This window comes from Sceloporus occidentalis, unplaced genomic scaffold (assembly GCF_023333645.1).
Source record: "Sceloporus occidentalis isolate IW3139 unplaced genomic scaffold, rSceOcc1.0.p SCAF_5, whole genome shotgun sequence".
NCBI lineage: Eukaryota > Metazoa > Chordata > Lepidosauria > Squamata > Phrynosomatidae > Sceloporus > Sceloporus occidentalis.
Window position 1 is genome coordinate 188518584 of NW_028316985.1, and position 66333 is coordinate 188584916.

Consider the following 66333-nt stretch of genomic DNA (forward strand, 5'->3'; position numbering starts at 1 on the left):
GACGGAGAGAAATAAAAGATTCAGAAGAGTAGCAGGAAGGACTCTGGGGGGGGGGGGCAGGCTTTGAACCCAAACGGAGGACCCCCGCGGGAGGCGGATAAATGCGACGTCCACAGAGAAGCAGCAGCAGCGGTTGCAGTGATAGCAGTAACATTAATAGTAGTGGTAATAACGTTAATAATAGTAATACTATTAATACTAATAGCAGCAGCAGTAATAGTAAAAACAACCACTATGTTTGAATCTTTCTCCTTCTTCTGCTCCTAGACCTTGAGACCTTGAGCTCGGGGTCCGACTGTCCGGCGCCGCCCGAGGCCTTGCTCCTGTCCAGCGGTCCCTGCGCCAGGTTCGTGTCCCCTCCCCATTCGGACTCCTTATCCCCCCCCCCCCCGCTTTTCCTTTGCTCCCTTCTTCCCTGGGATCCGGCCCGTCTTCTTCCCCCGGAGCGGTGGATCGGGCCCTGTCCGGCGGCTTGGGCTCCTCTGGCTTCCTCTTGGTCTCGGCTTTTGGGAGGCTCCTCTCCGGCTGCGTCCCAGCTGGGCTCCCCGGCCCCCCTCCGCTCTGGAGGAGGCTAATGCAAGGCAGACGGGCATCAGCCCCGTAAAAGGCAGCCATAAAAGCGGGGGGCCCTCCGCGCCGCAAAGAGCTTTTCAAAGCCCCCGACGGCCGCCTGCTGGGATCTGGGGGAGGGGGTCTCTCTCGGAGGGGGTCCCTCGCCCCCAGCCCTCCTCCGCCGCCGCCGCCACCATTGAGTTTTATGGCCTAAGCCCCCCCCTCAACCCCCCTCGCCCCCAAACCTCCAACGAGGCCGAAATGGGGCCGTAAACCCCGCGGCGTCTGGGAGCGATTAAGGCGCGCAGGGCTTTGGGCAGGTTTTGGGTTTCATTGCCCGGGTCGGCCGTAAAAGCCTCCGACAAATCGCTCCATGATCCCCGGGATCGTAAACCAGACTCTCGACCCCCGACTCACTCTTCCTGCCTCCTCGGGAAAGGAAAGATCCCCCTCCCCTCCGCTCCATCTTCATCCGCATCCTCCGCTGCATCCACACTAAATAACCCGGTTTGGCTCCGCTTTAACTCTTTTCTGGCTCAAGGCTATGGAATTCTGGGAGTTGGAGAATGTGGTGGGGCCTTCCTTCCGTGTGCTCCGCTCCGCTCCGGTCCCACAACAACCTCCAACTCCCAGAATTCCATAGCCTTGAGCCAGACAAATTAAAGCGGTGCCAAACCGGGTTACTTCTCCTGTATGGATGCAGCCCTCGTCTGTTTCTTTCTCTCTTTCACCCAAAACCGGGACTCAGAGCGGATTCCAAAAAGCAAAGGAAAGTAGTAGTTTAGACGCACAATTTAAATGGAATCAAAGTGTTCGTAACATTGCGGCCAATGAAGGAAATAATTAACGCCGGTTTAAAAGCGTGCCTTTTAAAGTGTTGCAGCTGGAAGAGGAAAGAAGGGGACCTGAAGGCGAAGGCTTCCAAGGCCGGCATCCAGAGTAGTTTTGTGGGTTTGGGGGGCTATGAGGGTTAGGGTTAGGGTTCCTGACGTTTCCCTGAAGAGGCCAAAGCCACAATTGCTGGCGAAACGTCAGGAATAAACTCCTAGAAGAGGAGGAACATGGACACGTGGCTTCTATGAAACTCCTTCGCTTGGAGGGATAAAGGAGGAAGAGGTGGGCACAGACCCCCCCCCCCAAAAAAAAAAACGGCCCCTGGGAAAGGCCGAAGCTGGGGGTCAGAAACCGGCCAGGACCATGAAGCTAATTTTTTTAATTTTGGATGTAATTTTGCCTTTCGTTGCGATGAAAATGGGCAGCTTCAGGGCGGAGGAGGGAGACTCCCCCCATCGTCACATTCAGACGTGCGGGGAAGACGCGAGTCGTCTCAAGAAAGGAGCCTCCGTCAGTCAGGCCTCTCTCTTAGTCCTGGAAAATAGTGATACATTCCTTTTCTTTCCACCGAAGCGATGGAAACTAAAATATAGCACTACAAAACCAATACAGAAACAAACATTCCTTGTGTGTGTGTGTGTGTGTGTAATGGTTTTGCGAGGCAAGAGGGCCTCCAGAACAGAGAGGGGCCCTGAAGCCCACCGGGGTTTCTTTCCATTTCGTGCCCATTTCCTACGGCAAAAAGCCCTCGAAGGGTGTCCCAGCCAGGACCCCCGACCCTTTGCAAACGTCCCGGGGGGGGGGGTCTTCGTTGGGAGTCCCCTCCCCCCATCCCTCAGAATGGTGAATTTGAGGGAGGGTCCTCTCCTCCCCCCCCCCGAATGGCGATCAGGTTGGCGGCAGCTGTCCCTCCGAAGCCCCCTCCCCTTCCTCAGCGGCGGAGGCGGGGGCTGCGGGCCTTTAATCCCCGCCGGCGATGATCGATGGGCCGTTTACACGAGCGATTAGGGGCGGAGGGGGGCAGGGGACCCCGAGCAGCAAAAGCAGCAGCATCTGGCCACTTTGTGTCGCGACAAATCCCGCCCACCCCCTCAGCTGCTTTTGCTTCTGTATCCCAAAGGGGGGGGCAGGGAAAGAAGACCCCCCCGGCGGATTTGGGGAGGGGTCGCTCCTCACCGTCACGGGGACAGTTGGCCGGAGAGGGTCTTGAGCCAGGGGGCGTCCTGCGTGGGGCCCGTTTCTCCTTTCTGGCCGCGGGGCGTGGGTCCGGGGAACAAGGGCTAAGGTCTCAGGGTCAACCGAGGGGTCTCTGGAGAGTGAATCGACACGGAGGTGAATCCAACAGTCAGGGTCCGAACTGGCTTCACACAAGCATTAACTTGAATGTTTCCGTTGCAGGAGGGCCAGGAAAGCACAAACACCCGTGTCAGAGAGCATTCTCACGTGCAGGAGGCCGAGGGGATTTCAGGCCAGGCCTCCTAGCCCACTCCAGCTGGGCTGCAGCCCCTCTGCAGAATTAATGCGGTTTGATACCGCCGTGGCTCAAAGCAATGGCCTACTGGGATTTATATTTTGGGACCAGACGCGAAGCCTTCTCGGGGAGATGTCTGTCACAACAAGCGACAAGCCCCAGGTGCAAGATCCCAAATTAAATACAAATGTCGCCTCTTTGCTGATGAAGGGCCAGTGGGACTGGACTGCTTGCAAGGCCTATTTCATCCTCCTTGGCTGACCAATACAGGCTTCCCTGTTGCGGGTTTTACAAAGGCCAGGATTCCAGGGGATAGAGCCGTGGCAGTTAAAGCGGGGGTCAAAGCTTCCATGTGGCATCAGCCTAGTTTCAGCTACAGAATCGGGGTCTTCTTGGAAGTGTGGGTTCGGGGGGGGGCCCTGGCCAGCCTGGGCTTCCTGCAGACCCCTCCCTGGACTGAACCGGAGTCAGACCACTTGGCCTCCGAGGCGCCTCCGGAGCCCCTCCTCCCCGCTTTGCTTTCCAGGCCGGAGGCAGACAAACGGGGCCCTGGGGCCATTTCACACCCTCCTTCCAGCTTTCCCCATTTGCTCGGCCACAGATGGCCGCTGCAGGTGGTCAGTGTCCGATCCCAGGGGCTCCCCTCTTCGCCCGTGTGTGTGTGTGAGAGAGAGAGAGAGAGAGAGAAGTCGGGAGGCCTGGCTTTCGCTTTCGGCCATGGGTCAGCCCTTGCTCTCCTTGAGCCGGAACGCTGCCCGCTTCCCTTTGCCCTTCTCTGAGTCCGGTTTTCAGGGCCTCTCTCTGCCCAGATCTTCCTCCTAAAGCGGCTCTGCCCCTTGACGGGCCGCTCTTCCAACCGAACCAACCGGGCTCCCGCTTCCAGACCCTGCCGGCCTGCAAGAGGGAGGCTGGGGCCACGATGGTAGCCGCTCCCCCCTGATCCAAGGGGAGAGCGAGGGTACCTGCGATGCTGGCCTCGAAGCCCCCGCAAAAGACCCAGGCCCTCCGGGGGAAGGAAGGAAGGAAGGAAGGAAGGAAGGAAGGAAGGAAGGAAGGAAGGAAGGGCGAGGCGCGGCCCAGCAGGCCTAGGACGGGTCCCGGCCTCCTCGATTCATTCCATTCAGAAGAGAACCAAGACCACGGCGATAAGGGGAAAGGCAAGACTTTTAGGGCATGGTTCTCCAGGAACACCCAGAGACCCCCGAGGCAAAGATGGCATTCAGGGACCCCACTTTTGGGATCAATTGCATTAAGGCCTTTCTGGTATCTGCGCTGGCTGACCTTCGGGCTCCTGGAAACTTGGGCCGTTCCTCGCCAGCTTCCCAAGGGCTACTCTCCGGCCAGGAAGGCCTTGCAAGGGAGAAGACCCTCCGGTGGGTCTGCTGATCCAGGTTAGAGAATGGAAAGTAAGTGTAGGGCCAGATCCCCCGCCGATGGAAGAGACCCTGCTCTGCAAACGGAGACCATCGATGGTGGCTCTGGGCTTCCAGAAGAAGAGAGAGGACACTCGGCAGGAAGAAAAGCGACCGCGAAGAAACAGCGAGGGACGGGGCTGGAGCTCCGTATATTCGGCAAATGGACTAGATGTGGCCGTGCTGGCCATACAGCCAAGGAACTGACCAAGGGGACTGTGGCCTCACAAACGACGGAGACCTCTTGGATGCCGCAAGGGGAACCTTTTGGTATTGCCAATGGGGTTTTTGTTCAAATGTTTGCCTCCTGGACCTTGGAGTGCTTTGTTTCCCAATGCCACATGGCCGGGAAAGGGAAGGGCCGGCTTGCATAGAGATCCCAATTCAGAACAACACGACAACAGCCACAGAAAAAGCAGGGCCCTGACTAACATCCTCATATATAAATATATGTTAGTCCTGTGTGGTTTGTAACGCCTTTGTCCGAAGAAGAAGCCAGAGGAGCCTCGAAAGCTTGCGCCGTGTCTTTTCTGCATTTGGTTGGCCGGATTAAAAGGCATTGCTGTTTTGGGGTTCCGGTGTTATTGTACTTTGGCAAGTGAAATATTTGTCTAAATGTCTAAAGTCTGTCGAATGGAAGCAGTCTTGCAAACGGCCGAGGTCCCGATCCTAAGGCGATGGCCATCCAGAGCGGAGCACCGAGGCTTCCGGCCGCAGAAGGCCCTCTTTCCCACAAAGGGAGGGATTCGGGGCGATCCAGGGGCCAACCGAAGGAGGCCTGGCGGTGTCCGGAGCCTCCGGGGGCCTCGTCTCAAAGCATGGCCCTGTTTTCCGAGGCAGCGGAGGGAATCCCGCCCTGTTCTGCTCTCTGTGGGAAATACTTCATATTTGAAGGGGTTTTGAGGAACGAACCTCATGAAATGTTGCTGCTAAGTAGATCAAGGAAGCCTTCTTCGCCCGCGCCTTCCCCCATTTGCCCCGGTTTCCCTTCTCCAGGCAGCCTCCCGATAGCCTCCCCCTTTGCTCAGCCTGGCAGCTGGACAGCAGAGTGACCAAGGTGACCACGGAGCCAGGCGAGCCCAGCCGAGTCCGGCCAGAGAGCCCCAGTCCAGCTGTGCCTCCGATCCCACCAAAGGCCCATTCCTCCCTCCTGGGGGCCAGTGCCAGCCCTGCCTAGTTGCCCCTTTCCCTCGAACTCGCCTCTAGGGAGCCAGAGCCTGGGCAGACGCCTGTTTTATGTTTGGAAGATACCTTTCAATGCCACCGGTGAAGCTTTATTTAGTTAACGAAGGTGCTACTGCTTGCCTCCTTTATTTCGCCAGAGAGAGACGCAAGGCTTCGGCTCGACAGCTGCGCTGAATGCTCCGCCCGCCTGCCTTCCTTCCTTCCTTCCTTCCTTCCTTCCTTCCTTCCTTCACCTGCGGAAGGTGCGCACCTGAAGCCCCGCCCAGACCTTGAAGGGAGTCTTGTCCATCGGTTATTCCGAAAGGGACCTGTCCCCAGGCAGACTGGACACCAGCGACGATGGCCGGCCGTTAAGGTGCCCGGTGGGGGGGCTCTCTTTTGCCCCGCCAAGGAGGGCTTGTAGGGTAAGTTTGCATGCAGGAAATCCCTATCTAAGGAGGGGGAAAGAGAATGCCAAAATCTTCCTAAAGGGCTGTTCGCTGGAAAGAGGCCTCTCTGGAGGCAACGTGTCTCCAGACCCTGGCGGTGTTGGGGGGCGGGGGGGGGGTCCTCCCTGGTCTGTGCCTTGCACACTCGCACACTCACACAGTGACACGCTGCCGCCCTGCGCACTGTCTCGCCTAATGCCCTCTGACATCACCAGGAAATGGCGGCCCGGTGGGGTGGGGTGGGGTGGGGACAGCCCCACAGAGGACCCTCCCAGCCCTTCATGCATCTTCCTCCTCTTCCTGGGGCTCCATCTTCCATTCTCTCCCCCGCTGCCCTTATCTGGGCCCTTGTCAGGGAAACGGTAAGGAATCCACACTTGGGGAGGGGGCAGACCAAAGCCAGGGCAACTTCCCCCCCCCAAAAAAGGTGGGTCCCTCCGTGGGTCCCTTCATCTGCCCCAGTCTCAGCTGTCCCCATTTGAGCCCAGCTGGCTTCTCCCCCAAAGCAGTGGGGCAGCCTCTCCCCAGAGCTCCCTAGAGCTGGGCCCCATGGCGGGCAGGCCTTGCTTTTATGGTCTCTGGTTTTCATTGCTTCAGTTGTGCAATTTGTACGTTTAATGCGGGAGGCCTTGTCAGGGCTGGGAGCAGACTGAGGGCCAAGCCATGTGGGGAGAGGGTCCAGGTGGGCCGGATCACGGGGCACAAAGCGGCCCAGCTCTGCTACTTAATCCTTGGGCCTAGTACCAACATTACGCAGCCGGGCAGCGAAAGGCCCACCAAAGGCCCACCGACCCAGAGGCCACTTCCAGCTGGATGTGGACCGAGAGGTGGACCGCAGGCAAGGGACAGCCCCGGGTCCTTGGGTCTGGGGCTGCCCAGGAGACAGGGACACCCCAGAGGCCTGCTCCCTCCTCCCTCCTCCTCCTCCTGCTTTGACTGACAGCACAGATGTGGAGCCCCCCCCAATCCAGCTGTTGTGGGCATGCCCTCCCCATTGCTTGGCAGAGGCCCAACGCTCCGCCATCTGTGTGAGTGTGTGAATGAGTGTGTGACACACCAGGGGCCTCCTTCTCGGTGAGGGAAGCAGTGCCCACCGGCCCTGTCCTTCGCCTGCCTGCCTGTGCCAGCCCAGTATGGACCTTGGGCTTTCCCAATGGAGGGGCCCTGCTGACTGCAGAATGGCTGCAGCATCCACCAGCAGCGCTCATAAGGAAGGCAAGGCATGTTTTCTTGGTGATGAGAGCATCAAAGGAACCCAAGGGGGGTTATCGGACCCTCCTCCTCCTCCTAAAATACAATCATAGAGGGGTCCCCCAGAGACCATCCAGTCCAAACCTCTGCTCAGGATCTCCATCTAGACTCATCCCCAGCAGGTCCAGCTGTCCAGCCTCTTTTGGAGGATGTCCAGAGAAGAAGACCTCTCCTCCTCTCTGCGCAACTGGCTCCATTCCCAAACTGTTCCCAATATCCAGTCCTTCAAAGGTTCCATCAAAATCTACCATTACTTCTGGTCAGAGCCTCTGGGTCAGCAGAGAAGAGGCCTGTCCCTTCTCTCTGGGGCAGCCCTGGAGCCATTCAAAGGGGACAGTCATGTCACCCCTCAATCTGCTCCTCCTCCAACTTCTTCTCTTCCTCTTATCACGACTGTTGCCCTTCACTGAACTCACTCCTATCTCTTTCGTAAAACGAGGTGTCCAGAGCTGAACATAGTGCTCCAGATGAGGCTTGACCGGCACAGAATATAGTGGGACTAGCACTTCTCTCAGTTTCTTGGAAACTATACTTTTATTAATGCAGCCTAGAATGGTATTCAACATGTTTTACAGCCTCACACTTCTGGTTCATGTTCAACTTAGGATCAAAATCGTATTGGTTCTCTGGGATGCAGCTCATCTGGCCTTGCAGACTTAAACTTACTTAGTTTCGCAAAGTGTTTCCTGACCTTGTTGCTGTTCGCTGCCTTCCAGTCAGCCTTGACTCATGGCAACCCTGCGAATGAGACCCTCCAGACCCTGCCCTCCCTTGCTCTGCTCAGGCCTTGCAGGTCCAGGCCTATGGTCCCCTGACTGAGTCCCTCCCTCCGGTCTCCTTTCTTTCTCCAACATCATTCCTGACTAACTCTCTGTGAATCTTGATTTTCAGCCCAGATTCCTTGCCAAGGAGTCGTTCAGGAAAGGGCACCAAAGATGATAAAAGGACGGAGAATCAAGTCTAAGAGGAGATGTTGAAGAGAAGACTGAGGGGATCACCCTCTTTAAATCCCTCAAGGGCTGCCCCAGATAGAAGGGGCAGGACTGTTCTTGGCTGCCCTCATGGTTTTCAGTTACAGGAGGGCAGCTTTCGATTGAACACTAGAAGAAACGTCTCCTTGCCCAAGGGAGCAGTTCTTTGGACGTCTTCCAGAAGAGGCTGGGCAGCTCCTTGCCCCTGAGGACGATCTTGATGGAGAGGCTGGACTCCATGACCTTCCAAATCCATGATGATCTGGTCATGGAAGCAGGCAGTTTTCCTTTTGGGAGAAAACTGAACCAACACATACATACAGACATACATTGACTAGTTCTGCCTTTTGGAACCATAGAGTTGGAACTCACAATCTATGTGTCCCCATCGAGAGATGGGCGTCCAGCCTCTGCTTAAAGGCCTCCAGAGAACGAGACTCCACCACTTTTGGAGGACAGGCTTATTCCTCTGCCGAACAGCCCTTACTCTCAGGAAGTCCCTCCTGATGTTGAGCTGGAATGCCTTTCCCTGGAGCTTGCATCCATGGCTCCTTTGGGTCCTGTTCTCTGGAGCATCAGAAAACAAGCTCGCTCCATCCTCAACAGGACCCTCCTTCAAATGCTTAAACAGGGCTACCTATCACCTCCTCCTCCTCCTCCTCTCTTGCTGCTCTCTCTCTCTCTGCTCCTTGTGACAGTCATTCCTGCCTGAAGAGGTCACTTCCTCTCCCTTCCTGCCCTTCTCCCCTAAAAGTTAAGAGAGTGCTTTGCAGCCCTTTTGTCCCCTTTCGGACTCTGTCTCCGAAGCAGAAAGCGACAAGGCTTCAGTCTCTTCCATGCTCTAGACTAGACTCTTGTATCTAATGGAGCTCCTTTGTCTATTGACTTTCAACGTTCCTGTTTTAGATGGATTTCTGTGTAACAATAAAGTCTGCTTTTGGACCTTATCTGCGTATTATACCTGTTTTATTCCAGAACCGGAGCAGCCCTGGGTTTTGTTGCATGCGCTGCATTGCCGGCCCTGGCTGCCTTCCGAGTCCTTTCCTTTGTTGGGACGCTCCTTCAGAGGGGTTTCCCTTGCCCTCCTCTGGGGCTGAGAGAGTGGACCTTGGCCAGGGTCGCCTGGGGGCTTTCTATGGTCCAGCCGGGACTTGGACCCCAGTTTCCAGTCCAGCGCTCAAAGGTTGGCTCTCAAACCAGTGGATTCCTACCAGACGCCCCCCACCCACCCAGAGACCCCCCCAAAAACCCCTCTTGACCTGTCTGACTCTCCCGGTAGATAGTTCTGGAGGAAGAAATGAGGCCTTTGCCGACCCTTCGGCAGAGAGAGGCAGCCAGCGTCTTCGGCCCAAAGATTTGCACAGCGCTGTACATAGAAACAACGAAACAGGTAGAAGTAACATAAGATAAGTAGCATAACACATGCAAGCAATGCATAAATAGTGCATAACGATACAGGAAAGGGTTCAATAAAGTAAGGCAGGCAGCAAATGAACAGTGTTGGATAGCAAATCAGAGTCATGCCATGTCTGGGGAGATTGTGTGTGCCTCTGCGTGTGTCCTTTCTTTCCCCCCTTTCTACCCCACTTTCGGCCCAACTGGGTCCCAGGGGCCCAGAGACAGAGGCAGGAAAGGCGGCAGAAGCCCCTAATGAAATAACCACATATGAATGAAGCACGACAGAAGTCTCTGTCCCCGGGGAGGCCGGGGGTCTTGCCTGGCTTTGTGTGGGTTGTGTGACTGTGGCTGCATCCACACTGGCACTGTTTTAACTCTTTTCTAGCTCAAGGCTATGGAATTCTGGGGCCCACAACAAACTCCAACTCCCAGAATTCCATAGCCTTGAGCCAGGGCAGTGAAAGTGGGTCACGAGGGGAGAGGTCTCTCCAGGTCAATATGGGGCGGGGGGCGGCCTCCTCCTCCTCCTCCTCCTCCTCCTCCGACCCCAACCCACCGCCCCAATCCGAGCAAACCCGGCCTGAGGCTCCCCTCCGCAGCGGACCCCAGCCCCCCGGACTCTCTCGCAAGGGAGGGACGGGGGGAAGGAGGCTGGAGGGAGGGAGACTTCCCTTGTGTCCGGGAGCCTTTCGGGGAGGGAGGGAAGGGAATAAGTCTGGGGGCTTCGCTCGGCCCTGGGAACCCCCCCAAGTGTCCCCCTCCAAGAGTCTGAAGGTGTCTCCGACGCAGGAAGCGCTGGGGCAGGCAGGCAGGCAGACAGACAGACCAGCCCCTTTCATGGAGAGGGAAGCCCAGGTGTGTGTTCATGTTTTGGGGGGGCTGTGATCCTCTGCCCCTCGTGGCTTCAGGGGCTCCCCAGGTTAAGGGGTCTGCTTCTGGAGACCGGCTGGGAAAGTGACTCGAGATCCCATCTGCCCCTTTCCCTTCACATGGTTCAAGGGGAGGGGGGCTTCCATGTTTCTTCTCAGCCCCAAGTCCCCCCCCCTTTTCGTCTCCCGAGGGAGGGGCGGGGCCTCATCTATTATGCAGCGGATCCCTTTCAATCATGCAAATTTTCTGGGCGTGATTCAATTAGGGAACTGGCTGCTCTCGCCGCCTGGAAGCGGATCCCCCAGCGATTCCCCTTTGATCCGGCGAAGGGACCCCGCCCGAGACCCCCCCCAACCCCCCGGACGGCCCTCTTCTACTCCCCCCCCCTTTGTCCTGTGGCCCCAGACTGTGTTTAAGGTGGGGAGGGGGCCAGGTGTGTGTGTGTGTGCCTACAGAACGGGGCTAAGAGACCCCCCTCCCTTTTTCTTCTGACTGAGGGGCATAGTTCTCCTTCAGTTTGGGGAGGGGGCTTGTCTCTGTGTGCCCCCCCTCCCAGGCCACGAATCCTGCCTCCTGAGCCCAAGGCAGGCGTCCTCCCCGGATCGGGCCCATTTTGAGGCCAAGAGCAGAGGAAGGGACCGATCCACCGCCAAGCAGCGGATCCGACCCGGGCCAGGACTCTTCCTTCCTTCCTTCCTTCCTTCCTTCCTTCCTTCCTTCCATCCTTTTGCCAAGACTCGGTTTTGCAAAACCTGGGACAGTTTAGTCGCCCCCCCCTCCTTCGCAGCCAGTAATGGAGGAGACCGAGGGGTGATCCTGAAAGAAACCAGGCCCGGACTCATAAAAGGCCCCATAAACTCAACACCTTGAACCGCCTCCAGGAACAGCCTCCGGAGAGAGACAGCGAAGGGGGGAGGGGAGGGTCGAGGGGAGGGGAGGGTCCTCGGGGGCAGAAGGGGTCGAGTGGCCGGAGAGAGAGAGCCCCGTCAGGCGACCCCAAGGCCGGCCCTGGCGATCTTCCCGGCCCCCAGGAAGCAATCGGCCCGGGGACCCCCTCCATGCCCCCCCAGGCTGATCTCCCCCGACGGAGCCCCTGCCGCCCCCTTCTCCTCCCCCTGAGGACAAGTCTTCGAGGGGCTTGTTCCCGGCAGCCCCCTCCCCACTTTGGCTGTGAAGCCCAAGCAACTCCCTGAGGCTTGACCTCCGGAGGAACAGGAGCAGCAGCAAGGAAGGCAAGAATCATCCCCGGGAACCATAATTCAGTCTCCTAAGCATAACAAAGGGGCCTGTGGCTTCACAAAAGAGGATTGCAAAGGTGGGCTGCGTCCACACTGGGGAAATAATCCGGTTTGGCACCACTTTAACTTGTTGTCTGGCTCAAGGCTATGGAACTCTGGGAGTTGGGGTTTGTTGTGGGGCCTTCCTTCCTTAAGCTCCCTCCGCTCTGGATCCACCACAAACTCCAGCTCCCAGAATTCCATAGCCTTGAGCCAGAAAAGAGCCTAAAGCGGGTTATTTCTCCAGTGTTGCGAATGGATGTTGAATTTCCTGGACTTTGAGAATCTCCCATTTGCCAAATGGCCGGAAGGAGGAAATGCCCCTCCATGCCCCTCCATGCCCCTCCATGCCCCTCCATGTCCCTCCATGTCCCTCCATGCCCCTCCATGTCCCTCCATGCCCCTCCATGTCCCTCCATGCCCCTCCATGCCCCTCCATGCCCCTTCATGCCCCTCTATGCCCCTCCATGCCCCTCCATGCCCCTCCATGCCCCTCCATGTCCCTCCATGCCCCTCCATGTCCCTCCATGCCCCTCCATGCCCCTTCATGCCCCTCCATGTCCCTCCATGTCCCTCCATGCCCCTCCATGCCCCTCCATGCCCCTCCATGTCCCTCCATGCCCATCCATGCCCCTCCATGCCCCTCCATGCCCCTTCATGTCCCTCCATGCCCCTCCATGCCCCTCCATGTCCCTCCATGCCCCTCCATGCCCCTCCATGCCCCTTCATGCCCCTCCATGTCCCTCCATGTCCCTCCATGCCCCTCCATGCCCCTCCATGCCCCTCCATGTCCCTCCATGCCCCTCCATGTCCCTCCATGCCCCTCCATGTCCCTCCATGCCCCTCCATGTCCCTCCATGCCCCTCCATGTCCCTCCATGCCCCTCCATGCCCCTCCATGCCCCTTCATGCCCCTCTATGCCCCTCCATGCCCCTCCATGCCCCTCCATGTCCCTCCATGCCCCTCCATGCCCCTCCATGCCCCTCCATGTCCCTCCATGCCCCTCCATGCCCCTCCATGCCCCTTCATGCCCCTCCATGTCCCTCCATGTCCCTCCATGCCCCTCCATGTCCCTCCATGCCCCTCCATGCCCCTCCATGCCCCTCCATGCCCCTCCATGCCCCTTCATGCCCCTCCATGTCCCTCCATGTCCCTCCATGCCCATCCATGTCCCTCCATGTCCCTCCATGCCCCTCCATGCCCTCTGAACTGAGAACAGGAACAGCAAGATGCAGCCCCATGACTTAACATCTTCAGGATTTTCTCCTGTATGGCTTTACAGTTTTAAAAGTCCAGCGGTGGCCAAAATCTTTGCCCCAAAACAGCTGGAAGAAGACCTTGGAACCACGGCCTCCATCAGCCTCGACAGGAACCACTCCCTGAAAACGGACAGTTTAGGATTACTCCTTTGATATTAGCAGTTCTGTGGCCAGTGTCTGTCAGACTTTGGCCCCAGAGTTTCCCTGGAGAACCTGGGGATTCCCAAAGAGAAGACTCTCCTAGGCCTTTGTAGCTCCTCCATTGCAGTTCTGTGGCCAGTGTCTGTCAGACTTTGGCCCCAGAGTTTCCCTGGAGAACCTGGGGATTCCCAAAGAGAAGACTCTCCTAGGCCTTTGTAGCTCCTCCATTGCAGTTCTGTGGCTAGTGTCTGTCGGACGTTGGCCCCAGAGTTTCCCTGGAGAACCTAGTCCTAGAGAGCTGTTCTCTCAGCTAAGAACGTGGTCTTTTTGTTATTTGAGGCTTTTCCATATTCAGGGTGGGGGTCTTGTGCCCCTCACTCCAGTGAATCTTGTGGAGGAAGAAGTGTATATGGAAAGTCACCACCAGCAGCTGACTCCTTCCAGAGTCCTTCAGGAGTATTTAATGGGATTTAGAAGTGATAAATGTGTTGCACTATCAAGAAATGGGGGCTAAAACTGCTGAATGATGCTGAATGATGGGAATATCGCTAAGAGCCCCAAAGATAGCAAAAACTGCACATGTTGAGGAGCATTGCAAGGGGAAGAAGTCTCTGGCACGGAGCAGGCGGACTACGCAGCCTCCTTTAAGCCAAAATTTAGCAAGAGGAACAAACGCCATCCAGGTGAGAAGCTTCTGGGCTGGGCCTGTTGTCTAGTGAAGCGCCGGTTCTGTCGCTTGGACCCAAACAGAAGCAGAGGCCCTAGGCAGAAAATCCCTTGTTTTTACGTCCTTGAAGTGCTATTGATCGGCTGTATCTCCTCTGAAATATCAGACACTGGTTTATTACAAGTGAAGCAAATGGAGATTTTTTTAAAATCCATGAGTGAGTAGATCAAAGAAAGCAAATATTGACAGATGTATCAGGAAATCATGTATTGAACACTTTAGGAGCAAAAGATGTGTATAGAAAGAAGACCATGAAAAATCGCCTTGAAATGAAACAGAACAAACCAAGATGTGTTCAGATCATTAAAAGCAGAGAAGGAAAATCCATGGAGAACATTTGCAAATGGCTGCGGAAAAGAGAACACAAACCCAAGGAGTTTTGTTTTGGGCTCAAGAACAGGCATTTCAGGCAAACAGCATGAAGTCAAAGATAAACTGTGGGCCTCCTTCTTAAAAGACACAACCGGCTGCCATTATAACACTTTAACATTTCCATCTGCAAAGAATCCGAAAGCGCTGCTGAAAACGGTGGAGCAGAAATCCTCAGGAGTTTAAGATTCAAATTGACAAACAATTAGAGCACAATAAAGCCAGACATAACTGCAGTCGAGGAAAAGAAAGCCTGGATTATGGATGCTGTAATCCCAGAGGAGAGCAGAGCCCAAGACAAAGAGAAACAATTATGAATGGAGATTAATCTTCCCCTCCGGGACCCAGAGGTCAAAGGCAGGCGGCCAGAGGAGAAGGGCCCAGGAGCGGCTCCAGACAGAGGCAGGGAAGGCCTGGATGGAGAGGCAGGAGAGGACCCCAAGCACAACCACAACCACAACTGCTTCCAGTGCACCACATTATGACCTGGCGATAGCTGGCTGACCGCTAGGTCTGGGGACAGAAATTGAGTCACAAAGCTAAGAACTCCGGTTGGTATTCTGCTGGCAGATCAGGGACATAGCCAGGATTTTAGGAAGGGGGGGTCCATACAAAGTGCCACCATTATATTGGGGCTTGGGTGGGGCGGCGCAGCAGCACGCACCATTCATTTTTCTAACGGAAGGGGGGTCCAGACCCCAAGACCCCCCCTTGGCTACGTCCCTGGGCAGATTGTGAAGCCAAGATAATAACAGGTATATCCCACCTTTCCCCAAAGCTGAAAATCGAGGCATCTTACAAAAATTAAAACAAACTCCTATAAAAGACATAAACAAATAGAACCATTAGAAGTCGAAGGCTTTCATGGCCGGCATCCATGGCTCTTTGTGGGTTTTTCGGTCTATGGGGCCGCGTCCTGAATGGCAAGCCCTTTTCAGGGTATCCATTGACTTAGTGACCCATGGTCTGCTGGGAAAGCCCCTGGCTCTGGCTGGTGTTCATGGGCACATGCTGGGTCTTGATTTTGGTGTTTTCCAGTTTACTCTGAGAGTGTCTTCTTTGCTGTTGGAGTTGTCTTGGTGTTTGTGGGTTTCAGTGGCTCCCCTGTGCTTTCTGACCCGATGTTTCTTGTGTCCAACGTTTCCTGAGCACAGAAGCCCCATGCGAGAGACTGTGTCCCATTCCTGGACATGGGGCTGCTCTCAGAAAGGGAAGAGATAGGCTTTCATTCTGTTGCTCCTTTCTTTCCATAGTGGTGCAGCTGGATGCTCCTATGAGCCGGAGGCCATGCTGATGGCAGCAGGGGAGCTGGCTGGATCTCCCTTGAAAGAGAGAGGCCAGACTCAATGGGCCAAATGGCTCCTGGGCAGCTGCAGCCGCAGCCACAGTCCTGGGGTTGTCATTGGCAGAGGATCTCTCAGGGACAGAGCCACAGAAGCCACATCCAAAAGTGTGGAAACCCTGATAATGAGACACTAACAAACTGAAGCTGAGATTCCCGGTTCAGAAGGCCCTCCAGCAGCCCTTCCATCAAGGAAGGAGCAGCAGCTGCCCAGAGGAGTCTCCAGGCCTGAGAGGGCTCCAAGTGACTGGGGCTGGGCCTTGCAAGCCTCTCCTTTGCTGGGTGTCCATATGTCAAAGCCAGCCTAACAGCACACAGCAAGAACAAAAACATTATATCGCAAGTCCAAATTGGAGTATGCCCATTGAATCCACTAGATGTATGCCCTGGATCACCATTAAGCACTTGGTTCATTAGACTGGGTCACTTCCCTCCGTTGACCATGAGGCTGCCCCTGGGGTGACTCAGAAGCTCCGGCCACAGCGAATGCAACTGGACCGCAAGTGGACAGGAGAGCCAGGGGGGCTGTGGGACCCCGTCTTAAGAGACCTGCGCTGGCTGCTTGACCCCATCTGGCTCAGCCCACATGGAGCTGGCCATTGCCCTGCCTGGCCTTTGAGGTGACAAGAGACCAGGTATTCCTGGAAGAGTGCCCCTCCCTGGACAATCCTGGGGTGACCTCAGGGTCCCAGGGAAGGCTTTGCTGCAAGGATAGCAGCACCAGTTGTGCAATGACACCCCGTTCACCCCCCCTCCAACATCCTGTCTACTTACCCGAATATTGGCTGTATGAAGCCGGCTGATGCAAGCAAAGGCGCATTTTGCCAGTGTCTGCTTTTGGTTGTTTCCTGCCTTTTACTACTTTAGTGCAGGCAGTTGTCTTCTTCTTTCTACCGTACATCATACTAGAATGTTTAAATTACATTTTGCACAGCCCTCTGGGATTGTAAGAAGAAAGGAACTGTAAAACATTTAAAATGATTACAAACAAACAAATAGCTGAATAATAAAGTGCTTGAGGCTTTTTAGTATTGGGTGGGGGGAGGCAGCGGGTTTGTGGCAGGGAGTGTGTAAAACAGGCCGGGCTTTGCTCCCCTGCTCTGCCCCATCTTAGTAAAAGAAGGAGAAACAGGAGGGTCCTGATGGACGGACAGAGAGAGTGCCCTCCCCACTTCAAAGCGTTTGGGATTTGCTTCCAAGACGCCTCTTTAAGGGGCTTTCAGGAGGGATTGGGTCAGTTCATGGAGTGTCCACCGGCTGCAGCTAATATGCACAACCACTAAATGGAGCCTCTCTGTTTAGAAGCAGTCACTCCGACTCCTTGTTTCTGTTGCATTGCAGCAACAGCAGCAGGATCTCTTTCAGAGGGGCATCTAGCCAGCCGTGGGGCAGTTATGGGGCTAAACCCACTAGGCGGTTCTGTCTTCCTCTGCTCCAAACTAGGACTCAGCCACTGGTCAGCCAGGCCTTGGGAAAGTGGCGCTCTCTCTTTGTGTGTCTCTGTGCGTTCACTCAGTTGCCAAGAACCCCGCCGCCTGTGTTGCCGTGCTGCCAGGTGTGTTGTGGGGTTGTCACCCAGGTAAGGAGCTTCCTCAATCCCTGCAGCCAGCCCTGGCCTCTCTCACCTCCTTATCTGCCCCAAGTGCTTCCCAAAGAACCTGTCTCTCAGGTTCTTGAAGGCTTGGGCCTCTTTTCCAAAGAGGGTTCAGGATGAATTATTGCTGCAGTGAGTCTTTTTGGGAGGCAAGTGAAAGAAGAGAAGACTCCCGCAGTGTCTCCGGTTTCTTGGTGCCTGGGGCCCAGGAGGATCCAGGAGGACCTTCCTTCCCTCCGAAGGGGATGAAGAGGGCAGCTGCACTGGACTCTGTGGGGAGACAAGGCTCATGGGACTCAGCCGGATCTTCAGGTATTGGAGCACAAGTTCCCCTGACTCAAGGGAAGTGGTCATCGCACTCTATTTTGATCTGGCCAGAGCTCACCTGGAGAAGTCCTGTGTCCAGTTCTGGACACCACCGTTCATGAAGGATATCAGTAAGCTGGAAGGTGGCCAGAGGAGGACAACCAAGATGGTCAAACATTTGGAAAACAGCAAGCCCCTTGAAGGACAGCTTAGGATGCTGGCGAGGAGAAGTGGAGAAAGGGAATGACAACCATCCTTAAATACCCGAAGGGCTGCTGTGTAGCAAAGATGCAGTGAGCTTGTTTTCTGCTGCTCCAGTGATTTGGGCATGAACAAAAGGATGAAAGAAAATAGAATCCCTAAACATTAGGGGAAAACCTCTGAGGTGACTGAGGTGGGATGGCCACCAGCATCAATGGACCTTTAGCTATGGGTCTTTTCCGGATAAGGGACAGGGGACTGGACTAAGTGTCTCTTGGGGTCCCCTTCTGACATGGCAATTCTGTGACCCCATTTATTCTGAGTGTTGATGTACCCCTCCTGCCCTCCATCCCTACAGACCCCCTCCATGTTGAAGCGTCCAGGTCAGAGGCTCTGGGTTCCAGATTTGCTCTGAGGCACCAACCATCTCTCTGGGTTGAGGGGTGCTGGATGAGCCCAAGGGCCGGAGGGACACTTTCCCAGTTGGCTTCCACAGCGTGTCCCCTGCGTGGGTCAAAGGGCCAGGGCCAGGTGGGAGTGAAGGGGGCTCCAGAGACCAAAAGGTATCGGAGAGCCCCCCCCTTTTCCTTCCCTCCTTTTGCCCTTTCCAAGGTCAGGGGTCTTGTCCATCAGCGGGAGAGAGGTGTGGAGCGCAGGGGGCTGTTTGTCTGACCTTCCCCAACAGATTGGGAGCTGCTTTGAAATTGGAGCCTGCCGCCTGCTTCCCCTCGCCCCATTTGGCATTTGGGGCCATTTGGAGGTTGCTGGGGTCTGTGTGCCTCTGTGTGTGCGCTTGATCTGGGCTCCAGTGACAAACAAGCCACCTCCCTTGGCCACTCAGGCTGTCACTGGACACGGCTCAGGGGCCTTGTGGACCGACTCAAGGCAACCAAAGCTGGGGCAAGAATGAGCAAAATCCTGCACCAAGGAGATGGAGAGCTCTGCAGCAGAGAATTATGCAACAGCTATGCAACACTGCCTTGTTGTGCAACCAAAGGTGGCATGTGCATGAATATGCAACAACACACAGTGCACAACATTTCTGCAGCCATAAATGAGGTTCTGCTCTGGGCAAAAAAGTCTGTCCACTTGCATAAGGGAGCTTACACACAAGTAAGAGACTGGCAACCTTGCTTTGGCTGCCACAAGATTGTGAGACCAACCACAGCCAGGGATTCAGGGTCGGCTCAGCCTTGCATCCTTCTGAGGTTGCTAAAATGAGTACCCATCTTGTTGGGGCAATTAGCTTACAGTTGTAAACCGCTTAGAGACTGCCTAGTGCAGCATGAAACAGTATATAAATGAAGCTGCTCTTGCTCTTGCTATTGGTTTGGGTCTCATTCAGACACCTGAGCCACGAAAAGGAAAGGGCTGGCTGGCCCCCCGAACCCTGGACCCCGACCCCATTTGCCCAGCAGTGTGTGGCTCCAAGGCCCAGGGGCTGGTTGGCTTCCCAGTAAGAGGCCTGGATTCCTGACTGCAAAAGTGCTAGCGCACAAGAGGCAAATGCCTTGCTGCCGGTGGCCAGACTGAGATCCTGGAAGGCAGTTGTGCCCTGGGCCTGCGGGTGTCTGGCTGCCCTCCCACTGCCCCTGCTTTCTTCCTGGCCCCAGATGGACTCTTCTCATTCAGCTGGGCATAGCTACCTATAAGCACCTGATGCTGGATGAAGCCCAGAGGAGAAGTGATCTCGGTCCAGACAGAAGGGAATGGGTGGGGGGCATGGATGGATTCCTCTTGATGCCCTTTTGCAAAGGGAGGGGGAAGGCAGTTGTCCTGGATGCGTTCAATTTGTGGCTGCCCAAGTGGTGTTCCCCAAGTGTGACAGATTGGCTCAACTGGGCCTGTCCTATTGTTCCAGGAGGAGAACCATTTAATCAGCTGGATATTGACTTGCCATTCAGCCATCATCCCAGTGGCTCTGCTCCAGCCGGGACTGACCCACAGGACAGCAGACTCGCAGTTGCACATTCACACAGTGCAAGTGCCATGTAGAATCTCAGCCCATGTGTGAATGTGCATGAAATGTAGGCCTCTCAAAGAGGTTCATTGCCAGAGCAGAGAGCAGGGCAAATAGTTTCAGATGGCCCAGAATCCTGTCTGCGAATGCTTTGGGGAGCCAGAGGCATCGGGGGAAGCCTCTTTGGGACCATGAAACACTCCATCACAGAAGTCCACAAAACAGAGAGACTGGGCAGGCAAGTATTGGCACCCAGCAAGCAAATGAGAAAAGATGCGCTCCAAGGGAGTTGCACAGAGACCCGTGAGCATGTGTGTGCCCCCAGTGTGCCCAGGGCCTTGTGGGGGTGGGCTATGATGGACTGAAACTTGGAGGCTGTGCCCCCTCTTGAGACTGGGAGGCCTCTCATGGCCCAGAGGGGTCTTCAGAGATAGGACTCTCACCGCGAGGAGCAGAATGTGAAAGCTAGACAGTCAAGAAAGCTGGCAGCAGGCAATCTACTCACTTGGAAGGTGGACAGGAGTCCTCTGGACACCACAGGCTTCTGAAATGACCAGCAAGTGGGTCTGGGAGCAAACTTCCAATAGGAAAAGAGAGAGACCACATTATAGTGTATGGGTTCCCACAATGAAGCCCTGGCTGTAGCCCTGCCTTTGCAAGACCTGATCAGGGCTGTGGGTGACCAGGGAGGTCTTGGGGGTCTTTCCATGACAGAGTTACCACGAGTCAAAGCTGACTTGATGGCAAAAGAGCAAGAGTCAGCCTGGCCAGGCGCCCATGTTCCCAGTGAGCAGAGGCCCACAGCGGACTCCACAGGGGTGCCTTTTGTCCCCAGGCGGCTGCAAGGTGCGCTCCCTCCCCTTCTCGTGTGTGCGGACGCGTGTGTCTGTGTGTGTCCCCCTTCCTTCCTTCCCTTCCCTTCCCTGCCCTGTCCTCTTGCTGCTCTCACCAACATGCGGCTTCAATTAAGGCTGCTCCAGGGAACCTCCAGCTCACCCCTTCGCCAGGGCAATGAAATGAGGAAATGGTTTGTCTGAGTTGCTGACAGCCATGCGCAGCGCATGGAAGATGGATGACCCCAGCGATTAAAGCTTTGCAGGCAGCCAGGGCTCACCTGAGGGGGGCAGGGGCAGTGGGGCTGAGGGCGAGGGGGGTCCTGGGCATCTCATCGCCCTTCCCCAAGGATGACAAATTGGGGGCAGTTCAGGGGGGTACTGGCAGAGGCCAGGCAGAAGGCTCCGCTGGGCGAATGTCGGGAGCAGATTGCCAGGGCCACCGTTTCTGAGCCCAGTGGGCCCCTTGGATAGGAATGCAAATGCAATTGGGTCTCCCCATTAATAATGGGAGTGCGATGGGGTGAAGTGAGGAGTCTCTTCCACATGGATTTCACACTTTAATCTTAAATGGCTGAAGTTTGCCCAGGGCCATGCAATGGATCCATGGCAGAGTGAGGCCTTGCATTCAGGCCCAGTAAAAATCCTGGGTTTGAAGGACCTTCTGCTGATTAAAAGGGGGCACAGTCACCCCCTAAAGCAGAGGAGTTGGGGGGGGCTTCTCATTCTGGTGGGAAGTAAGGTGAGGAGAATTCACCAGTGGGTCCCTCACCCTTTGCTGTATTTCTTGCACCAAGATTTCCCATTGGGCTTGTACCAGCTAAGTCTCCACATGAAGCCCCCCTCGTTGGCAGCCCCTCTTGGGTCCTCACTCCTGACCCTGAAGTCAATGCAGAGGGAAGGGGCCTTGGCCTGGAGGCTGCAAGAGGCCCCCAGCCCAGAGTCCTTCCCACGGTGGCCCCTGCACCCACAAAGTGGCCTTGGAGTCCTTCTCCCCAGTAGAAGGTCTTTGCCAGGAGCCCCTGGCATCTTGACAGACAGTGTGGTGTAGTGGTCTGAATGCTGGGCTCTGGAGATGACAGTCTGAATCCCTGCTTGGCCATTTGGTGACCTTGGGCAATAAGCCACTCTCTCTCGGCCTCAGAGGGAGGCAAAGGCAAACCCTCTCTGAGCAAATCTTGCCAAGAAACCTTAGGGTTGCCATAAGTTGGAAACAACTTGAAGGTATAAGGATTTCCTGGCCAGCATCCATAATTGTGGGGTTTTTGGGCCATGTGGCCATGTTCTAGAAGAGTTTATTCCTGACGTTTCGCCAGCATCTTTCTCTGAAGATGCCAGACGCAGATGGAATAAACGCTCCTGGAACATGGCCACTGAGCCCAAAGACCCCACAAGAAAACTAACTCAGATGCACACAACAAGAACAAATGCCCTAAAGGCCTGGATGCGCAGAGTCTGGAAAAGCTGTTTTCTGGGGCTACAACTGCTGGAATCCCTAATGCTATGCTGGCAGAGAGATGATGGGAATTGTAGTCCAAAAAGTAACCTTTCCAAGTCCTACAGCCATTCAAGTGATGCCCAACTGCATTGTTTCTACCGCCAGCAGAGTGTCTGGTCTGAGCATTGAGCTCAGTTCCCAGTTCAGCCATGGAAACCCACTGGAAAGTGACCTTGGGCAGTAAGTCACGCTCTCTCAGCCTCAGAGGAAGGCAAAGTCAAACCCTCTCTGAACAAATCTTGCCAAGACCCCCCCCCCAGGATAGGTTTGACCACAACAACAACTCCCAGTTGCTTCCTGCCTTCAAAGAGTTGTTAATTGGGGGGGGGGGGGGCTGCTCCAGGCCACAGACCTCCCTTCTTTCCTTGGAGCACATTCTTTGGGTCTGGGGGGACTCTGCCTGCCTCCCTGCCTTGACTCAGCTTGGCTGCGGGGGGAAAAGGGGTCTCCGATGAGGGAGGCCTGTTTCTGGGAGAAGGATTGCCCCCCCACTATACCCCCCTGTCTCTCTGTGTCAGGTCTGGCCCCACCTTGATGGCACGGACATGTGCCTCTGTGGTCCCCTTTGGTGCTTTGCGCCTGAATGGCATGGTTATTATTATTATTATTATTATTATTATCATCATCATTATTATTATTACTTATATATGGAGCGCTTTACTTAGTAAGGATCAAATAAATAAGAATAGCAAAAGAATAAACCCTGCCAAGCGCATACGACCGAAAAGAGCGGCGTCCCATGATTAAAATGTCTCTGAAATACTACTGACTGGTAGACCATAAAATCAAGGGGGCCCTGGATCCGTCTCCCTTGATGCCGCACCAGATGCCCGAACAACCGCACAATGGAGGACAGGCGAGAGAAACGGAGGGCGTTGCACCACATCAAAGCTAAAGACACCGATAGCATGTAAATTCGTGCTTCTTAGCGATGCTCAAAATGGAGGGCACCTGGGGATTCCTCCCGGACGTGTCCTGGAAAAGGAGGACGCCTGGGGGTCACCTCGGGAAAGGCCAACCTCGGGGTCCGGGGGGGGGTCATTGCAGCACCACGTGACCCTTCTGCAGAACGGCCTCTCCGTGCAGCCTGGCGCGCATGCGCAGTGGCGCTCAAGGCAGCCTGGCTGGAAGCCCAGGGCCTCCTCCTCCTCCGTCGGTCGGTGGGGGGCTTGCGGTGTCCTGAGGCGACCACCGGATCCGGTGCATGATCCGCGTGGCTTCCTCGCCATCCCCGCCGCCTTTGAAGGGAAACGCTCGATCCCTTGTTAGAGCCATTGGGGCCCATTTGCTCTTCCTGCTGCCCTTGAAATGCCTGGCCATAAATACCTTTTCGGTCCCCAGTAACGGGACCTTGCGACCCGAGAGAGTTCCTGGGGTCAGGGGCCACCAAAGACCCCCGCCGCCGCCCCCCAGCTCTCCCTCTTTCCCCTCCATCCTCCCGGCTTGGCTTCCTCCATCAACAAGATGGCGATTGATCCCTTCTTTCGCCAGAGAGGGAGGGGGCAGGCGCCCCCAGGAAAAGGCAAAGCAGAAGCCCTTAATACACCTTTGCAGGGTTTTCACCTGAAACCGACTGCCTTCTTTAGTCCGGTTCAGTTCCACTTCAGAGACGGATGAGGCCGCATCCACACTGGAGAAATAACCCAGTTTGGCACCGCTTTAACTCTTTCTGGCTCAAGGCTATGGAATTCTGGGAGCTGGAGCCTGGAGGGGGGAGTACGGATCAAGAGGGGGAAATCAAGGGGGTGGGGGTGGGGGGTTGGCTTTCCCTTCCTAAATGCCTCCCCCCACAGCAAACAGTTGGGGGGTCGCCCACCCAGGAATCCCCCCGCCCCAAATCCTTGGCCAGACTCAGCTGCAAACCGAGAAAAGGACGACCCTCAGTCTCAGCCGACCCTCGTGGGAGCTCCACCGAAAAGTGTGTGTGTGGGGGGGGGGGGGTTAGGGCCTTGTCCTGGGGAAGAGCCCCCCTCCCCAGCCAGACCGTTTATCTCGGCCTCTTTCCCGGGGCGGAGGGTTGGGGTCCCGGGAGGTCACTCTGGAGGGCCGAAGGAAGCAGGATTAAGCGGCTGACCTTTGACGGAGGGTTAAGTGTCCAGCGCCAAAGGTCAGGGCCCCCTTTCATCCCTCGCGAGGGCCGAGGGGGCTGCGGCAGGGGTCCCTCGGGGGCATCGCGGGCCGTAGAGGCGAAAGGGGTCAGCCGTGGCCCTTTCCTGGCACCTGAGAGCCCCCCGAATGGTCTCCAGTAGCAGGATCCGGGCCAGCCCCCCCCCGGAGCCCCGAGGGCCACTAGATGGTCAACGGCTCTCCGGCGGCCTCAGGCCCGCGATGGGAGGAAGCGGGACACGCTTCTGACTCTCCCTGCCCCCCCCCCGGTGCAAGGCTCCCCCTCCCCAGAGGAAAGCGGGGCCGAGGGGCCGGACTCTAGCCTTTGGCCGGACTCGAGGGGCCCCCTGAGGCCCCGGGGCTGCAGCCCTAGAGTCCAGGGGCTACTCGGGTTAAGACGGGGCTCTTTTTATTGAGGGGTTTTAAAAGCACCTTTTCGGGCCTTTTCGTTCTGTCTGCCAGCCTTGAGCCGTTATTTCTATATTCTGGGCGGGGGACCCTTCCGAAGGAGCCCAGAGTCGCTCGGACGAGAAGGAAGGACACCGCTGGACCCCCATCTCCCCTTCGGGCATCGGAGCCCCCCTCCCCGGAAACCCTGCGGGAGGCCTAAGGTGGCGGAGGCGGACGGTGTCCGGTGGGCTCTCGGTCCGAAGACAGGAAGGGTCCGGCGGCGGCCAGGTGAACTGGGTCCGGAAGGGAACCGGGCAGAGACAGGGCTCGGGTGCGGGTCTTTGGCCGAGTCGGGGCTCCGGGGGCTCCCTCCTCTCTCCGAACTTTCCCCATGATGCCCCCCGTCCTCCTCCGAGGAGCCAGCACTGCAGGGGCGGCGGAGAGGCGGCTGTCGGCGTTCGCGGCGCGTATCGATCGGCGGCGGCGAGGGTCAGCGATCGCATTAACCTCCCGGGGCTGAAGGTTAATTAAAAAGGAGTTCAGCTCAAGGGGGTGGGAGGGGGGTCTTCCCACGTGACCCGGGAGGGGGCGTCACAACCCTCCACGTCCCCGGGATGTCAATCACCGAGCCTCTCGGGTCTTTCGCTTTCTTTTTCCCAACTTCTCTCGCCCCTCCGGACTATGGGGGGGGGGGGGCAACAAAGGGGTCGGAGGGGCGACCCCAACCCACCCAGCTCCGGGAGGGGAGGGGGGAGGCAGGCAAAAACCTCGGCGCCATTTCAGCCCGAAAGAAGCAGCCCCGCCCCCTGCGGAGGAGGGAAAGCACTCTGCACATGGACAGGGAGGCTCTGGGAAGGACCCCGTCCCCTTTCTCTGGGAACAAGGCTCACCCCTCGACCCTCCCCCCTCTTTTTTCTCGGTGCTTCAGGTTCGGCCGAGGCCTTCCTATGGGGCAAGCGGGTCTCCTTTTGGACTTGTGGGCTGGGAGAAGAAGGAAGGAAGGAAGGGCCCCCCATGTGGCCCATTGAGTGGCCTTGGGCAAGTCACACTCTCTCAGCCTCAGGCGGAGCCCATGGTGGCAAGCCTCCCCTGAAGCCAAAAAACCCCATCAGAGGCAGGTTGCATGATCCAGAGCAGAGGCCCCGAAGTACCAGGAAAGGCCCCAGAGCAGATCTTTGGGGAGAAACCACTGAAGAGGGATCCAGAGGAACAGCCAGAAGGCGAAGGGAGAACGTCGGAAAAGGTGAAAGGCAGAAGGAGCTCAGGGTCGAGAGGGAGGTCAAAAGCCATGGAGAAGAAGACCTTTGTGGCTACCTCTGTGGCAAAAGTGTCCAGATCGAAAGAAGTAATGGTGCCACTTTGCTTTGGTCAGGCCTCACCTGGAATAGCCCTGTGTCCAGTTCTGGGCTCCACAATTGAAAAGGGATCTTGACAAGGTGGACCATGTCCAGAGAATGGCAACCGAAAGGGTGGAGGGCCTGGAAACCATGAAGCCATACTGTGAAGAAAGCTGGGGATGTTTAGCCTGAAGAAGAGACGGTTATGATAGCCCTGTTTAGGTATTTGAAGGGATGTCACCTTGAGGATGGAGCAAGCTTGTTTTCTGCTGCTCCAGAGAATTGGGCCCAACGGAGCAAAGGATGCGAGTTCCAGGGAAACATTTGGAGGACTGAGGCGGCTGGCTGCCTCCATGGAGGGTGCTAGAGAGAGCCTCCTCCTTCGCAGGCGACTGGAGGTCCAGTGGATGCGGGAATACAGACGCAAGCATTCCTGTGACAGAGGACCCTCCCGTCTGGGTGGCCCCTGGGCTCTCTTCCCATCTCCTGCGGTTGACCATTCTTCTGGGCCCTCTGCCGTTGGGTCAAGGGCTGTGGCCTGGAGGAGTGTCGGGGGGGCTTCTCCCCACTCCTCGCCCCCCCGGCGGCTTTGCTTCTGCCCCACACAGCCCCCCCGACCGACCCCCCCCCCCGCCGCTCTGGGCTCAGGCGCTGCTAAATCAATTTCCCCCTTTATTGAAACATGGCTTCCCGGCCCAGGAGCTAATTGCAGGCGACGCTTTCCCGGGGGAGGGGGCCATTAATTATTCACGGCCCTCCTGTCAATCAGGGGAGGGGGCGCCTGGGCCTCCCCCTCCCTCCCTCTCTCTCTGGGGGGTGTTTTATGTGGCTGGGAACGAAGGCGGGCAGGAAAGGTTTGCAGGACGTCCTCGTCCAGCACTACGGACCCCTCCCCAGTTTAGCTCGTCGGTCCCACTGGGTTAAACTGCCCCCTTCCACCACCCCCCTCGCCGCCTGTGTCTGGACCCGGGACTGGCCCTTCCTCCGGAGACTGGCAGAACAGCTGCAGAAGAACAGGGACCGGGCGCAGGAAGGAGCCGGACCGGGCGGCTGTCCGTGGAGTCCGGCCTCCTCCCTCCCCTTCCTCCAGCCTCAGGCCACTCGAGGAGGGCTTCTGCGGGCGCTGGATCCTCCGGGGGCCGGCGGGCTCTCCTCTCTTGGCCCAGCCCCGGGAGTCCTCCAGCCCTCCTCCGGGACTCTTGCCGGTGTCCGGCCGAGACGCCTCTTCTGGCCTTGGGCCCCCATGGCTGCCCCTGCCCTCTTTCTCTGGCCAAGGTGGCCACTGACCAGGCCGGCCAGAGGCTAAGAATAGGCCCCGGAGAGGAAAGGTGGCGTGGCCCCGGCCGCTTCTCCGTCCTCCGCCTCGGCAGCCAGGAAACCAGGCGGCCTCTGGGACCGGAACCTCAGGGCGAAGAAGCCCCCTCGCTGGGCCCTTCGGGAGGGGGGCAGGAGGTCCTGTCCGGAGAGGGCACCTGAGAATAGGGCCATCTGAAGCCCAGGCTGGTTCCGACCCCAAAGTCACTTGGAGGCCCTTGGAAGCCCCTCCAGGAAGCCCCCCCCCATCAGGCCAGGCCAGGAGAGGGGCGACGGTCCCCTTTCTCTGGCCAGCGAGCCACTCCGACAGTCCTTCCTCTGCAGAGAGTGGCCCTTCTTCCTTCAGGCCGATGGCTTGGGATGGAATGGTCTCCCTAAAGAGATGGCATAGAGAAGGAAGCCACAGTTGTCCTCCGCATCTGAGGGCTTGGATTTCGCAGATTCCGAGGGCTATGTCCTCTCTAGGAATCTCTCGGTCCTCCAGCGCGACTCCGCCAGAAGGTGACCATAGAGTTGTGCTGGAGGACCTAGACGTCCCTAGAGAAAACACTCCTCTAGGCATCTGTCGGTCCTCCCACAGGATCAGCTTCTGCCAGACGTTGACCATAGAGTTGCCCTGGAGGACCTGGAGATTCCTAGAGAGGTGTTCTCTCAGGTAAAAGGAAGAGTGTTTTCCCACATTCAGGGGGCCCTTCTTCTACCCTGAGCCCGAGAATGTGGGGGCCACTGTTGTCTCTCTTTTTGTCCCCCTTAGAAGCTCCCAGTGGGTTCTTGCAGCGAAGCTGGTCAAATGCTGGCCAAGTGATGCTTCTGCCACACAACCGAATAGGGACAACACTCTGATATCACCTTAACTATGAACAGGGCTCTGTTCCATGGCATCCTGGGAACCTGTAGTTTAGTCAGGCAGCCAGGCAGCCGACCTGAAGGTTGACGAAGTGCTGGCTAAATAATGGAAGGCCCCGCCGGCACTCTGCAGGGGCTCAGAGGCACTGTGGCCTTCGTCCCCCACCAGGCATTCATTCCTGTGGTGCCAGCCCCAGATGGGTCAAGGGCTGAGGCTGCAGCATCTGGGGGGGAGTGGGGGCTGCCCAGCGTGGTCCCACGCCCTCCCACAAGCCCCCCCGGCCACTGTCTCAGTCTGAAGTCGAGGTCCCACCCTAAGCCTTCCCTCTTCCCTCCCCTCCAGCACAGGCTGCGTGTTCGCGTGTGAATGCGGAGACACGTGTATGTGCTCAGCTGTGTGCGGGGCGGGGGGCCCTGATGCCCCAGTGACGACGCCATTTAAAGCCGATGGGGCAGTGATGGCTCCCAAATTGCCTTTGGATTTTTCTCATTAGCCGACGTCTCCAGTGGGCTTATTCTGGGCGGTGGGGAGGGGGCTTCCATCCTCCGCTGATGCTGACAGCTCGCCTCATCCCTCCCTGCCCCCTTCCCTCCCAGACATCTTTTTGGCAGCTCGCCCTCGGGGGGGGGGGGCTCGGGGGAGGCTGCGAAGCCGCCAATTGCTTCCAGGGCCCCCCACCAGAGTAATTGGTAAGCAGAGCCCCCCCCCCCAACACACATGCACATTGCCCGCGAAGGAGAAAGCGGTTCTCCTCGAGCCTCCCCTGGGTACATGGGGGTCTCCCCGGAGCACCCCCCTCTGCCTCTTGGGGCCCGAGAATGAGAAGAGCCCCCTCGCCCTCCATGTTGCAGTGAGTTCCGCAGGGTGACCCCCCGTGAAAAGACCCGGGGCCTCCGTCCACAGAGGAGACCCCCGCCCGCCTTAGAGGCCCTCTCCCTCCCCCGGGAAGAAAGGCCGCAGCCCGAGCCCCCCTCCCGCTGCCTCGCCCCCAAATGAGCCCCAGTGACAGGCAGGAGGGGGAGGGGAGGGGGCTCAGGTTTCCCCTCGCCCCCCCAAAGCCTCCTCCGGCCATTAGCAGCCCCGGGCGTGACGGGGGGAGGGGCGCATCAAAGGGCCGTGAGCCCCCGGAGACCCCCATCATTCATCTCCCTTGAAAGCGGCGGTGGGGCGGGGGAGGCCTCCCCCCAAGAAGCAGCTCCTCCGAAGGCAAAGGGGGGGACGAGGTGGGGCTAAGGAATCCGAGCCGCTTCCCTTTCGCCACGGAGCACGAGAAGGACGAGGGGCCTCTGGGCGTGCGCAGAGTGCCTTGTCTCCCGACCCCCCCCCCCTACAATCCAAAGACAAAGAGGAAGGAATGAGATGGAGACACACACAAAAGAAGGTGTGCCCCCAAAGGCGGGGTGTGTGTGTGTGTCAGACTAATCTTTCCTAGGAGACAAATGCCCCCCCGCCGCCCCAGTGACTGTGGAGGCAACCTCACCCCCCCAGCCAGACCGATGCCCCCCAAGACGAAGCAGGCGGGGGGATGGGGGTGAGGCCCAGATGGTGGGGGGTAGCGAGGGGGGTCCTCTTCCTACAAGGTGCCAGGAAGCCCCCCCCCGCCACTGCCCCCCAAAACCTTCGGCCACTCCTGGCTCTTGGGGGGCAGGTGGGCTTCTCTCCTCGACCCCCCCCCCCGCGGGGCTTAAGGCTCTGAGACCAAAAGCCCACAGCCATTCGGGGGGGGGGGGGTCCAGCTCGGCGCGGCTGCCAAAGGATGAGAAATGGCCGACAGCTGGGTCCGGAGGGAGGGACGGAGGGAAACCCGATCCGGACTCCGGCGGGGCTTTGGGGGGGGGGGGTCTGGCGAGGGGTGAAGCGGAGGCCGGAGCCGGCGAAGGACCAGCCGGTGCCCCGTAAATCAGGGGCCGTAGGGAGGGCGAGGGGACCCGAAGGGCTCACCCTGGAGCCCCCAGGAAGACCCGGGGAGGCAAAGCTCCTCGAGGAAGGCAGGGCCCGGGGAAGCCCGGCGGGGGCTCAGCTTCGGCCTCGGACTGTAAGCCCTGACGTGGCCGCAGACACTCCTTGACCCACTGCCCCCTCCCCACCGGCCAGGGCAGCACAGCTCAGGGCCCCAGAGGCAGGGATGTGAGGAGCCCCCCAGAGCCGGCCCTGTCATGCCCAGGAGTGTCTGCAGGAAGGGGAGGACGGGCGGAGAGCCCACCATCCCTTCGACTCAAGCCTTCTGGCTCCATCCTCCTCCTCCTCCCGATACCTCTTGAGGAAACGGCAAAAGGGGGGGAGGAGGATGGGGGTGTTCCAAGGGGGTCCATCACTTGCTCATCACTTTGCCTGAGGCTGTCAGTAGTCCATGAAATGGCTGTGCAGGAATGGGGAGAAAGTGTGTGTTTGTGTGTGTGGGGAGGGGGAGATAAACGCCTGATCCCCCACAAAGGCATCCCAGCCACCCTCCAAACAGTGCACGCCTGCCCCCGCTGGCACAGGGAGGGAACTGCAGTTAGAGCCAAAGGAGCGAAGAGGACCACCAGGGACCCCTCCCAATTTCCCTCTCCCTCAGGGACAGCCCCCCAGCCCAGACCAAGGAAGGAGGCGGAGGCTGGGGCTGGTTTTCAGTCCTTTTATTCCAAAAATAAACTCAGTATTGCAGCAAAGGGAGCCTTAAATTAGTCTGCTGTTGCAGGAGTGTGTCTGTGTTGGGGGGGGGCAGGGGGGCCACTCTGCCAGAGGAAGAAGGCCGCTTTCACTGGGGAGAAGCCCCCTGGACTACCTCCGCTTCTCCTTCACGCTGTAGTGCAGCAGCAGAGGAGCCGGCTGGAAAGCAAGCATCATCAGCATCATTATTATTTGCATTTATACCTGCTCTTTAGAAAGACTCTGAGCTTAAAGCTCCAGTCTAAAAAGACATGCCACAAAAGGAGAAGGGGATCCAGTCCAGTGGTCCTTCTCTCCCTCTGAGGCCATGGCCATGGCAGGTGCAGTGGAGGGAGGGCCTTTCTTTTTTCTCTGGGCTAGGCCTGGTGGAGCTGGGCTTGCCCTTCCCTGCTTCTGAGGCCTTCCCTTGTTAACAAGGGGTCTGTGTGCATGTCTGTGAGAAGGCCTACATGGGAGGGGGGGCGCTGTAGGGGAGGACCCCTGCTCTCACCTTGCCAAACCAGCGGGAGAGCCAGAGCTGCTTGAGGGTCATGGTGTCTGGGAGCGCCTCGCTGTCAAACAGGATCTGGACCTGCTGAGGAGGAGAGAGTGTCAAGGTCAGTGATCATGAGGTGTGTGTGTGTGTACCCAGCCCCTTGGTCCCCCACTCAGCAGAGAGGAGGGCCTGGGGGGCCTGGAAGGGCCAGGGGTCCCCATCTTTCCTGGGCAAAAGTCTCACTCACATGTGGCAAGGGCAGCTCCAGGCGGCAGCACAACACACGGCGCAGGTGGCGGATCTGGGCCCGCACAGAGCAGCGGACGTATTTGTGCTGGAGAATAGCAAAAAGGGGAAGGCAGTGTGTCAATGGAGCCAGTGGGGAAATATGGGGGGGGGGGTGGCACAAGGGACATCGGATCCTGGCCAGCGCCCCCTCCCTGGCTAGATTTCCTCAGAAGTGGGAGTGGAGGGCAGCCCATTCCTCCCAACAGCTGCCATGCTCTTCCTGGCGGGGCGGGGGGGGGAGAAGGAACAGCAGGGGGGCATGGCTGGCTATGTGGGCAACAAATATGATGATGGGGGGGGTGGAGAAGGAGCAGGAGTAGCCCCCCCCAGAGGCTGAAGCTCCCCTCACCTGCACTCCCTTCACTCGCACTCACACTCACACTCCTCACCTGCAGGATGTGTTTGTTCTTGTCCTTCCCAGAGCTGGGGGGGGGGAGGGGGAGGAGGAGAGAAAAAGAGAAGAGGATGGGAGGGTCTCCAGAGAGAGAAGGGGGAGCCTGCCCCTCCATTGTGACCAGCCCACAGGAATTGTCCCATCAAGTATATACTGGGGAGCAGGGCAGTGAACTACAGCCCTCTCCCGCCAGCAGCCCAACAAGTGAAGGTCTGGGTTTCTGGGAAATAGCCCTCATGGGGGCGGGGGGGGGATATCTTGATCTTCCCTGCAACCACCAGGGCCCAGCCCAGCCCAACCCAACCCTCCCTGGAAGCTATGCTGTCTGCTTAAAGGTGCCCCTCTCCTCTAAGCACCCACTATTCTTATTATTATTATTATTATTATTAAACTTTATTTCTAAAGCGCTGTAATTATACACAGCACTGTACAAAGTCGCCCAGGGAATCCTGGGAAATTCAGGGGGGCAGCATAGGAAGTTCCAGACTGCTTCCAGAGCCCTTCAGATGGGCCAGAGCGCCTCCTTGTGACACAACAGGACAATGCAGCCACTGGAGAAGAAAGAAGCCAGGAGCCCTTTGCTGGCCTCTGGAGGGTTCCAGGGGCAACTGGTGGTGGATTGCAGAGCAGCTTCTGTGAGGATCTAGAAGGTGTGGGGGGTGGCTGAGGTCTTTCTCAGCAACCTTCCCCACGCCACTGACCCAGACTCCTGCCCCACTGGCCAGCATCTGTCCTCAGAGACCACCCTGAGTCTGGGGATGGAGGAACTGAAATGTGGAGTCCTGCTCAAGAATGGGACCCACAAGCCAGGATCCCCCCCAAAAGTCAACACACCAAAGTGGAGGCTGACCAGCCTGTATCTGGGTGGAGAGCTCCCTCCCAGTCCACCTCAAGGGCCAAGAGGCGCCCCAGGCAACTCAGCAGCCTTCCCCACAGACCCCCACTCATGCCCCATGCCCCGCAGGGCAACCCCTCCTTCCCCACAGACTCACCCCTGTTTCTCCAGGCATAGCAGGACGTGTTCATCGAAGCGATAGTAGTGGGCACGCGAGTGGTCAAAGGTGGTGTAGGGCAGCCCCACACGATCGGAGGCTGGGCCTGGGGAGAGCAAGGAAGCGTTCAGGGCAGTGGTGGAGCAGGCAAGGGAGGAACACCCCCCTGAACCCCACATGCCAGAGTCTCTCCTGGGGAAGGAAGCCGCACCTTCGCTGCTAGACTGGCTCACGCGCTCCAAGCCTCTTGACTGGTAGAACTCACGGATTCGCCGCTCCTCACCTGCATTGGGGGGGAGAGAAGAGAGTCACATAGGAACCCCACCCTGATCACCATAACAGTCCAGAGCCAGAGGCTATGAATGGGGGGGGGCAGCTTCTGGTCTCCACGGGTGGCTCCAGGCCAATGCTCTCTGAGGAGGCCCCCACCTGCCCCACTGCCTTTGGTCACTTACTCTCCTGGAGGCCGGGCACCAGCTTGAAGACGATGTCCTGCATGACGCGGTCCAGCTTGAGGTTGAGCAGGGGCTGGGTCTCATGGATCTTGGTGCTGCACATGGGGCAGTACTTGCTGGTCTGCAGGTACTTCACGATGCAGCTCTTGCAAACTGCAGGAAGGGAAGGGAAGGAAAGGTGGGTGGCTTCATGGGGCCCCTGTAAGAAATCTGCAGCCCACCCTCCGAAGCCTGCCCTTCACCCAGAGCCAAGCTGGGCCTGAGGCTGAGGGCCAAAGGCCTTGGGGTGACTGCCCTGTGGCAAGAAAGAGTGTGAGGAGGGTCCCAATCTGGGCCTCCAGAGACCCCCCAGGGCAGCCCCCTCAAGCCAAGGCCCCTCCCCCTTCCGCAGAGTGACCCTGGGACCCCTCCGTCCAGCCCAGAGGACCCCAGGACCCCCACTCACAGGTGTGGAGGCACTCGGTGATGGTGGTGGCGTCGACGAAGTACCCGGCGCAGAGGAAGCAGACGATGTGCTCGTTGAGCTCCTTCATCTTGACCTTCACCTCCTCCTGGGGGGCACAGGGTCAGGGTCAGGCTCAGGGAGGGGGGCCGCTGCCCACAGACCCTTCTTCCCCCTTGACCCCGAGAAACGGGCGCCATGGCCGTGTGTTTGGGGGGAAATGGGGTCCACTCGGTCAAGCCCCCCTCCCACGACCCAGAGGTCAACTGCCTTTGGGACCCGCGCGGACGCCTCCTCCGCCCCTTAATCCCGCCCCGCCCACCGCGCATGCGCACCGTTCGGCCCGGCGCATTGACCCCTCGGGCGCTCCCGCGATTGGGCTTCCGCCGCCGCCGCCAGGCCCTCCACCTCGCTCTCGCCTTCGCTGCCTCCCGGCCTCACCTCGTTCCGCAGCGGGTCCATCTTGTAGACGGCCTGGAGCTGGTTGCGGAGCCGCATCGCGATCGCCATCGGGCCCCCCTGAGGAGGAGGAGACGCCATCTTGGATCAGCCTCGCCCACTTCCGGGTTGGGGAGGGCGGGGCGTGTCGCCACAGCAACTACAGCGCCCGACAGGCCCTGTCTCCCACTTCCGCGTCACGTGCTCCTCGGCCGAGGGAGGCGGGGAAAGGGGCGCAAGGGCTGCTGGGAAGTGTAGTCCGCCGTATCTCTCCGTGGAGGAGAAGGTGATCATGGGCCTCCTCCTGTCAAAGAGAGCCCCCTTCTCCTCCTACCTCCGAGGCCGAGAGAGTGTGACTTGCCCAAGGTCCTTCAGTGGCTTTGCTTCCAGCCACCGCCACCCTGCCGACCGGAGAGGCCCAGAGAAGCCCAGCCCCTTTCACCTTCTGACCTTTAACGCCTGTGACTGATGACACTTGCACCAAGTGTCTTTTGGTTGGCCTAAGGGAGTAGGGGTCTGAGAGCAGGCCATGGCCTTGGGCAGCAAGCCACACTCTCTCAGCCTCCTCACTGGAAGAAGGCCATGGCAAGCCACCCCCCCCGGACCAGTCTTGCCAAGGAAGGCCCATGACAGGTTGGCCTTAGCATTTAGTACAGTATCCCCGCCCCCCCCTGGAATGGCAGCCCCTCCTTGGGACGGAGAAAGAGAGGAGCTCAGGCTCCCAGGCTGCTAGTCTAATGCTGGCACTGCTGCCAGCTCTCTCACCTGTGGCTTCCAAAACTGGCTTCTACAGTAGAAATAAACACACATCTATATGCACACATAGAGATCTGTCATATACACACAGACACAGTTGGTTAGGAAGTTGTTATTATTATTAAGCTTTAATTATAAAGCACTGTAAATTTACACTGCGCTGTAGATACAATCAATTAAAACAGATAAAACAAACCTGCCTATGGAGTGCAACAATAATTAAACATAATACATAGTGATCCATCTTAACATTCAAACAATACAATATAGCAGACCACCAATTAAAATGGTTTGTTGGCTTTGTTCAGAAGCTGCGCACAAATATGGAGCGGGAGCTTCCGGGGCGTTGGCGCCCCCGGTGGCCGAGAGGCGTCACTGCAGGGACCCAGGACGACTCCCGGAAGCCCTCCGGGGCAAAGGCGCGGCCTTCCCGCTTCAGGCCCGGCGGGGTTCGGGGTCTCATGCTCCCCCTTTGAGAAAGCCGGACCTTGGGCTGCTGGATTCGGCCAGTCCAGTCCCCCCCTTCGAGGGTCTGACCCACGCCGAGGGCGGAGTGACCAGAGGCCCTCCATTTCCAGGACCAGGAGGGGTTCCCAAATGTCCTCCATTTTGAGCAGGACTGAGAATCCCATCGCCTAGCCCCGCCCTTGCTCTTGCCCTCCAGGAAATAGGTCTGTTACTTGGCGAACCTTGTCCTGGCTACAAATGGAGGGAGGGGATGGGTCCTTCCAAGGCTCTTCCTTCCCAGGGAAGACTCGCACCCAGAACTCAGAGTCAGAAAGGAAAGGGGGCAAAGGTGCTTCCAGTCTGTTTGAGGACACACAGTGCAAGCATTAGGGTTGCATCCACGCTGGAGGAATAACCCGGTTTGGCACCGCTTTTCATCATCCTGGCTCAAGGCTATGGAATTCTGGGAGTTGGAGCTTGTTGTGGGGTCCAGAGCGGAGCTCCAACTCCCAGAATTCCTTAGCCTTGAGCCAGGATGAAGACGGGTTGATTTTATTAATAAAATACACACACATATATATATATGTCACATGGCTGTAATTTATATTTGTACGAAGAGGAGGAGGAGGAGGAGACTTGCTGGTCACTCTCGGAGGGGGGCTGTCAGGGCTGGGCTGGGGGCGACACCTGAGTTTCCATCAGCACAGAGGGGAGGACCGAGGGGTCTCAAAGGGAGGGGCTGGGGGTCATCTCTCTCTCTCTCTCTGGGGGTCCAGCTGCAGACCCTCCCCAGGAGCCGTAGCAAGAGGCTCAGCCCCCCCCCCCCGCAGAGATGAGGTCGGAAGGCCAGGGTCCGGGGGCGACCAGGGCGACCAGAGCTGCTGGACTGGCCAGTCATGGGGGGGGGGCGGGGGGCGGTGGTCTCTTATGGCTCTAGAGTCCCCCCCCAGAGCAAGGACACCGAGGGGGCTGTGTGGATAAGGCGCCCCTGTTGGTCTGCCCCGGGATTGCAGGGATGACGGACAGATGGGGGTCATCTCACTCTCCCCTCCCCCCGTAATCCTGGAGCCCCCTTCTGCTCTGTGGGGCTGCTGCCCCCAACCCAATGATGGGGGGAGGAAGTGTTAGGGTTTTAGTAAAAGAGGCACAACTGAGGCTTGGGGGGTTACCTTAGCAGACCCCACAGAGACGTGTATCATCAGCCCAGAAAAGGGTGAGGAGAGTCTTCAACTACTAAAATAGCGTAAAATAGCTTCATCGTGAAGATAAAGGAAACGGAAGCCCTGCAGCTGTTTAGTGAAGAGAAACACACTGCAGAAATAATCCAGTTTCAGACCGCTTCAATGGCGCTGGCTCGGTGCTAGGGAATCCTGGGAATTGTGGTTTGTTGTGGCACCGGAGCTCTCTGATGGAGAAGGCTACAAGTCTCACAAAACTACAATTCCCAGAAGCCCCTGCCCCTGAGCTAGAGCCGTTCAAGCGGCCTCAGACTGGGCTATGATTTCTGCAGTGTGCTCTGGCCCTGAGTGTGTCCACTGTCAGTGTCCAGCCTGGAGACGAAAAGGCTGGGAGGTGGCCTGATCGCCGTGTTTAAGCATCGGAAGCAGTGACCCTCTGTCCCCTGCAGGGCTCCGGCTGAGTCTTCCTGCGAGGCCGAACGGGGCTGGACTGGTGACCCTTGGGGTCTCTCCCAGCTCTTATGACCCATGACTTGGAAACCACTCCCTCAGTTGGTGAAGCTCTGAGACCCCCCCCCCTCGGATAGTCTGCACTTCTCTCCTTTGCAAGAGGGGGGGCCCAGAGGGCCTCACTTCCGGCCACAAACGAGCCCCCCTTCCCCTTCCCAGAGAAAGAAAGGGGAGGGGGAGGGCGGTGGGGAGGCAGATTTCCCCGCCCCATCAGCCCCCCTTCCTCCCCAGCCCCACTCGCCGTTTCCTGTCAGTCAGCCCCATTGAATTGAGAGGGACTTACTTCGGAGTACAGCTGTTTGAAAGCCAGAGTGGCGTCGGATGATGCCTCCTCTGGCAGGGATGTAGCCAAGGGGGGGGGGGTTCTTGGGGTCCGGACCCCCCCCCTTCCATTAGAAAAATGAATGGTGTGTGCTGCTGCGCTGCCACACTCAAGCCCCATTATAATGGTGGCACTTAGTCTGGACCCCCCCTTCCCAAAATCCTAGCTACGTCCCTGCCTCTGGAGTCATCTAGAGGAGTTCGAGTTCCTGCATGGCCACGGAGCCTCACCGGGTGACCCTTGGGCAAGAAGTCACACTCTCTCGGTCCTCTCCAGAGGAAGGCAGTGGCAAACCTCTTCTGAACAAACCTTGCCAAGAAAACCCCGGGATAGGGCCCCCACCAGTCGGAAACGACTTGAAGGCACACAACAACAACACCAACAACAACAGACCTGTCCGGTGCCGGGGGTCCCGGGGGCTCCTTGCCCCATTTGGGCTTTGGGAGGGGATGATGCGGCCTGTTCTGCTCCTGGGGAGGGGTCACCCGGGAGTCCCACCCCCACCGGCAAATGAAGCCCCCCAAAAGGCCAGCCCTTGTTTTGGAAACGTCATGTTACAGCGCTTTATAAATAAAGCTTAATAATAATAATAATAACGGCGAGGGCTTTGCTTCCTTTGGCGGAGCAGCAGGGATTGCTGCGCCCCATTCCTCTGATCCCTAGACCTGGAACTGACTCCGGAACAGACAAAACAGGCCGCTTCAGACGAATTAAAAGCTTACTAAAGGCTTTGCATTTACACCTCCTGGGCACTTGCTGAGGGCGAAAGAAAAGGCTTTAGCTCAGCATCCGAAAATAAAGAGGGAATGGCAACTGAGAAGGAGAAGAAGGAGAAAGAGGGAATGGCAACTGAAGAGAAGGAGGAGGAGAGGAAGAAGAGGAAAGAGGGAATGGCAACAGAGAAGGAGAAGGAGAGAGGGAATGGCAATGAAGGAGGAGGAGGAAGAGAAGAAGAAGAAGAAGAAAGAGGAAATTGCAATTGAGAAAGAAGAGGAGGAGGAGGAGGAGGAGAGAATGGCAACTGAGAAGGAGAAGGAGAAAAAGGAGAAGGAGGAGAAGAAGAGGAAAGGGAATGGCAACTGAGAAGGAGAAGGAGAAGAAGGAGAAAGAGGGAATGGCAACTGAAGATTAGGAGGAGGAGAGGAAGAAGAGGAAAGAGGGAATGGCAACTGAGAAGGAGAAGGAGAGAGGGAATGGCAATGAAGGAGGAGGAAGAAGAGAAGAAGAAGAAGAAAGAGGAAATTGCAATTGAGAAAGAAGAGGAGGAGGAGGAGGAGGAGAGAATGGCAACTGAGAAGGAGAAGGAGAAAAAGGAGAAGGAGGAGGAGAGGAAGAAAAGAGGGAATGGTAACTGAGAAAGAGAAGGAGAGAGGGAATGGCAATGAAAGAGGAGGAGGAAGAGAAGAAGAAGAAGAAAGAGGAAATTGCAACTGAGAAAGAAGAGGAAGAGGACGAGGAGAGAATGGCAACTGAGAAGGAGAAGGAGAAAAAGGAGGAGGAGGAGGAGAGGAAGAAAAGAGGGAATGGCAACTGAGAAAGAGAAGGAGAGAGGGAATGGCAATGAAGGAGGAGGAGGAAGAGAAGAAGAACAAGAAAGAGGAAATTGCAATTGAGAAAGAAGAGGAAGAGGAGGAGGAGAGAATGGCAACTGAGAAGGAGAAGGAGAAAAAAGGAGAAGGAGGAGAAGAAGAGGAAAGAGGGAATGGCAACTGAGAAGGAGAAGGAGAAGAAGGAGAAAGAGGGAATGGCAACTGAAGATTAGGAGGAGGAGAGGAAGAAGAGGAAAGAGGGAATGGCAACTGAGAAGGAGAAGGAGAGAGGGAATGGCAATGAAGGAGGAGGAAGAAGAGAAGAAGAAGAAGAAAGAGGAAATTGCAACTGAGAAAGAAGAGGAGGAGGAGGAGGAGAGAATGGCAACTGAGAAGGAGAAGGAGAAAAAGGAGAAGGAGGAGAAGAAGAGGAGAGAGGGAATGGCAACTGAGAAGGAGAAGGAGAGAGGGAATGGCAATGAAGGAGGAGGAGGAAGAGAAGAAGAAGAAGAAAGAGGAAATTGCAACTGAGAAAGAAGAGGAGGAGGAGGAGGAGAGAATGGCAACTGAGAAGGAGAAGGAGAAAAAAGGAGAAGGAGGAGGAGAGGAAGAAAAGAGGGAATGGCAACTGAGAAAGAGAAGGAGAGAGGGAATGGCAATGAAGGAGGAGGAGGAAGAGAAGAAGAAGAAGAAAGAGGAAATTGCAACTGAGAAAGAAGAGGAGGAGGAGGAGGAGAGAATGGCAACTGAGAAGGAGAAGGAGAAAAAAGGAGAAGGAGGAGGAGAGGAAGAAGAGGAAAGAGGGAATGGCAACTGAGAAGGAGAGAGGGAATGGCAATGAAGGAGGAGGAGGAAGAGAAGAAGAAGAAGAAGAAGAAGAAGAAGAAGAAGAAGAAGAAGGAGGAGGAGGAGGAGGAGGAGGAGGAGGAGGAGGAGGAGGAAATTTCAACTGAGGAAGAGGAGGAGAGAATGGCAACTGCGAAGGAGAAGGAGAAAAAGGCGGAGGAGGAGGAGGAGGAGGAGAAGAACGAGGGGATGGCAACTTTGGCGCCCCCTCCTGGATCCCCTCATTCTGAAAGACTTGGATGAAAAGCTATCCTCAGCCAGTTTCCTTGAGGCTCCTGTGGCCGTAATTGGGGCTAATCCTCTCCTGAGGGCTGCAGCCGCATCAAAAGCCAAGGCAAGATGCAGAGAGTCCAGGATCCAGGACGTTTCAGGAAGATGTCGAAAACTGTTTTGGTGAGTTCGTTCTATAAGTCTTATTTGTGCATCAAGGCTGCTTCTGTTTAGCCGTAATCCAAGAAGGGCTTTGCTTTATGGCACGAAGAAGAATAGCACTGAAACGTCACAAGGGGAAGTACTGCTGCCAGTGTTAAGAACTATGGCTAAGTCGTTGGTTTGTATGGACGGCACACAGAGTGCTTTTGTGTATTGGCAAACATCGGACATAAATAAAGGTTAACAACAACAACAGCAGCAGCAGCAACAACAATAATAATAATAGAGACATGGCTCTGGACTCTTTTAATGGAGATAAACTAATAAGGGAAACTGGGACTGAAGGAGACAGAGAAACGGCGCAATAACCCCGGATCTGCGTGATCTTTTCCACATTTCTCCCTACTTTCTCTTCTACGAACCTTATCACGAACGATGTATGCAAAGGACCTTTTCAGTAAATCGCGACAGTGATTCGTGCTATTGTAATATAATAATAATAATAATAATGTATTTATAGCCCGCCTTTCCCAAAAGGATCGAGGCGGGTTACCACAGTAAAACACATCAACAACATAGACAACACATACATATCAAAATACGCCACGGTTTTGCATGAAGGAGCCTGGCGCCCTGTTTCGGGATGCTTTATTGCCGTCCCTCTGCTGCTTCTGGCTGGTGACTTGCTTGGCTTTAAGGAGGAGGGGGTTCCGTATTCCTTCCTCTGCGTTCATTGTAGCTCCGTAGAAACGCAGCAGACCCTCCGCCTCGAAACGGCCGCCTTCCTTCCTCTTTCCTTCCAGTTTCCCAAGCGGAGTCCTTTCCCAAAATGCCCGGAGAGGGAAGCCTTTCCTCTCGGACCCATTTTGGGGTCTTTTTAGGAGCCCATAATATCGCTTTTCCCTTCCTATCTGCTTCCTTGGCTGTCCAACTCTGACAATGTAGACATAGAAAGGGGAAATAGGATGGCAAGGACCAGATCAACTTCTTCATTCAGTGATAGTCAACTCGGTTTGGCACCGCTTTCACTCTTTTCTGGCCCAATGCTATGGAATTCTGGGAGTTGGGGTTTGTTGTGGGGCCTTCCTTCCTTAAACTCTGCTCCGCTCCGGACCCACAACAAACTCCAACTCCCAGAATTCCATAGCCTTTGAGCCAGACAAAGAGTTAAAGCGGTTCCAAACCGAGTTGTTTCTCCAGTGTGGACGCAGCCCTCATGTAAACAAGGCAACAAGGAGTTTCAGGTGATAGGTAAAAGAAAGAGCGTCGGTCTCGAACTCAGCACCTTCTCTGGGGAAAATGAGGAAGAACCCCCCCCCCCAAAAAGGGGAAGAATGGAGAAGAGGCCGGAGACTGGGGGGGGGGGGTCCTTCTTTATAGGGCCCTGGGAAAGGTCCTTGGTCGCATGGTCCGGTCACCTGCCCCCTCCCTTCCAAAAACCGGTATTTATGACCCAGTCTTTCAAAGGCCAGGAAGAGCGGGGGGGGGGGGGATGGTGCCGTTTCCGACAGTTGCTGCTCTTGCAGTTATTCCTGAGGGCGGGCGAGGAGACTTTCCAGAGGCCAACAGGTGGAAGGCCTCCTTCTCCTCCTCCTGCTGCCCGGGATCTTTCTCCCCAGGGACCCCGCTTCTATTTATTTAATGCCTATCCCGCCTTTCTCCCCGAAGGGACCCACGGCGGGAGAGCGGAGGGCGAGGTCCGCGGAGGAGGAGTCCGGGACCCCCGCCGCCGCCTTCTCCGCGACCCGGCCCCGCACCCGGCCGATGCCCGGGGAAGCCCTCCTCCTTCCGGCGCCGGGGGCGGCCTGCCTGCCTGCCTGATGCGGTGACGACGTGTCTGATGGAGGCAGGAGGCGCCATCCGCTCCCCCGGGAGGCCCAGGACCCCGCGCAGGGCCGCCTTAATGCAATCTGCGGACGGGCAAATCGAATTAGCCCCGAATTAACCCAGGCGCAGCTTTAGCAGCAGCAGCCGAAACAGAGACCAGGAGGAGGAGGAGGAGGAGGAGGAGGAAGAGGGCCCGGGAGGGAGGGAGGGAGAGAAGGGGGCAAGCTGCCCTCGCCCAGGGAAGGGAGGAAGCGAGGAGGGAGGCTGGGAAGGGGGCGTCTGGGGGGCTCTGGGGGCGCCTGGCCGGCGGGGAGGGGAGGCTGAGGGGCTGATCATGTATTGCCCCCCTTTCGGGGGCCTCAGGCACTGGCCCTGGTTTTTTTTTGGGGGGGGGATTTGTGTGTGTGTGACGCACTGTGACCAAGGGACAGTGGTGGGGGGGGAGAAGGCGCCCCTGACCTGTAGCCCCAAACTGCCGGTCTGAATAAAGTCAGGAGGCGACGAGGCCCCCGGACCCTGGCTGCCCCTTTTAGGCCACTCTGGGGCCCCGATCCCCGGAAAGGCTCAGGGGCCGAGCGACGGCCCTCGAGGGCAAAGGCAGGGAGGGGCTCAGGATCGGCATGGGACTTCCCTTCCCTTCTCTGTTCAAAACTGTACTTTCGTTTTCTAAATCTTGGTGCTCGGTGCAGATGCAGGGAGCGAGGCGCGGGATTCCCTCATTGCGGGACGCGGGGGTTATTATTATTATTATTATTATAGCCCGCCTCTCTCTGCGGATCAAGGCGGGTTACAGTAAGAAATAAAGTAAACAAAACACAACTAGCAATTCTCCAACCGTTTTCTGTGGGTTTTGGGGCTCTGTGAAGGCCATGTTCCAGAAGAGTTTCCTCTTCAGAGAATCCTCTGCCATCCTCCGCTCCGCTCGCGGCCCAGAACCCACTCCAGCTCCCGGATCCCAAAGCCTTGTTTGATCGGAGAAAATACTCCGGACAATTACTCGAAACAAACAAGGGTTGTGTCCGGTTTCAGTCTTAAATAATTCAGCCGGTTATTTTATAGAACTGAGACTAATTTTAATTTTAATTAATTCAAAGAACGATTGATTAAAATTGATTAAAATGATGGAAGAGGCGTATTGATTCTAAAAGAGAAGTTAATCGCTCCTTTCGTAGCAATAAAGGCGCCTGTTTGTTTCAAGCGACTGTTCTGAAGAAATAAGACGCCTATTAATTTTAGTCGATTAATATTTTATTCTTGTCTTTAATGGTCAAATTTTAAGAAAAAAGAGGGCTTGGACTAGCGTCCGTCCGTCCTTCTGGGGCTTCGGGGCTGACCTCGGGAACGGAAGCCTTGAAAGGACTGGACCGGATCCGAAAAGGGAAAGACAGAAACCTGACCACCAAAATAAGGGCCGCCCAAGCCATATATTCCCCGTCACTGGACAGTGAAGAAAGAGGAGAACATCGATCCATTGCAGATGATGTGGGGCTGGAGAAGAGGCTGAGGTCCCCAGGACAGCCCCCCGAACCCCGAACAAATGGGGTTTGGTGGGTTTTTCGGTCTATTCCTGACGTTTGGCCTTGATCTGTGGCTGGCGTCTCCGGAGAAATGGGTCCTTCTCGACCAGATCAAGCCCGGCCTCTCCTTGGAGCCAAGAGGGCGAAACGAAGCCCGTCCTACTTTTCCTGCATCTTGAGAAGGGAGGACACTGGAAAGGAAGGGATCAAGGCCGCGGGCAGATGGCCGGACCCCTCCATTGGGTTGTTCAGGGGCCTGGGTCTGCAGTGGAGCAGGACGGGGGTCTTGGGGATGCTTCGTCCAAGGGGTCGCCATGCCCAGAGGAGGTCCACGCGAGGGCAGCTGGCCACTGGCACCGGGAAGGGCATCGAGGTCGAGGGCGTCTCCCGCGGAAGGAAGGTCCACGGCCCGAGGATCTCCCGCCTCCTCCGGACCTTCCTGGCTTGGTTAGGGCGGGGAGGGGGGCCCGAGAACCGGGGAAGGGGCCGCTCTGGGGGCGACTCGCCCGGTTGCTTCTCTTGGTACCCCCCCCCCCAGGAGGAGGCCCTCGGATGGCCCTCCATCAGCTCGAGGCCTGCCAGAAAGACTGTCTGTGGAAGGAAAGCAGGGACCCCCACCCCATCATCGAGGTAGGAAAAGAGGGGCGCTGCCTCGGGAGGGAGGACGCCAGGGAAGGAAGCCCCCTCCGGACTGGGCTCCATGGAGAGCCAGCTGGACAGTCCGAGGGACAGAGGGGCGCCCTTCGGGGAGGGGGCAGTGCCCATGCCCCTCCAGAAGACAGCTACCCCTCCGTGGCTGGCTGCCTTTTGCCGGGGCGCTGGCTTCAGGGGAGCCCTTTGTGAGATTGCTTTTGGAAAACACCTGTCGAACCTCCCTTTAGCGAGCCCCTTCCCTTCTGCGGCCGAGGCAGCGAGGCCCCTCTCGGTTCAACAGGCGAGCAAGTCCCAGGGACCGAATGGGTCTACTCCGGTGGGGCCTCGACCGCAGTTTCCGGGCCGCGGCGGGGCTCCGTTCTCTGTCCAGCAGGAAACAGGCTGGACCTCTTCGGAGCCGGATCGGGCCGGCGGCCCTTGGATCGTTCGCGGGGGAGGCCCCTCCGCCTTTCCGAAACCGAAAGGAAGTTCCCTGATGGGAATTGAGAAGGGGAAATAAAAATAACAACCACCATAATCATAATGATAAAGGAAACGGCAAAGACAACAATAACTGAAGAATTAAAGGATCTGGCCTCTTTCCCAAGACTGGAGCTGCGGCGGCGCCTTATGCATTGAAAAGACTGCAACCAAAAGCCAGGATTGAAACCGAATTGAAACATCAATTCTAAAAACGAATGTTAAAGAAAACAGTTAAAAGCCTTGCAGCCTTTACAGCCCTCGCGAAAAGCCTCTCTGCACAAGACCGACACCCTCCGCCTCCGAAGTGTTAAGGTACCAAAACAGGAGAAACAAACAGACTAGGTCCATGATCCAAGATGGCCTTTATTTGCCTGCAAATGAACACAGGGGAATCGTTTCTGCCAAACTGTGCCTCCGGACAAAGCAAAGAGCAGCCTTTTATACAGAAGACAGCGCTTAAGCTTCGGGCACCCTCCTTATCATCTGGCACTGAAAACTAATTTGTCTCTCTCTTGGCTTGGTCAGCTTGGCCTTGACTTGCAGGTGCAGGTTATCGTGCCAAAATTCAGAAAGGGGAAGGTGGGAAGAGAAAGTAAGGAGGAGAAGGGGTCAACCCAGCCAAAGGAAGAGCAGCGAGAGAGAGGGGGGTTATCAAACCCTCACAGAAGGAACGTCTTTGCCCGGAGGTTTTTAAATTGTTGTATTTTTATTCCCAATCCTGTCTGAGGCGGGATAAAATTAATAAATAGATTAATAATAATAATAATAATATCTGCCCTTCCTCTGGTTCCGGTTCTGGCAGCTCCGATTGTTCCCGAAGACGCGGGTGGGTCGCAGCCACGAAGTCCGAGACGGAGACAGCCGCCCTCCGACCACCGCGCCTGAAAGGCGGGTCCCGGGCGCCCAGAGACGGAGGGGCCTCCTCGGGCTCGCCCCAAACGGAGGCAGGAAGAGGGCTGAGCTGTCTTGGCCAGAGAGAGGCTCGGAGCCTGGCCTTTCCTTTCCGGCTTGTCGGCCTCCCCTGTCACTCACGTGCCCCAGAGTAGTAGCCGCGGATTAAACCATGCACATTGTGCCGGTAGCAGGGCAGTCTCGCTTTGGTTACCCGGGCTTCCAGGGAGAGTTCAGGCTTCGATGCCTAATTTATTTGTCTTTCTAGCAGCCACGGAACCCGCAGAACCTCCAGCACCACTTTTCGGGAGCGTTGGTTTTCTCCCTCTCGGCTTCCGCCACCGTCCAGATCTCGGGGCCAGAGGCAGAAACGGGAAAGACTCTGGCAGGAGCCATCCTAAGTTTAGCATTTAATTGTATAGATCTTTGCACTTCAGGATCTGGCCCCCTTCCTTCCCGGCTGCCCTTCCAAGTCACAGCCTTCTTCTGAGGTCTGGTTTGGGTAGCCATCATCCGAAGCCCCCCTCCAGCAATCCCGCCCTCCACGCCAGACGGACCCGCGGCCTCGGCCTGGACGCAAGTGAAGCCCTCTGGGCCGCGGAAGGAGGCCAGCCAGGCTCTCCCTCTCCGCCCGGGCATCGCTCGCTGGAACCGGACAGTATGCCCAGCCGGGGGCGATCCGGACCCCGGGAAGCGGCGGCTCTCAGCAGAGATGGACAGCGCGGGCTTGGAGCGGCCCAGAGCTCTCTCAGCCGAAGGGTCTCAGCCAGCGACCTCCAAGAGCCCCGGGACTGCTAGGAAGGCCCTCCAAGAGGCCCGGGCGCCTTCCCCGGGAAAGCTCCGTGTGTCCGGAGGCCGGCAGGGTCTGGGGCTGAGGGAAAGCTTGCCTTCCTTCCCGGTGCTGGCAGCGCCCAGAGGACAGGGACCAACAACCCAGGGAAGGTCAGGAGGAGAGAACTGAGGTGGCATCCTCCTCCTCCTCCTCCTCTGAAGCCCTTGTTGTTGTTGGGAAATGTAGTTCTTTCTTGAGGTTCGTTAGAAACTCAGGAAAGCAGGCGAGATTGTTCAATCTCTCTAGCACCGCGGAATATAAGAAAACTCACCAGCTCCACTCCTCTCCCAGTCGCAGCCCCCTCCCCCCCGTGTCCCCAATGAAAACTCCCTCACTTGGTTAAGATGAAAAGAAACAGGTTTACTTACAACATGATGTGCATGAAGGAACTTGGAGACAGAGATGCTTCATGTTGCAAGAAATAGGAGGTAGAGAAGGTAGTCTGCATGCATCTTAGGAAAGGCTCCCTCAGCATCAGCTCCGGACAAAGGAAGGGAAGACAGCAATGGCGATGACTCTTCTTCAGGGACAAAAGGTGAGGGGTGCTCTCTTTTAGTAAACAGGAAAAGAGGAGGGGTTGTTAGTAAGCAATAAACTACCAAAGACATGCATTACGAGAAGGTCTCAGCATGCCAAGTTGCTATATCCCAACACTTGTGCCCCGAAGCCACTCAGTCCGTTTCCGCCGGGCCCTGCCCTTAAGGACGCGCGGGCCCCCCGTTCTCCCGTGCAAGACGAGGTGAGCTTTCCGGTGCCTGCTCCCGTCCTGCTCCGGAGGGCGAGTTTCCCGAGAGAGGCGCCCCGCCGGACCCTGTCCTTCCTCCGGGGCTGACATCGCAACAGGTTTCCGCCCCTCGCGGCCCCTTTCCCCACGCCGCCAACTCTTTGCGGGTCCGGAAGAGCCAGGCCCGGCCAGCCTCTCCGCGCCTATTCCGGGCCGATGGCTGTGGCCCGTCTGCATTTGGGAAAGAGGAGCGGCTCCGTCTGGGCCGCCCTCCCCGCCTTGACCCTCGGCTCAGAGACCCTGAAGCGGCGCCACGGAATCGGGGCAGGGAGCGCTGATAACGATCTCCCCGTCTCGCCTCCTTCTCCTCCCGAAGAGGCTTTTTCCGCCGGGCGGCTGAAGCAGACTGACCCTTTGACCTCCCCGATTCGGTTTTTGCAGCTGAACCGCCGGTTCGCCGCCTTCTCCCACCTCTGAGAGTTCGGGTTTCGGGCGCTTCGGTGGGGGCGCAGAAGGGAGAAGGACGAGTCGGAGGTCTCCGGAGGGAGATCCCACGCAGGGGATCGGGGCGGTTTTATTTCAGGGGGGAAGCCCGGGGGGGGGCAAACTAGGCAGCTCCTGCTGACTCCCGAAGCGGCCGCACCCCTCCCCTGAGGCGCCCCCCTCGAGAGTCCTCTGGAGCCCAAAGGGAATAAATCGGGATCGGCGGGGGGGGGGCACCCAAGAACTCAGGCGAAGGGGGGAGGGAAGGGACTTTACAAGTGGGAGGAGCTCCAGGACATCCAACCCTCGCCCCCCCCAGCGGGTTTGTCAATCAGCCCCGGAGGCCGCCAATGGCGAGGCTGGAGCCTGAGGTCTGGGGCAGGAGGGGGCGGCGAGAGGGAGGAAGGCTCCGGCAGCCTTGCCTGGACGACCCCCCCGCGCCCCCCTCCGGCCGCCTTCCTGACTGTCCGGAGCTGTCCAGACGCGGCGCGGGAGAAGCAGGCGCCCCTCTTCCGACGGCCCCATGGAGGCCCCGCCCTGAGCGCCCCTGGACCGAGACCCCCAGGCCCCACCGGGGCGACGACGAGAGTGGGGCTCTGCGGAGCAGACCGGGAGGCTGGAGCCCACTGAGCTGGCGGGATGGAGCCCTTGGGGCTGGGCCGAGCTGGGACCCTCCCGGCGCCCCCTTCGCCGACCCCGGCCCACGAGCCCATCCGCTTCGGCATCGACCAGATCCTGGGCTGCTCCCCGACGCCCCGCGAGAATTGTGGGGCTGCCCCCGGCGCGCAGGCAGAAGAAGCGGCGCTCTTCTGCGGGGCTTACGAGGCGGCGCAGGATTTCGGTCCGGCCTGCGCGCTAGGTGCCTACGGTTTGCCGGGGACGGCCGCCGCGGGTGGGTCTTCGGGGGGAGTGATCCGGGTCCCGGCGCACCGTCCCATCCCCTCGGCGCCCCTCCGGCCTCAGCCGGGGCCCCCCGCCGGCCTCCCCTTCCCCTGGATGGACAACAGCAGGCGGCTGGCCAAGGAGCGCATCGCAGGTGAGGGACGCGCCCCCGAGCCCCCTTTGCTGGCCCCCAAGGCCCCCCTCACACTCGGAGTTTGGGGTCGAGAATGTGTGTGTCCAAATGTGTGTGAGAAAGGGGTGGGTTCCGGTAGGGGGTCCGCGCCCCTGAAGGGTGCTTTCAGCGCCACCCACCTAACGCGAAAAAAGCCTCCCACTCCGAGGCTGCCTGGCCTGACTCCAGAGCGGACAGGGGTCAAGCCTCTCCCACCGCCGGCCCGGAGGCTTCCATCAGACGGTTTCGGATGAACGGAAAACGTTTCGGAAAACGGGGGGGGGGGCAGAGGGTAGCCTTCGGGTCCCGGAGAAGAGTCCTCAGTCCGGCGGAGCAGAAAGGCTGCAGAGGCCAAGGGGGGTCTGGAGGAGGGGGACGCAGCTACACTTGGAGCCCTCCACCCCAATTTCCGCATCCCTACTCCTTCTCCCCCCCACTTCGACCCAACCAGGCCAGAAGCGTGGGAGGGACGTTGGAGAACCCAAAAAGATTTCGGGGCCCCGATCGGGCTTGTCTGGGGTCTGAGGGGGGGGGGCGATCCCTTCCGTTCCTCCGCCCGAGAGAGGTTGTACCCCGGCGCCGAAAGAGCCGATTCCTCTCCTTCTGCCCAAGAGAAGGAAGGCGACCCTGGCCCACTCCTGGTGGGTCGCGGGAGGGCAGCGACCGGAGCGGAAGGGAAAACCCACCCGGGAGCACCGGACCCGTTCGTCCCTGGGAGAAGGCGGAGGGGTCCCGAGGGGTCTCTCCTGGGATCTGGCGGTGGCCTCTCTGGAGGTCAGCCCAGCGAAGGCCAAGAGGGAACCACCAGAGGAGCCGCGGGGGGGGGGGTAGGTGGGGGTCCCCCTGTCCCCCTCTCCCCCATTGTCCCCTTCCTCTCCTTTTGCAGCCGCCGCCGCGCTGCCTCCTTTCTCGGTGTCCCGGCGGGTGGGGCACCCCTACCAGAACCGGACGCCGCCGAAGCGGAAGAAGCCGCGGACGTCGTTCTCTCGGGCGCAGATCGGGGAGCTGGAGCGGCGCTTCCTCCGGCAGAAGTACCTGGCCTCGGCGGAGCGGGCTGCCCTGGCCAAGGCCCTCCGGATGACCGACGCCCAGGTCAAGACCTGGTTCCAGAACCGACGCACCAAGTGGAGGTAGCCCCCCCCCCCCCCCGCCAGAGGGGAAGGCAGGGCAGGGCAGGGAGGCCCCGAGACCACCCCCGGCCCCTCCCCTGGTCTCGAGAGCCCACCTCGGAGGGGCGTCTTGGGAATACGGTGAGGGTCCGGAGGCTGAGCGGTTGGGGCTGCCCCCGTCCTCCTCAGGGCATGCAGACCTCCAGTGACCCATGCCCCCGTCGCCTGAAAGGAGAAGCCTAGAGATCCTCTGAATGAGTTAGAAGAGAATTAGGCTGGAACCCGGGAGGCTCTCCTGTCCTCCCTCTGTTCTGGGCGGGGGTCGGCGGTCGTAGGGCAAGAGGCGCCTCCCTTAACGGCGGTCCCCTTGTCTGTCTGTCTTCCCCTTCCCCTTGCCCCCCCCCCCGCAGGCGGCAGACGGCGGAGGAGCGCGAGGCGGAGCGGCAGCAGGCCAATCGTCTGATGCTTCGCCTGCATCAGGAGGCCTTCCAGAAGGGCATGGCGGGGGGTACGCCGCCGAGTCCGGCCCTGCAAGCCCCCCGCCACCCCCAGACCCCGCCGGGGCCCCCCCATCCGGACCGGCTCTGCCTCCACAACTCCTCGCTCTTCGCCCTCCAGAACCTGCAGCCCTGGGCCGAAGAGGAGGAGGAGGAGGAGGAGCAGCGCAGGGCCTCGTCCCTCTCGGCCGCTCTCCTCTGAGCCCCAGGCGCCGAGGGACGAGGAGGGAAGGGGGGGCTCCCAGAGACTTTTGCTGCCCCCTCCCCACTAATTTTTACTGACTGGTTCTTCTTCTTCCCACAATAAACTCTCCCACGCCTTTGCCGGTCCGTCTTCGCCTCCCCTCCGCCGAGACCCCGGGGCCAAAAGGGAAGGGGCTTCGGTGCCAGCACTGCCATCGGGGGATGGGGGACAGGAGAGGCCCCCTCCCCAGCCTTGAACGCCACCCCCAATCTCGGGGGAGGGTCCTTGGGGGAGGAGGATCCCAGAGCCCCGGCTGTTGGCGGACCCCTTTCCCTTGGCCCAGACCCCTCCAGGGCGGCGCGGGGGGAGTGGGGGTGGGAGGCATCACAGTCCCACCCCTGCAGGAGTGGAGGTGGCAGTTCGCCCCCCAGGGATGGTAAGACCCGCGAGCGGCGGAATGGGGGGGGCAGGCTCGAGGGACAGTCACGGTCCAGAGGCCGCAGAGGTCCGTCGGGCTGGAGGCCGAGCCCAGGCCCCAGGAGAAGGCTGCCTCCTCGCCCCGGGTGGTCGCAGAAGGGTTAGACCCCCAACCCCCCCGCACACCCCTAAGGGCCAAGGGACCCCCCTCTTCTGCCCCACCTGTTAATTTTCCCACTGGAGAGAAAAGCCCTCCCCGGTGGATCTGCCCTTGCCAAGCCCCGCGAGGAGAGAGAGGAGGGGAGCTGCCCCTTGGTCAGAGAGAAGCCGGAGGCCTCTCTGCTCTCCCCTCCCGAATGCCCCCCACCAGGCTAGGTCCACTGTTCTCTTAGGAGGAAGGTCTCGGGAAGCGGCTTCTGGTTCGTCTAAGCCCCCGAGTCCTTTGCCGGAGCTCTTGGGTCTCCCGAGGCTGGTTAACACGGTAGAATTCCCTCCAAAGGTAGAGGGCTCAACCCTGTTTGCCTGCAGAGCCTCGGGTGCTTCCAAAGAGGGTGATCAGAGGCCCTCCTTTTCCAGGACTTGTCCTCCATTTCAACCTTGTCTCCAGATGGACTATCAAGATGTCCTCCATTTTGAGCATCACTAAACAACATGAGTGTTTGTATCTTTTCTTGGGTGATGTCCTCAATCTTTCTGGAACGTCCTACATTGTGCAGTGCCCCCCCTTGCGGCTCTTAGGACCTCTGGTCGCCTTTCCCAAACCCACCGGAAGCGCCTCCGGCCGCGAGGAAGGCGATTACCAAACGCGGAGGGCGACGAGGCCAAAGGGGAGGGTCTGGGGGGGGGCAGGACGTCCGGGGCGGTCTAAAGCGCCACTGCAGCAAAGGGCTGGAGGGGGTTGAAGAGGAGGCTGGGTTGGGGGGCATTTTCCTAAGGGCGGGTGGCAGAGGGCCGGGGGCGAGATGCCGGGTTGCGGGGGGGGGGGGCATGGAGGTAAGTCCTGGAGGGGGGGCTGCAGTCCCCAGACCCTAGGAATAATCCAACCAGCCGCGTTCGGGGGGGGGTGAGGCTTGTGACCCCCACGTAGTTTCTTCTTCAGCCCTTCCCGACGGAGCGCGTTATAAAACGGGGGCGGGCGATTTCCCTTGTCCCTCTGCGGTGGGGTGCTTCCCTGGCCAGTGGGTTTTTCTGGGGCTGTTCCTGAGGAGAATCCAGACCAGCGAGGCTTCCCTTCTTCTCCCACAGCGCCCCACTGAAGCAGACTCTGTCTCTTTCGGGGCGGAGGGGGTCGTGGGTGTCATCGCCCCCCCCCAGACCTCCCCAGCACCTGTCCCTCTTCCCTCCCTACCTCCCTCCCTCCCTCGCTCTCTGCAGGGCCACGTGACCACCTCGTCCTCCGGTGTCGCAGCGGACGAGGGGAGGGGTCTTCCTCGCGCCCCCTCCTGCTGCTCTTCCTGCAGCGCGCCCTGATTGGCTGCCGCCGGCCTTGACGCATCCTTCGGAGGCGGAGCCCCTATAAGAGCGCCTGCCGTGCCGCAGTGACCGCAGCAGAGCCGCTGGAGCCCCACCACCGGAGGCCGGAGCCGAGGCGGAGCCGGAAGGGCAGCCGCTGCCCGCGCCGGGATGGAGTCCGAAGGCTGGGAGTGGCGCTTCGGGGGCAGCCCCGGACGCTCCCCGCTCCGTTCTCCCCGGCCCCGGTGCCCCCCGCAGACGCGCCCGGTCCCGGACCCGGTGGAGCGGCTGGACCTGGCGCAGGTGAGCAGCCTGAACGCTGAGCTGCTGGGCCTCCGCACGCAGGAGAAGGAGCAGCTGGCCGCCCTCAACGACCGCTTCGCCTCCTTCGTGGAGCGCGTCCGTGACCTCGAGCACCGGAATCGGGCGCTGCGGCGGGAGGCGGAGGCCCTGCGGCGGCAGGAACGAGGCCCGGCCCGGCTCCCGCAGCTCTACCGGCAGGAGGCTAGGGGCCTGCGGGCGCTGCTGGAGGCCGAGGCCGGGGACAAGGCCCGCCTGGAGGCCGAGCGGGACCGCCTGCGCCAGGCCCGCGACCAGCTCCGAGAGCGATGCGCCCTCCAGGCCCGACGCCGCCGGGAGGCCGAGGAGGGACTGCGCCGCCTCCGCCACGACGCCGCCCGAGCCGCGCTGGCCGCCTGCCAGGCCGAAGAGGCGGCCGGGTCGCTCCGGGCCGAGCTGGCCTTCCTGCAGAAGCTGCTGGCCGAGGAGCGGGCAGAGCTGGAGGCCCAGGCCCAGGCTCAGGCGGCGGCGGGGTCCGTCGGGGCGGCGGCGGGGGTTTCGCCCGCGGCGGGGCACGCCAAGGCGGACCTGTCGGAGGCGCTGCGCGAGATCCACGTCCAGTACGAGAGCCTGGCGGCCAAGAACCGGGAGGCGGCCGAGGAGTGGTACCGCTCCAAATTCGCCTCAGTGGCCGAGCTGGCCGGGCGGAACCAGGAGGCCGTGCGCAGCATTCGCCAGGAGACCGTCGAGTACCGGAGGCAGCTCCAGGCCCGCTCCGCCGAGATTGCCACGCTCCGCGCCACCATCGACTCCCTCCATCGGCAGCTCCAGGCCCTCGAGGACCGGCAGGGCGCCCAGGTGGCCCGCTGCCAGGTGAGACGCAAGGCCGGGCTCCTCCCTTCCTCCCGGGGCTCCGGGGCGGCGGAGAGGAGGTCTGGGGCTCCCACTGTCCCACGCCCCCAATTCCTCCCTTCCTCCCTCCCTTCCTCGGTCCGCTGGCCATGGCCTCGCAGGGGGTCTCCTTGGGGTCCTGGATCGGGGCCTGGGTTCAAGGGTGGCCTCCCAGTCTCCTGGAAACGGCCGAGGGAACGGGGGCAAGGAGATCGGCGCCGGAGCCGCTCTTTTTCCGTGGCCCAGCAGAGCGGGCAATGCAGCCGCCGGGAAATGGCTTTAGGGGTCTCCGGGAGAGGAAGGGCCGGTGGCCAGGAGATCCGGAATCGGAAACCAGGAAAGTGCAGAGGGCCCTTGGAGGAGGGGGAGGTCTCGCACAATGATAACAATAAGTACTAATTGATAAAGAATACTAATAACAACAGTAGAGATAATTGCAGGTATTTTGTCTATTCTGCTGTCCCACTTCAAGCGTTGTTCAGGACAGAAAAATGCCCCAAAACATTAGACAAAGGGGTTGTGTCAGAAGAAGCAGCGCCATCGCAAGAATCAATAACAACGAAGAATGCTTTTGCCTGCTCCGTTTTTGGGGACCCTGGTGCCTCCTGGTTCAGGGCTCTGTGTGTGTGTGTGATTGTGTGGGCCTGGGGAAGGGGTCTTGGGTGCCGGTGTGTGTTGTGGGCAGCTCCGGGGCCGGGTTCTCCTCCTCCTCCTCCTTCTTCCTCCGCAGGAGAGAGTGGCAGAACTGGAGCAGGAGATTTCGGGGGCCAAGGAGGAGATGGCGCGATACCTGCAGGAATACCAGCAGCTGCTGAAGGTCAAGATGGCGCTGGACGTGGAGATCGCTGCCTACAGGTAAAGGCCGGCAGCAGCCATCCTTCTCTCCCTCCTTCCATGGCCGCATCCACACTGGAGGAATAGCCCGGTTTGGCACCGCGCCGCTTCTCAGCATTCTGGCTCAAGGCTATGGAATTCTGGGAGCTGGAGTTTGTTGTGGGGTCCAGAGCGGAGCTCTGTTCCGCTCTGGACCCCACAACAAACTCCAACTCCCAGAATTCCATAGCCTTGACCCAGAAAAAAGTTAAAGCGGTGCCAAACCGGGTTATATCTCCAGTGTGGATGCAGCCCTATTGTGTCTAAACAACCGAGCGAGTTAAAAGTTTTAAGCTCACTCGGCCCTTTTGTTTATTTATTCATTTATTACGTAATATTTCTGGTTGTTTATTATTTTGTTTACTTCCATCCCGCCTTCCTCCCAGCGCAGGGATGCTCAAGGCGGCTGACAAGGCTAGAAACAGCCCAAGTTAAAATAGTATGAAACTTTAAAAACAGAAAGTTATTTTTTAAAATTAAGGGATTAAAAACATTACATAAAATTTAATTTAATTAAAACCAACAACAAAACGGAACGAAATCAGCAGCCATGTCATGCGAGTTAGTTACTATGTGGGAATTTGGAGTATATATTCATTCAGAAAGCTCCCTCCACCTTCTCTGGGGTCAAGGGCACAGGACCCCCCCCCCCTCGTAAGCAAAAACCCACCATGCTTTGACCTGAGAGGACACCTCTCTAGGAATCTCTAGGTCCTCCGGTGCAACTCTCTGGCCAACATCCAACAGACACTGACCATAGAGTTGGCATGAAGGAGCTACAAAGGCCTAGTGGAGTGTTCTCTCAAGAATCTCTAGGTCCCTCAGTGCTACTTTTGGTTAAAGTCGACCATAAAGTTGCTCTGGAGGACCTAGAGATTCCTAGAGAGAACATATTAATACAGTCTGTGAATAATCAAATCCAGAAACGTGGAGGGATGAACGTCGTTTCCGCCTGCTTATTTCTCGCTTCCTTGATTCAGCTGCAGCCAAGGAGACTTGGAAGCTCAAGGCAGGTTGCCTCCATAAGCTCTTCTTGGGGGGGGGGGGGGGTTCCTAACAGGTCCTGTCTTCATATCCCCCCCCCCCAAAGAGCTAACATTCTGGGAAATGCCATGGCTTTATGGAGCTGGAAGAGACCCCCAAGAGACCCCCAGTCCACCCAGTCCTCTGATCTCTGGAGCTGCAGAAAAGAAGCTTGCTCCAGCCTCAGTATGACATCCCTCCAACATGGCTGCCATGACTCCCCTTAACCTTCTCATCTCAGGGCTAAACGCACCCAGTTCGCTAATTAGTCACAGGGTTTGGTGGTTTCCAGACCTCCCACCGTTTTTGGCTCCCTCCTCTGGACACACTTCAGCTGGACACTGTCCCTCTTGAATTGTGGTGTCCAGAACTGGACCCAGTATTCCAGGTTATTCCACACCAGTCCAAGGCCTGACCAAAGCAGAATAGAGAGGCCCTATGAATTCCCTTGATCTAGATTCCCTACTTCTATAAATACAGCCTAGAAGCGCATTGGCCTTTTTTGCTGTCGCATCCCACTGTTGACTCATGTTCCGCTTGTGGTCCACTTGGACTCCTAGATCCTTTTCAAATGTACTGTTGTCAAGCCAAGTGTCTCCGCTCCTGTATCTGTGTATTTCATATTTTCTCCCGAAGTGTTTGTTGTTGTTTAGTATGTTTATCCTGGATAAATGTTTAGCCTGTTTAACCTGGAGAAGAGAAGGTTAAGGGGTGACATGATATTGGTGGCAGGGATGGCTGCTCCCACATGGGACTCCGAACGGAGGGCAGGTGGGGACCCCCTTGGGTTAACCCTGGTGACCCTCTTGCCCCCCTCTTTTCTTCCAGGAAGCTGCTGGAGGGGGAGGAGATGTGGTGGAGCTCGGCGCCCTCCTGGCCGGCTGCAACCCAGTGACCCCACTGACCCCACTGGGGCCCACCCCTCATGGCCTGGTTCATCTCCATCGGCACCCCTGCCTCCCCTCTCCCCACTTTCTAGGCAGAGGAATGGCGCCTGGAAGCTGGGGGCCTCCCCTGGGCCAGGTATGATTGGAGGCATGGGAGGAGCAAGGCTCTCCCCCTCACCTTCCATGGGACCACCATCCTTTGGGCAGCTGTGAGAGGGACGCGAGTGTGTGGCCACCCTCCTGGCAGCTGGGGGCAGCCCCTCTGCTCTGGGCCCCAGATCTCTTCCCAAAAATAAAGATCCCTAGCAAACCCAGTCAAGGTCTGCACTGCAAACAGACGGCAGGAGCGGCGAAGTTGGGGTGAAAGAAGTCAGCACCCACAGTGGCAATCCCGCCTCCCCCCCCCCAAATGCAGGAAAACCTCAATGTGTGGGGAGGGAGGAATGGGGACCCTTGGCAGGAACCCCCTTTGCCTCCCGGTTGAAGGGCTCCATTGCTCAGAGAGCATTTACAGTGCATCCCCCCCAAGGCTAGGGTCCTTGCGATCCCCTCCTCTCCCCCCCCCCACAGTCCTTTCAACTGTCTTCCTGTGTGGGAGGGGGTCCCAATCCAGGCCCAGGGGTCTACCTCCCCCTCATCCCCCAAGTGATACGTCCTGGGAAACCAGAGCAGCAACCACAAGCCCCTTGGCCCCTCAGGGTCTCTGGGGTGAAACCGCACGAAGGCCGGCCGCCCTCAGCCTCTGGGGCTCAGGCAGCGAGGGCTGGGGGGCGGGGTGGCAGGCAATCTGCTCCCCAGAGCCCCCATGGAGGGGCAGGGTCGGTGCCCCAAAGTCAGGGGCACCCCCAAGTGAGGATGCCAGAAAACGGCCCACTCCACACTGGGGCGCGAAGTTGCCCCTTGAGCCCTCCTCCACCTAAGTAACAATTCCCCCTAACTGACCCCCACCTACCAGTGAGGAAGCCCCTGCTGAAGCCTCTTCCCCCTTCCCCAAACCTTAGGCCCAGCTGAGGGGGAGCCCTTGGGGCGAGGAAGGGACCGTGAGGGAAGGGATGCCCCTCTTGCTTGCCCCCTCCAGACCAAAGGAGCCCTGGTGGCGCAGTGGTTAAATGCCTGTACTGCAGCCATTCACTCGAAACCACAAGGTTGCGAGTTCAAGACCAGCCAAAGGGCCCAAGCTCGACTCAGGCTTGCATCCTTCCGAGGAGGGAGCTAAAATGAGGACCCAGACTGTTGGGGGCAAATTAGCTTACTTGCTAATTAGCTTACTTGCTGTTCACTCCTATGATCTTTGAAATAGCGGTATATATATAAAAAAGATGGGGGCATTGTGAGGGGGGGTCTCCGTGCTGCTGCTGCGCCTCCTGAAAAAGGGACCAGCTCCCCTCGGGAGGGGGCTTTGAGCTGCTTGGCTAGGATTACAACTCCCATCAGCCCCAGACATCGCCCCCCCCCCCCGACAATCTTTGTTGTGGGATTCTGTGTAAGGGCCTCGGGGTTATTAGGGGAGAGGGGCGTAAGCACAAAATGGCCAGCTAGGACCCATGTCCCCCGGCCCCTGCCCCCGACATTCCCATTCCAAGTCCGACTCCGACAAATCCAGGCCAATAAAGCGCCGTGAACGGAACCAGGAGCCGTGGGACTCTTTCTTGGGCCGGGGTCGCAGGGGGTCTGGAGGACTTGGAGTGGGGGGTCTGTCTGCCGATCCCCTCCCTCTCTGGGGATCTAGGGGGCGATGTAGGGGGCGTGGGAGTGGGGTGGGGACCCGCGCGGCCCTGACTGACCCACTGACCTCGGAGGCCGCACTGGCCCCTGGCTGTGGCCCCCTTCACTGGAGGCGCCGCTTTGGGGGGAGGGTTGCCGCGGTCCGGGGGCTTTGGACGCCCCTCACGAGCAACAAAGACCAGATTCGTTCTCTTCACGCGTTTATTTCTAAAGCCAGCTCTTGAACCTTCTCCGCTGACCTCCAGAAGAAAGACCAGCGGAGGGAGGGAGAGACGGCTATTGGGGAAAGGCCCATGCGGACCAGGGGCTCCAGGGGGAGGGGGCGATAGGGTCCCGGCAGCGGATCTTCACCCGGTTCAGGAGCTGGTGGGGCCGGGGGGGCTGGGCGGTCTCCTCCAGACGGTCCTGTGGCGGGAAAGACCCCGGTTGGGGGGCCGGAGGGGGAGTCAGGCCCTTTCCCTCGGAGCAGAGGCCGCAATGACGCCCCCCGGAGGCAGGACGATGGAGAGGAGCCCACCCGAAGGCCTCGAGCTCCGGCCAGAGGGCAGAGAGGGCTCCTTCCTTGCCCAGCCGCTGCCTCCAGGCCTCTGTCCGAACACTGCTGGCCTGCTGGGGAGCCGAGAGCCGGGCAGAGAAGGGCGAAGGGGGACCCGAAGGGGCCGGGGGTCGGGCTGGGGGTCTACCTACGCTGTAGAGGTCCGAGAGGAGGAGGAGGCCCTCCCGGTCCAGGTTGCCGAAGAACTCGAGGCGGAGGTGGAAGCGGAGCGGGAAGAAGGAGCTGGGCCGGACCCAGGAACGCGGCGGGGCCCAGCTCAGCCGCAGCTGCCCGGTGCTCTCCTCCTGGCGGGCGGCCAGGCCTTCGGGGGCCGCGGGCCTCACTGCGAGGCGGACCGACGGACGAAGAGAGAGAGAGAGAGAGAGAGCGGGCTCAGTGTCCCCAGAGGCTCCAGAGGCCCATTGGACCGGGTCTCTCTTCTCGGGGCCTCAGAGGGCCACTGCCCCGGGCGGATCTGGGGGGCATCCCCGCTTCCCACGGGAATCGAGCCACGCCCGGCGCCCGAGGTCGGGAAGCATAAGGAGCCGGCGGGTAAGGGGGGGTCTCACAGGGGTGGCCCCCTCCTTGGGATCCAGCTGACCCCTCCCCGGCCTTGTTTCCAGCCCCAGTGGCCCTCCGGTCAGTCGAGCCCGTCCTGTCCCTGGGAGGCCAACGTACCCAGGTCCCGCCAGAAGAGGCTCCTCCGCATCCGCTGGAAGCGCCCCCCGGCGCCCAGTCCCTCCAGCTCCAGCTCCAGCCCCGTCTCCGGCGCCTCTTCGGCCGAGGGACACTCGGGGCCGCAGGCGGAGGCGTCCAGCTCGACCCGCGTCGGGCCCCGGCCGCCCACCACTTTCTCCACGGATGAGCAGCCCGCCCCGGCGCCCCCAGGACCCCTGATATGAGAGGGAGAGAAGAGGCACAGGGTCGGTTCCGGAAAGGGGCGCTCTGCACATGCTCGGGAACTCTCTCTTCCCCCAGGAACGCCCTTTGGCTCCGGCCGGAAAGAGTGGCTGCCCTTCAGAGGGTCCTGGGGGGTCCGAGCCCTGCTGCCCCCCATCGTCCCCCCAAAGTGTGGAAGGGGGCCCAGAGACTGACCTCCGTCGGAGGTGGAGGCGGAAGGCGGCCGGGCGGAGAGCGAGCCAAGCGCAGCGGAGGACGGTGCTGTTGTAGGACTCGGCCTCGCAGGTCACTCCGGCTGCAGAGAGTGGGGTCCCGGGTCAGCCGGGGGTTGGAGTGGAGGCACCCAGTGGGCTTCCCTGCCCCTGGCCCACGCCCAACTCGAGGCGGGGGACTGACCCCGGCGCCCGCTCCGTCCTCACCTGCTTCGTCCAGGAGGCGGGGGAGGCCCAGGCCCCGCACGGCCAGGAAGGTCCAGCCCAGCAAGGTCCCTCCGGCCCAGCAGCTGTAGTTGCCGGCCGAGGAGAGGTCCAGCGGCGGGAGGCGGAGGGTCGGGCCTCGAGGGGGCCGGGGGCACACCGCCTTGCCTCCTCCCTTCCTCCAGCAGACCGCCTGCCCGGCCGAAGCCTCCGGGCACCGCAGCGTCGCCTCCCGGTCCAGCTCTCCCACCGACACTGGGGGCGCAAGCGGGGCGGGGGGGTCAGAGAAGGGGCCGGAGGGCCGGAAGGGAGGGGAAGGGGCTGCAAGGGTCTCCCCCGGAACTCGTACCTGGGCCGGACCAGGGAGCCACCCCAAGAACCGCCCCTGCCCTTTCCTCCTGGGTTCCCTGGAGGGGGGGGGGGGCTGGAGGCGAGATTCGGGGAAAAGAAGGACCCAAATGCCCCCAGAAATGCGAACAGGAATCGGCCACTTGCCTCGCCGGGAGGGGGGGGATGGGGAGGGGCTGTAGCTGCCCTTGGGGGTCCCGCCTCCACTGCGCTCCCCGCCGCCGGCCCTCCTGATTCCTCGGGAGCCATGCCGGCAGCAGGGATTGGGGCCCCGGGTCAGTGGGGAGTGGGGGCTGTCCTCTCCCCCTCCCCGGGGGGAGTTTCTGCTCCTCGGACAAGGCCCCGCGCTTCCCTTGCAAGGGCATCACTTCCATTCTGACATTTGGGGCCCCAGTTGGGAAGGGGCGAGTGGGGGAATCTATGTGGGTCACCTCCGACGGCATGGTTGCTTCCCCCGGAGGAAGTCCACTGCCTCCCTCTGAGAATGTGTGACCATCCCGAGATCCCAGGGCTGAGCAAAGCCGGACACCGGGCCGGACATGGCGGGACTTACGCTCGGCGGGGAAGGAGCCCCAGGCGGCGGAGGCGGCGGCGTCCCCAGCAGGGAAGAGGGCCAGGGCCAGGAGCGTGGCCAGCCACATGGTCAGCCCAGAAGAGGGCTCCTGGCTCCGGCTGCCAGGCGGCGGAGGCCGGGGGCGTCGGGGCTGGACCGAGCGGCTGGAGGGAGGGAAGGAGCCGAAGGGGGTCAGCCCCAATTTAGAAGCAGCGGGCTAGTCTTCTTTAACGGTATCTTTTGGGGGACGCCTTGGGTCCGGTTTGGGAGAAAGGCTGCATATTAGATACAAGAAGTAAATAACCCATAATAATAAACAGTCACATTAGTTTAAGCGGACTTTCATTTGGAGAGACTCAAAACCTGTTAAACAACTTGACGGGTTAAAAGAGGTTAAAGCCATTTGAAACAAGTCAACGTACCTGCCCCCCCCCCCTCAGCCCCAACAAGAGGACGGTGGGCTTCCAGGGGTCAGCAAGGCAAAGGATCCGGGCTGCGGACGAAGGCTGGAGTGAGTCCGGAGTCAGCCGCTGACTCAACCCTGAGCCAGTGTCCTTTGGCCAGAAGGAGCGGACTTGGCTCGGGGGCCTCGAGGGCCTCCTGGCCGCCGCCGCCCCTCGCCCCACATTGCCACCCCTTTCGAGGAGCCCTCTTGGCCGGAGAAGGGGCGAGGGGCAGCAGGAGGGCAGGCAAGGCTTCTCTCTCTCGCCCCTCCGGAGCCCCGCCAGCGAAGAAGGGTCCCCTCCCCATTTGGCCCTTCCTCGGCGCTCCCCGGGGCAGGAGGGACCCTGAGATCCCCCCAAAGGCCCCCGAGCCCTCCCGAGCCCCCCCCCTCGACATCCCAAGGGTCGCACAGCCCCCCCAGGGTTGAATGGGAGGACATAGGAACCCCCCCTCCCGGTTTACCTGCCGGCTCCTCTCTCTCTCTCTCTCTCTCTCTCTGGGCGCCGGTGTTGTGTCTTGTGGGCGAGTGTGCTTCAGAGGGAAGAGGAGGGAGCGCCCTTTATGGGCCCTGCTGGCCGCCGGGAAAGGCCGAGGAGGCGGCGAAGGAAACTCCCTTTGACACCGGGGGGGGGGGGGGGAGAGGAGGAGGGCTGCATCTGGAGGCCCTGGGGATCCCTGCCCCCCGGGACTCCCCCGCCCACTCCCCCTCGCCTCTCTCTGGCGCCGGAAATCGGGGAAGCCCCGGGCGGTGGGGGGACCCCTTCCTTCCTGGGGATGCCCCTCCCTCTCCAGCTCAGAAGCCGGGATCCCCCCTCCGGCCACGACCGGCCTCTGCGGCTGTCCAGCAGGGACCAAGGTTGGGGGGCTTCTGGCGGCGCCCAGAGGAAGGGAAACCGGGTCCGGAGATTTCAGCCGAACCTCAGCGGGAGCTTCTTGGCCGCGAGAATGGAGCCAAGGGCCAGAGAGGCAGCAGGCGGCGGGCCTCCTTCTCTGGGCGTCCTCCAAAAGAAGCCGGACGGGGTCGGGCTGCATGGCCCCTGGGCGCCCCTTCCTCCCATCGGAGTGGCCTTTGTGCGAGGGAGGCTGCCTGAGGTCCAGGCGCCTTTCTGGGTCCAGAGGCAGACCCCAGGGAAGTGGGGCTGGACCCCTGGACCTTTGGCCTCAGCGGGGCTTCAGAAGGGGGTCTTCAAGATGGGGGTCTTCAGGAGGGGGCTCTGACCAGGACCTGGCGCCCTGCTCTCTGGACCCACCCTCAAATGGTTGCCTTATTTATTTTCCTTGTGAAACAGCAAACTGTTGGGAAACCACTGCCTTCTCTCTCCTTCCTCAGAGAGATAGGATTTCCTGCATGCTTCTCTACTGTCCTCTGTCTCTACTTGCAGGCCATTTGGTCCTGCTAAACTCCAGGGGCAATAAATACCTTTGTAAGTCGGTAAACAGATCATGGGATCTAAGTGACTTCCTTAGGAAGTCCTCTCCTGCTTCCCTTCGGTCTCTCCATCGCCATTCATTGCTCTCACAACTTCCCTCCGAAAGATGGTGAGATACAAACTCCTTCTTCTACCTGGACTATTCTCTAGATAGGTGAGGATGGAGCTTCCATGTATGTGTAGATTTAAGCCATTAGTAAGGTTTTGTTTTTGAACTACAAGCTCTTTGTGTCAGCCTCAGTCCTTATAGAAGCATCTTAAGGCAAAAGGCCCTTTCTGCTGATTCTAAAGCAAGGCCCTCACAGCCTTGGCTTCGATCCTTTGATAGTTTTCTTTCCTTGCCAAGGGCTGAAGCCTCAGGAAACTTGAATTCCCCTCACAAACTAAAAACGTTTACAATCACACTGTAAACACAACTAACAACCCCCAGGTCAAACACTCTAAACCGATTCAAAAGCCCTTCAAAAGGCAAAACAAGTCAAGCCCACCTCTGCATAAGACCCTGCTGAACTCTCAGCTGCCGGCTTCAGTGAAATGCTGGCCAGCAAAAGCAGAGCAGGGCTGGGGCCAGGCAGGCCTCCTGTGGAAGGGAGTCCCGGAGGCTGGGTCAGCCGTGGAGAAGGCCCTCCTGTCCCCCGCTCCTGACCAACTGAGCCTGGGATGGTGCCTTCCCCGGAAGATCTGAGGGCTCTAGCAGGTTCCTATGGGGAGATAGGGCCACCCAAATAGCCTGGATGGAAGCCCTATAGGGCTTTATAGGTCATGGCCAGCACTTTGCATTGTGTCCAGAAAGGAAGTTACACGCCCCCTATAACTGGCCCTGGTCAGCATCCTGGCCACGTGCTTCTGGACCCACTGTAGTTTCGGAACAGTTTCCAAAGGCAGCCCCACGGAGAGTGCGTTACAGTAGTCCAGAGATGAAACCGAGGGAAGCGGCGTCTCCGCAGACAGGTCTCTGCTGCCCCGAGGGTCTGGTCGGGTCTCATGGGATGAAGTCACAGGAGGGAGATCCTGGTGGGATCTTGGGAGGGGCCTCTTGAGAGAAAGATCCAGTGACGGAACCAACTGGGTCTCCTTCTCTGGAGGTCTCCAAAAAGGGGCTGCTGGGAATGCTCTGGCCGGAGATCCTGCACTCAGCTGGGGCATCTTTCATTCTGGGGAAAGAAAACTAGGCCTCTCGGGCCCTTGGCACCGGAAAGGATTCTAGGAATGCCAAGAGCCTAACGGGCTTAAGTTACTGGAGGGTAACTCTGGCTGCTTCTCGGGCCTCAGCCCCGGACCACCGTCCATTGGGGAATGGGGTGCTCTTCCGCCCCTGATGCTATGGCCAAGTGCATCCTGGGAATGAGTCCCTGCTTGGACCCAACCCCTCCCCCCCCCGCTGCAAGCGTCATTCAAGCAGAAAGCCCCTCCGAGAGGTGCTTAGGCCGATCCACGGCTAGGCCAGCTCCTGATCCCCCCATCCCAGAGGGAAGACCCCCCTTCCATCCCCTCTTTCTGGAGGACAGGATTGGGGGGTCCCTTGTGCTGGTGCCCTGAAAAGTGGGGGTCTCCTTATTGAAGAGTCCCAGAAGAGGCTCCTGCCGCCATCAATCCACACAGCAAGAGCCCCCGGCTCGGGTGGGGCCCTCCGTGTCACCCCTTGCCCCCCACAGACGGCGTCTCCAGGCTGGCTGGGCCCCTGGTTCAGCCTTAAAGGTCCCATTAGAGGTGGGTGGAACCTGTTTCGGGGATGGGGCTGAGCACCTGGGAACCCCTTTACAGCCCAGGGTAAAATACTGGGCGGCGAGTCTGCCTGCCAAGGGGGCCCTTTAAATCCCAGGCCAAGCCTCACACTGTGCTCCGCAGCCCCCTCACCAGCATGGAAGCAGCTGAGGGGCAGCCCCACCTCGGCTGGAGAAAGCCCCCAGCTCCCAAGTGACCAGCGCGGTCAGCCTAGGCTCCCTTCGGCCAATGCGCTGACCAGAACACTCCTGGCAAGGACTGCCATGCAACATGGACCCTGGGCTCTCTGGGTTGGTCGCCCAGTGTGGTCACTCCGGGTGTCTCACACACACACACACACACCACCGACCCCCCCCCCCCCAATATAAGGAAGCCTTAGTAATGTTTTTGTGTCCTAATGTTACTCATAAATCTTAATTCCCATCTATCACTGGGTAACCTTTCTGTCTCTTTTACTTCAGGCTCTATGGAGAGGTTTCCAGTTTTCTTAGTCCCCCCCCCCCAGACCCTTCCCTAGATGGGCCAAGGGTGCAGCAAGGGCTGTGGGTCACGAGCAACAGACCCAGAAGCCTCTCAGCCCCACTTCTTTGCTTGTGGGCCACTGGCTGCCACTTCTTCCTCCCTCCAACTGGCCTCCACGATGACTCAACCCCCCCCCCCCGCCCCATGGAAAAGGCTGCATCATGGGGAAGAGTGCCCCGAGGCCTCCCTCCCTCCTTTGCGCTGGGGCTGAGCAAGAAGGGCAGCCGCCCTTTGAGTCACCCTCCTCCCCAACACCCCCCCTTCAGCCGGAGACCTCAAAGGGAACCCAGGCCTCCCCACACTCTCCGGCCCCCTCAGGAAGGGCACAGGGATCCCTCCCTGATCTGTGGGGCGGGCATTCCCCCGCAGGCAGCCAGCCAGGCTTCCAGTGACAGGTGGGAGAGTGACTGGGGTCCCAGGACAGGAGGGGAGGGGCACTTAATGGCCAAAAGTGGGGCCATAGCCTGAGGGGTCAAACACAGGCCCTTGCCATTTGTAGGGCAAGCAGAGTGGCAGCAAAGGGCGACCCCATTTCCCAGACCAACCCTTGGCACTTGCCATCATGGCGTGTGAGTGTGGCAGCAGGGGCCAATGGCTCACCCTTGCCATGACTCCCAGCCACCACAATGGCCACAGTTCAGAGAAAGACCTGGAACGATGGCGCTGGATGAGACCATGAGGCCTTGAACAAGCTTCACCTGCACACCCTTTGCCTCCCCCAGTTCTGCCACACATCCCTTTGCAACCAGTCAGGTACGTCTCAGGTTTTTAAAATGTTTAATTGATCTGCTTAGTGAAGCGCCTGCTCAGACAGAAAGAAGATGAACCACAGAGTCCTTGGGAACTGTCCAGCTGAGGTCAGTCCAGTCCGGCTGAGGTCACCCCAGGAGATTTCTGCAAGTGAGCGAGCCGCCCCCAGCCCCCCATGCCCAGCCGGCTCCCTGGCGGAAAAGCCCCCTGACCCAGCTCACAGCCAAGGGCTGTTTCCCACCTGTCTCTGCTAGGCATCCTGCCCCACAAAGGCCCCTGGGACACACAGACAACCAAGGCCTTGGAGCGGAAGTCAAGAGAGAGGAAGAGGAAGAAATGGGGGAACCTGGCCTCCCAAACAGTGAGAGTGGCCCAGACTGCTGGACGCCCTGCCCTTTCTTGGCCCACTCCGGCCCAAGCGGGCCTCCTGCTGTATGTCAGGCAGGCCACAGATGACCAGCAGATCATGTCCGTCCCCAAAGGCCCTCCAAAGGGGGGCTTAGAAGCCACCCTCACTGTGCTACAGCACACTAGCCCCCCACAGTGCCCCACCTGCAAGGTGCCTCTCAAAGAAGGATGGCGGCAGAGGGGATTTCACCGACACCACCAGGATCCCCTCCCCTCCTCCGGCTGAGGGAGGCCACACTCACCCCCAGGGTGATGGAGGTTCTGCGCATGCTCAGCCACCCGTGTGCTCAGACCACGTTGAAAGGACCCTGTGGTCCCAAGAGAACCACCCACAAGGGTGCCATGCCACCTGGTTTCAGCTCCCATTCCTCTTTCCAGAATACACCCAAACCACAGCCCCCTGAGCCCCTGGCAGACCCCCAGACGGCCCCTCCTGTGTCCAGTACGCCAGGGCTGCTCTAGGTGATGCCAACGGAGGGCTCAGGCCACACTCCTCCTCTCCCCACCAACAATGACAAGGCAGCTCTGGGCGGATCTGGGCCTGGCCTCGCT

At 58.9% G+C, this 66333-nt stretch overlaps 5 protein-coding genes across 6 annotated transcripts in view; 2 read left to right on the plus strand and 3 right to left on the minus strand.

Moving 5' to 3' along the window:
* Window positions 1-30476: 30476 nt before the first annotated feature.
* Window positions 30477-34200, minus strand: PCGF1 (polycomb group ring finger 1). 2 transcript variants are annotated; one of them, XM_089527166.1, is made up of 9 exons: window positions 34013-34200; window positions 33575-33680; window positions 33130-33282; window positions 32886-32957; window positions 32675-32780; window positions 31678-31711; window positions 31248-31334; window positions 31016-31099; window positions 30477-30684 (listed from the first exon to the last, which is right to left on the minus strand). In XM_089527166.1, the coding sequence occupies exons 1-9, from the start codon at window positions 34109-34111 to the stop codon at window positions 30637-30639; spliced, it is 789 nt and encodes a 262-aa protein (XP_089383292.1). In that variant the 5' UTR covers window positions 34112-34200; the 3' UTR covers window positions 30477-30636. The 2 variants fall into 2 exon arrangements, with proteins under 2 accessions (XP_089383292.1, XP_089383293.1); XM_089527167.1 differs by having other exon boundaries at window positions 31016-31096; window positions 34013-34198.
* Window positions 34201-47998: 13798 nt separating this feature from the next.
* On the plus strand, window positions 47999-50221 carry TLX2 (T cell leukemia homeobox 2). Its single transcript, XM_089527280.1, has 3 exons — window positions 47999-48395; window positions 49300-49543; window positions 49933-50221. The coding sequence occupies exons 1-3, from the start codon at window positions 47999-48001 to the stop codon at window positions 50219-50221; spliced, it is 930 nt and encodes a 309-aa protein (XP_089383406.1).
* A 1961-nt stretch (window positions 50222-52182) lies between these two features.
* LOC149313354 (alpha-internexin-like) lies at window positions 52183-57646 on the plus strand. Its single transcript, XM_089526519.1, has 3 exons — window positions 52183-53224; window positions 53973-54097; window positions 55967-57646. The coding sequence occupies exons 1-3, from the start codon at window positions 52244-52246 to the stop codon at window positions 56031-56033; spliced, it is 1173 nt and encodes a 390-aa protein (XP_089382645.1). The 5' UTR covers window positions 52183-52243; the 3' UTR covers window positions 56034-57646.
* A 373-nt stretch (window positions 57647-58019) lies between these two features.
* On the minus strand, window positions 58020-61252 carry LOC149313355 (interleukin-12 subunit beta-like). The gene is made up of 7 exons (XM_089527281.1): window positions 61038-61252; window positions 60503-60666; window positions 59605-59856; window positions 59381-59480; window positions 58964-59178; window positions 58438-58628; window positions 58020-58155 (listed from the first exon to the last, which is right to left on the minus strand). Exons 1-7 carry the CDS (start codon window positions 61250-61252, stop codon window positions 58027-58029), a joined length of 1266 nt encoding a protein of 421 aa, XP_089383407.1. The 3' UTR covers window positions 58020-58026.
* A 4133-nt stretch (window positions 61253-65385) lies between these two features.
* Window positions 65386-66333, minus strand: part of DQX1 (DEAQ-box RNA dependent ATPase 1) — a 10183-nt gene continuing 9235 nt past the window's right edge. The window contains 1 exon segment of the mRNA XM_089526520.1: window positions 65386-66333. This exon segment is cut by the window's right edge and continues 202 nt beyond it. The gene's annotated coding sequence lies outside the window, so the exon portion shown is untranslated.

Excerpts from the sequence above, each read along its gene's own strand:
- PCGF1 (XM_089527166.1), bottom strand. The coding sequence starts at position 34,111 with ATGGCGTCTCCTCCTCCTCAGGGGGGCCCGATGGCGATCGCGATGCGG. Across the intron at positions 33,681-34,012 it reads TGGACCCGCTGCGGAACGAG|GAGGAGGTGAAGGTCAAGAT; the intron begins GTGAGGCCGGGA and ends TGTGCCCCCCAG. Across the intron at positions 31,100-31,247 it reads TGGAGCTGCCCTTGCCACAT|CAGGTCCAGATCCTGTTTGA; the intron begins GTGAGTGAGACT and ends TCTCCTCCTCAG.
- TLX2 (XM_089527280.1), top strand. The coding sequence starts at position 47,999 with ATGGAGCCCTTGGGGCTGGGCCGAGCTGGGACCCTCCCGGCGCCCCCT. Across the intron at positions 48,396-49,299 it reads GGCCAAGGAGCGCATCGCAG|CCGCCGCCGCGCTGCCTCCT; the intron begins GTGAGGGACGCG and ends CTCCTTTTGCAG. Across the intron at positions 49,544-49,932 it reads AACCGACGCACCAAGTGGAG|GCGGCAGACGGCGGAGGAGC; the intron begins GTAGCCCCCCCC and ends CCCCCCCCGCAG.
- LOC149313354 (XM_089526519.1), top strand. The coding sequence starts at position 52,244 with ATGGAGTCCGAAGGCTGGGAGTGGCGCTTCGGGGGCAGCCCCGGACGC. Across the intron at positions 53,225-53,972 it reads CCCAGGTGGCCCGCTGCCAG|GAGAGAGTGGCAGAACTGGA; the intron begins GTGAGACGCAAG and ends CTTCCTCCGCAG. Across the intron at positions 54,098-55,966 it reads GTGGAGATCGCTGCCTACAG|GAAGCTGCTGGAGGGGGAGG; the intron begins GTAAAGGCCGGC and ends CTTTTCTTCCAG.
- LOC149313355 (XM_089527281.1), bottom strand. The coding sequence starts at position 61,252 with ATGGGGAGGGGACCCTTCTTCGCTGGCGGGGCTCCGGAGGGGCGAGAG. Across the intron at positions 60,667-61,037 it reads GGACACTGGCTCAGGGTTGA|CCGCTCGGTCCAGCCCCGAC; the intron begins GTCAGCGGCTGA and ends CCCTCCCTCCAG. Across the intron at positions 58,156-58,437 it reads TCCTCTCGGACCTCTACAGC|GACCGTCTGGAGGAGACCGC; the intron begins GTAGGTAGACCC and ends TTCCCGCCACAG.